Raw genomic sequence first — 72,089 nt, forward strand, 5'->3', positions numbered from 1 at the left:
TATATATTTATTATTGATGTTGCTTCATTATATATGCTACCTTTTAGCAAGATATAGTTTCCTTCCTTATCTCTTTTAATTAGAACAATTTTTGCTTTTGCTTTTTTGCCTTCACCTGAAGCATAATAGATTTTGCTCCAGCCTATTACCTTTATTCTATATGTATCACACTGCTTTAAATATGTTTCCTGTAAACAACATATTGTAGTGTTCTTGTTGGTTTTCTGGAGGTTTTTGGACCAGCCCTCCTTTCAATTCAGTAATCATTATGAGAATAGCCACATGTTAAAGTCCAAATCCTTTATTATCTCCTTCACAATCTAGTTTCCTTGCCTGACGCCCAGGCCAGCTTTCTGGAGAGCCTTTCAGATGGGCCTTGGTCTCAGTGGGGTAAGTGCAGGAGGCCAGCCACCATGATGGTATGAGACGAAGTGAATCTCTCTGAGTCTGAGGGCTTGTGCTTCAGTCTCCAGCCACCATAAAGGTGGAGGATGAAATGAATATGTTTCAGTCCCACCCTGGATGAGTTTGTACCAGTTTATATGCTCTATTATAATTAGATCATTTACAGTATACTGAGTATAAACCAATCATTATATCACTAGGGAACCATTATTTGTTGTAAGATTAAATCAATCATACTGAACTACAGAACTATTAATCACCATGCTAAAGTAGATAACCTTTGTCTTATCAATTCCACCTTTTCCATTTCACATTTCAAGAAGTTATTTTCTTTTTCAAATCTTTATTTTAGAGAGTTATATACCTTATCCAGACCCTAATTTCTTCTATGAGAGCCTTGTGTGATGGGGACTAGGTTATATCCCCCTTTGGGGCTTTGTCTGGAGATAATCTGTTATTAGTCTCCTCAAGGTTTGAAATCTGTTCTCTTTCACTATAGAAGCTGTCTATAGTTAGAGCTCACTTTGCTTTTTTACTCATTTTTTTTAAAGTTGGGATCTGCCTTTAGGGCAAGGAGGTTCCAAGCTTCCTCTACAGACCAGGGATGGATAGTGCTGCTCTGTGACAGCAGTTGCACTATGATTGTGCTGAGTCACTCCAGGTGCTGAGTGGGTGTGGCCAGGTCCTGTGATACTCTGGTGTTTTGGGGTACTCTCCACCTTCTGGGCCCATATAACCTCTACTGCTCCACTACTTGCAACCAAAGCAGAGCAGCCAATACTGTGGTAGAGTCCTTTCCCCAAAGTCTCCACTCTATGAAGACCGCATCCCCTCCCCTAGTCCACTCAGCATATAGGCTAGCCTCAGTGTTCTGCCTCCCTGCCTGTGCTGGCCTCCTCCCACCCTATCAGGACAGACCTTTTCTGGCAATCTTCTAAGTTATCTTCAGTTGGTAATTTATTGTACTCCTGACATTCATGGATTCTACCAGTCAAGAACTATTTCTGAGGCTGAATTAGGTAATTAGTAAGTGAGGGTTCTAGAAGGGAGCTCGGAATTTAGCATGTGTCCTCTCTGACATCTTAACTCTGCCCCCCCCCCCCCAAGGCAATTTTCTTTACTAATTTCTTGACATATGATGTTCAGGTACTCTTTTTGATTAAAACCTGCAAATAGTCCAGTGATTCTAAGTGTCTTTAGTGGATTTATTTTCTAAGTCAGTTGCTTTTACCAATGAGACATTTTACATTTGCTTTTGTTTTACCTTGTCTTTTTTTTTTTTAATTTGATCAATTATTGATGTCAGAAAGAATCTTTGGCTTCCACTTGCCCTATTTTAATTTTTAAGGAGTTATTTTCCCAGTTAGCTGTTTTACTTACTTTTTCATTTGACCAATCACACTTTTTATGGAATTGTTTCTTCAGTGGATTCTTGTATCTTCTTTTCTATTTGTCCAATTCTACTTTTTAAAGCAGTTGGTTTTTTTTTTTCCCAAGCTGCTGAACTTTTTCATAATTCTCTTGCAACACTCCGATTTCTTTTCCCAGTTTTTCTTCTATCTCTCTTATATGATTTTGATGTTCTTATTTGAACTTTTTCATGAATTCTTTCTGAACTTCAGATCACTATCTGTTTTTTTTCAAGGTTTTGCCCACCTATGTTTTGACATCGTTGTTCTCTTCTGAGTTGTTGTCTTGGTCTTTCCTGTTACTATAATAACCTTTTGTAATCAGATTTTTTTGTATTTTTTTTTTTGCTCCTTTTAAAATCTTTTTTCCTTTCTGTTAAATTTAAATTAGAGCTTTGCTCCCAAAGTGCAAAGGGCACTGTCTCAAGCTTTTTTGTATCAGTGGCTACAGATATAAGATGTTTACTTGATGCTACAATGACACACAGGGGACCCTCAAATCTCCTGCTGTACTGAGGGGCAGGGTTGGGGATAGCAGGTGCTGCTAGAGGCTGTAGGGGTCTAGCAACTTACTTAGTGCTGAGGTGGCATTGTAGTGATGATGTCTGGTGTGCTGAGACCAGCAGGGAGTTCCTTTTGTTTATCTGGGGCTACATTGAAGAACCCTGTTTACCAAGGTTGTGCTAAAGCACATGAAGGTTTGGCCACTGGAAGATGCCTAACTGCTCTGGGATGTGCTAAAGCAAGAAGTGATTCTTTGAGCGGGAGTCTACTGGCTCCCCTGGCTATGCTGAGCTAGAAGGTGAGAGTCTTGGTTTTGCCTACCACTCTGCTCTACCACTCTGGAGCTCAAGATTTCCCTCTGATTTGTTGAGGTGGGGATTGATGCTGGCTTGCTGGGATGCTTCTTGTCCTGTACTGCAGCACTCTCTTTTATCTAATGTGACAGATCTTTCTGTCACATCTTCCAAGATTCCTGGGCTAAAAAGTTGTTTTACTCTGTCTTTATGCTGTTTTTTTTTTTTTTTTTCTGTTCCAGTATTTATTATAGAGTGTTATTTTATGGCTGCAAGGAAGTGAGTATGGAAGAGTTTCAGCAATTTACTGATTACTACATTATCTTGGCTCCTAGAAGACTATTCTCAGGATTTTAATTCTATTAGAAGCAGTGGGATAGAATAAGGAGCACTACATAAACTAAATCTTTGCAATAAGTTCTATTCTTTATCCTTTTTGCCTTTTGATTTCTTCCTTTTGATGTCATATCATCCTTCCTTTGAAACTACTTCCCTACTTTGACTCTGAATAGAGTTCAGAGGTGAGTTTACCTGGGATTTCAACCACTTCCTACTCACTTAAAGGAGATATTCCTGAGAAATTGACCCAAAGTTCGAGAATTTAATTTCCTAATGTGTTCAATACTAATCACATGCAATCAAATTCACTGCAAGATGTCTAATTTATACCTTCCCACTTTTCTTTTCTCACCAGAGGCTCTCATAACAGTCTCCTTTTGTTGGTAGGACCAAACTCCCACTTTTATCCTTGCTCTCCCATTATTCAAAAGTATTATGAGTAATTTATATCTCCTACTTATTTATTCTTTTAAGAACTAGCCATTAATTTCTTGGATATACCTGTCATACTCTTCCCCTCCCGGCATCCCAAGTGAAATCTTCCTTATCTTCTTACCAGTAATACTGATATACTGAGTGATTTTTTGTGTTGAAGCATTAAAATACTTCTTTCTCCTATTCTTTTCTTGATTTTTTCTACTTTATGTCATTTGCTCCTTATTTTGTCCATTGTTATTCTTTTTCTCTTCCATGTCCTACAGAATGTGACACATTTTTTAAAAAATGCTAAAAGATTCTTCATCTCATAATTATAAACTTTTCCAATTCCAAGCAAATGAAAACATGCATTATATTTATTAGTCTTTGATTATTATCTGAAAAATAATTATTTTCTTTAGTTCGATTAGTTTATATGTTGAATAGTCCACACATCTTTTTTTAGAAGTATTTAATTTTTCCTGTTTGTTGAGCTCTCATTTATTTTCTTTGATACATGTATTCAGCCAAACAGTTCATTGTGTTTAGTTGGACAGTGGAGATCAATCAATCATTGCTTTCTGGCATATCACAGAAAATTTTTCCTTCTAATTTCTTGTAAACTGAGAATAATTATGTTACACTGGCTTTTTCCTAGTAATGTAAGCGTTATTTTTCTTTTCACTTCTCCCACCCACCCACTACTCTGACAGATCTATTTGGTTTCATAATTCTAGGGTTTATGTATAATACTTCCTAATGATTTGAGCTTGATGATGATGATGGTGACGATGGTGACGATGCACTAAATTGTGCTCTCTTACCATTATTTCTGTGCAATTTTTCTCTGTGATTTTCTGTTTCATATTAGGTTTTCATTTGTTTTTCTGGAATATTTGTAATCTTTAGATCATTTCTTTGCACAAGTTTCTTTAATGTCAGTATTCATTTGTAATGTTCTTCTGTATTATAATAACTTATTTTATGCTATATAATTAATTTTCCTTCTACTTCCAGATTTTTTCATTACATTTTGTCATTCTCTTTTTTTCCAAGATATCTACTGTTTTAGAGAGTGATTTTTAATTACTCTTGATTATCTCATCTCATTAGACTTGATTCCTTCTTTAAAGATTTCCTATTTCTGCCCTTATTTCTTTGATATTTTCATTCAACTCTTTGCTCTTCTGAATCACTGAGAAATTTTTGGAATTTCTCTATTATCATTTCTAGGATCTTTGAAGAATTTTGTAATACTTTCATCTTCCTTAGAGAATTTTGTTTCACTCTCTTTGCTTCAAAGTACATTAATTGTTATGATTCTTTCATTTTATTATATTGCCTATTTTTTTCTCTATCATATTCTATCTTTTTTTAAAAATCATTTTGATGAGTTTTTCATGGTGTCCTTTCAATAAAGAGGCTTCTTTGAGTATTTGAGGAGAATGTGTTGTTTCTTCAACTCTGTGTTCATTTTACTCTTTTAAATATCTTTGAGACTGGCTCACCTCTGCTGTAGTCTGTCTTTTGTAGTGTATTTAATCTTTTGTCATAGCATAAAAGTTGGACAAAATAAGATGTGAGATGTGAGAATTACTAACTAGCATACTACTTTATGAAGATAGAAAGGCCAGCAGAGATGGTTCTATTTTCTACTTTTCTCAGGCTCACACATTTGGAGTTCATCTATTTCTCAGTTATTAATCTGCCCCAGTCTTTGGCTGAACCTCATGGAGGTGTGGTTAAGGATTTGGAAGATATATCTTTTTTAATAATCATAACTTTTTATTGACAGAACCCATGCCAGGGTAATTTTTTACAACATTATCCCTTGCACTCACTTCTGTTCCAACTTTTTTCCTCCCTCCCTCCCTCCACCCCCTCCCCCAGATGGCAAGCAGTCTTATACATGTTAAATATGTCACAGTATATCCTAGGTACAATATATGTGTGAAGAACCTAACAGTTCTCTTGTTGCATAGAAAGAATTGGCTTCAGAAGGTAAAAATAACCCAGGAAGAGAAGCAAAAATGCAAACAGTTTACATTCCTTTCCCAGTGTTCTTTCTTTGGGTGTAGCTGATTCTGTCCATCATTGATCAATTGAAACTGAGTTAGATTTCTTTGTCGAAGAAATCCACTTCCCTCAGAATACATCCTTATACAGTATCGTTGTTGAACTGTATAATGATCTCCTGGTCCTGCTCATTTCACTTAGCATCAGTTCATTTAAGTCTCCCCAAGCCTCTCTGTATTCATCCTGCTGGTCATTTCTTACAGAACAATAATATGGAAGATATATGTTAAGAAAACTTCTGAAAAAAAAATTCTATGGTGTCTTAGTATTTTTATTTCCCTTTTTAACCTTCGCTCACTCCTAAAGCTGCTGTTTTTCCACAGTTTTTTATATGTCCCCAGGAATCAGAATGAGAAACAGAATATAAAAGTTATAAAGATGCAAATTTAGGCTTTAATGTTGAGAAAGGAACTGTTTAAAAGTGGAATTGATTGCCTTGGAAGATGGTGGATTACCCTTTATTAGAGGTTTTAACACTAGTCTGAATGATCATTTGTCAGACATGTCATGGTCAGATTTCTTTCAGGCATGGGTTTACCTCAATAGTTAATGAAATCCTTTCAAAATCCAAAAGTTTTATAATTCCATTATCTGTGTATTGGCATTTAGCTAGAAAATGTCAGAACCAGGATGTAGAAATAAAAAAGATTTTTGTGACTCCAAGCATAGCAATGTATCCACTATGGCATATTTCCTTTCAAAACAATAAAAAAAATTCTAGGAGATGACTAGTGGGATAGCCAGAGTATAAATCCTAAACTAAAAGTGAGCATTCATTCTGTCACTGTGAACCTGCAGAGCCTTCTAACCAGCTAATAGTTATTGAGTTCAGTAATGTACTGAAAATAACAAGCAGAACAACCTGATATTCCTAATCTGGGGAAAGAATTTGCAATGCTTAGACAAGGAGGGCAGTAAAGCAAACTTTTCTCCACATCATATAGTTTTAAGAATACTAAAAGCTTGCACATTGCCACACTGAGTTGTGAAAGCATCATAAGGACATAAAAGGGTAGATCCTTAGAAAGAACATCCCCTTCAACAGTGTAGGGAGCCTAGCGCACCAAAAACTTCAAAGTCAAAAAGAAGGCTGGAAAAAATGAACAAACAAAAAAGTATCTCACCATAAAGAGTAATGATAACTGGGAAGCCCAAGACACATGAAAATCACATGAAGCTATCTACAACCAAATCTCAAAGAAAATGTAGCTTGAAAACAGGTTCAATAAGAATTCCTAGAAGAGTAATAGCAATATTTTGTTTTCTCTTTAAGGTTGCTTCTAAAGACTCTGCAACCTTACCATTCACATATCATTAACGAATAATAACATATAACATACAATAATGTTATCATAACAGAACCTATGTTTTCCAGAGTTACTAAGGATCCTTTTCTCAGTCTTCATGTTCTTTTCTCAATCTTCATCTTTTTTTATTTCTTTTCGGCATTTGACACTGTTAATTACATCTCCTGGTCTTTATACTTTCTGACTCTGCTCATTTCTACCTTCAAAACATCTCTCCTATGGTTACCATTTTCCATTCATTCTCTTAGCTTATATGATCATTATCCCTCTTGCCTAAATTTTTATATTTTCCATGACTCAAGTCTCTTCCCCCTTTCTGTACTCAGTTGCCAAAGATATTTTCCTAAATATTGATTTGATCATGCCAATTCCTCTCTTTTCTATTCAATAAAATCTTTTGATTTCTTATAAGATAAATTCTTTTATTGTCATTTAAAGCTTATCTCTTCTTATCTGTCCCATCTTCTTATATTTTACTCTCCATCACATAAGCTATGACCTAGATTAAATGGCCTTCCCATTGGCCACTTATTTTTCAAATGGAACAAAAGGCTTTGCAATTGTCAATGCTGTAAAATTATCCACTCATATATCTTGTAAATAAAAAGTTATAATAAAAAAAGATATCACATATTAGAATTTAGGTTAGGTCAGAATAGAGACATAATCATAAAGTAGCATAGAATCTTTGACCTGTCAAGTTTAAGTAGAATAGCTGGAAGCTAGAGTAAGAACCCCAAAGTTTATGTGGCTGGAAGTCAGGAGAATGAAGATGAGTTTCTGGACTTCTAAGTTGGATCTCTTGCAACAGAAGACACCAAATGAAATGAAAATGAGCTCCAACTTGAAAGCATATTCTGGAACTGCTTTTCTTTTTTTAATTTTTAATACTTTTTATTTACGTTATATGCATGTGTAATTTTACAGCATTGGACAATTGCCAAACCTTTTGTTCCAATTTTTCCCCTCCTTCCCCCCATCCCATCCCCTAGATGGCAGGATGACCAATACATGTTAAATATGTTAAAGTATAAATTAAATACAAAATAAGTATACATGTCCAAACTGTTATTTTGCTGTACAAAAAGAATCGGACTCTGAAATATTGTACAATTAGCCTGTGAAGGAAATCAAAAATGTAGATGGACAAAAATATAGGGATTGGGAATTCAATGTAATAGTTCTTAGTCATCTCCAAGAGTTCTTTCACTGGGTGTAGCTGGTTCAGTTCATTATTGCCCCATTGGAACTGATTTGGTTCATCTCATTGCTGAAGATGGCCAGGTCCATCAGAACTGATCATCATATAGTACTGTTGTTGAAGTATATAATGATCTCCTGGTCCTGCTCATTTCACTCAGCATCAGTTCATGTAAATCTCCCCAGGCCTTTCTGAAATCATCTTGTTGGTCATTTCTCACCAAATAATAATATTCCATAATATTTATGGACATCTACTCAGTTTCCAGTTTCTGGCCACTACAAAAAGGGCTGCCACAAACATGGAATTGCTTTTCTAATAATGAGCTCTTTTAGGGACTTTGGCAATTTCTATTTCTGTCCCTAGAATCTATAGCAGGGAAGGGCACTTAAATTCAATATTAAATTCAATATTCAATAAATGATTGTTGGTTAATTGGGAAGTATTGATTAGTTGAATTCAGTGATTTATTTACCTAATGATTCTTGATTTTACTATGTTTTTTTTGAAATTAAGAAGAGGGAGTCAATTGCTTATAGATAAAGAGAATAATGCAAGTCCACAATTAATGAGTTAACATTCCACATAAAGGCTGGGAAACAATAGACCAACCCACAGAATATTATTCAAGGGACACAGTGACTAAATCAAAAAGAGGGGAACTATCTCATTTATGTTTTTTCCTAACATATGAAACATAGAATATTTGTTATATTGGAGGGAGTTTGGTTTCCAGATTTTTTCCCCTTTATTTAATTGTTTTTTTTTTGTCCTTTATGTTTGAGAATAGGAATAGCCTGAAGATGTATTCTTTTGGCTGAAAAGTTATTTTCTCCCTCCCTCTATTTTTCTCTAGGCCATAACTGACAAATCAACATTTTGTATTTCACTGGTACATTTGCCTGAACAGACCAGCTGTTATTTCACTATCCCTCCCATGGTGGTAAAATTTCTATTTGTTGTGTGAAATGGCTTATAGTGTTTTATATTTTATGAATTATTAATATAATTCATTTTTATATGATTGTGTTAATATCATTTCTTTGTTGTATGACAATATTGGCATTGAGTTTTGTTGTGTACATATCCATTATGGTTTAGGATAAAAATAACACAACTTTCCAGTTATTGAAACATTAGTGTTCAGCAGTGGGATTAGATACTCATGTTTTAGACCCTGTTGATTTTGTGAAGGGGAAATAACATCAAAAGTGTTTTATGTAATGCTGGGAACAATTTAGGGGAATGTCAGGTATCTTACAAAGCAGAAAATGATGAGGACAAAGTATTATTTCTATTGTCTAAGTTTTCTGAACCAGTGTTATATACCTGCATCCCTGTAGAGATACAGATTGGAAAGAGTAAGTGAAAACTAGGTTAGGTTTCCCACTGAGAACAAAGAGATAGTAAGGAAGCTGGACCAAGGATAAGCTGAAGTAGCTGTTAGTAAGAAACACAACACTGAGCCTCATAACATTTGGAATTCTAAAGAGGCTTTAATCTTTGGAGCATAAATTTGAGAAGCCCACTACGTAAAAATAAGAAGTTTTCTATGGGAAACAGTCATATTTTTCTAGGAAGACTCCTTTAGTCTTGGATAGGAAATATTATAACATGAAAGAGAAAGCCTTTCAATAAAGAGTACTATTATTAACTGACTTCAAGACATGATTACCCATGAATGGGCCATTGATGCAAGGTGAGAAAACATCCTGAATCACTTACATGCAAAAACTAGAGCTCTGCTAAAGTCTTCTGAGAAATAAGTCACTGAACAGAACTATTACTCTGGAAATGTGGGATTAGAGGCTGAAAAAACCTGATGCAAGAACAATATCAATCATGGACACAAAGTCATATTCAATTACACTTATTTACAGTATTGATACATAAGTGCTAGATGCCCTCAAGAGAGAAATTTAAACTTGCTGTGGCAGAAGATGAATGGAACCAAACTAACATTAAAAAACAAGCATAGATTTGGGAGTGGAGCTCATTTTAAACCATAGAAAAATTAAGCTATGCCCCAACTAGTTTCTTTACACCCTAACTCAAAGGTATTTAAGTCACAGAAAAGTGAAAAGAGAAAATCTAGAGTATTTTGCTATTCAGGACAATGTAACTCAAGTGGTAACTATATTCTATTTATTTTATGAAAGGAGCTCACAAACTGTACCTCTTAATTCACTGTAAGAGTCAGGCCTTTGTGTTCTACTGAAAACAATTGCTCATAATTGGACTGTCTCAATATGAATGTGTTGGTTAAGCTTCAGATTTCATAAAAGAATTAGGATACACACAAAGCTGAATTAAAATGGAAAGTAATTTTATTTAAAGTAATAATGAAAAAATATGAAAATTCTCAAATAAAATATTAATATCATCCTGTCCTTGGGTTTGGATAGCCTTACAGCTCTCAGGCTCCAGGATTTCTGGATTCAGAGACAAATGATCCTTGTAAAATAAGTGTCTAACATTGTCACAATTAATGGGGAGCTGTGAGTTGAGAACTTAATTTATACTGTTTTAGGACAAGGATGGCTATCATGTACACATTATGTAATGCTAGATAATTTTGGATAAAAAATGGCTCTTATCCAGAAGCTATGAAAGGACTTTAAATCTTAGGGCAAAATTCATTTCATGCAGAGCTAGCTTGGGTTACCTTTATTCCCTTTTGTTCAGCATGCTCTTTTCCAAGCAGTTGATCACTAGCTTCATGCCACTTTTCTGTGTGAGGGAATTGAAATTTTAACCCACGATAGTGAGTTTGTTGTTCCCTAAAGAAGTGATAGGTATTAGACAAACATCTGTGGTGTGTCAGTAGCGATTAGAATGAACTTTAGCCAATTTAAAATAATACAAAAATATTGCTGGCAAGTGAGCTGGGACTTAATGTTTGGACAACTTGAAGATCCATGCCTTCTGTGCAGAAGCTTTCAAACAACAATAATTGTGATTACAAAAGTCAAAGATACCTTGGGAGCATTTATTATAAAAACAGAAATATTGAATTGGGTTAATTTTTCAGATTCTAAAAAACCAAAAGACCATTTAAAGAGTAAGAATAAAAAGATGGGCACAAAAGCACTAGGAATGATGGGAACTTACACATTACTGGTTCTATTCCCAGCCAATCCTTTTATAAGAAAGCACTTCTACAGAGATGAGATCAACAATCTCTACAAACTTTCAACTAACTACCATCCACAAAAAAAAAAAAAAAATGCAAAACAGTCTAGCTGAAGAAATAAGGCACCTGAAGGGAGACATTGAAGGCTGCATGTATCAGGTAAGTCAAATCATAACCATCTCCTCAACCAACCATCTCCCCTCAGACTGTAATGTAAATGTCTCAGGTTGCTGGGAATAGCAGGGCTTCCAGTCTGGTGCCTTCCTTCTTCATTCTGAAAAACAATTCTTAAAGAGCCACATTTAAATACTTAAATACTGCTCCTGCCTGTGCTCCAGCCATAGCTACTAAAGACTGAAAAAAGGGAGTTCTTGTAACCAAGGTCCTTGGCACTGTGAAATGATTCAACGTCAGAGACTGATTTAATTTTATCAGTGAAAATGGCATTAAAGGAGAAGCATTATCATCAGTTTTGCTGCTATGATGAAACAAACATTGGACTTTTTCATCTGATATAAAGATGAAACCTTCCATATGTATTAAATCCCATCATTTGATTCTAGTTCCTTTGGAGCAGTGATTGTAAACAACATTTAGAATAGCCCTTTTAACCTATTAAGTACTTAATACTTAAATTTTAACAGCTTCAGTTTTCTCATAAAAGACCTTCTATCACCATATCATCTATCAATCTTCTTTCATTTATTTTCAGCACCTACCTTATAGAATCAAATTAAATTTTACATGCATATATATGTATAAATATGTGTGTGTATTCATGTATAACCATACAAACAGTGAAACAAACAGAGAGACAGAGAGATAGAGATGTAGACACAGAGAAAGACAGAAACAGGGAGAGAGAACCAGATCTGTTACATTTACCCTCTTCACCCCATGTTCTTGGGTAGCTAGATTGCACAATGGCAGAGCTGAGTAACAGCTCTGAAATCAGGAAGCATCATCTTCCTGGATTCAAGTCTTACCCTAGTGTGATCTTGTGTGACTTAACCTCATTTGCCCCAGTTTGCTCATCTGTAAAAGGATCTAGAGAAAGAAAGGGCAAACCATTCCAGAATCTTTGCCAAGAAAACCCTGAATTGTGTCACAAAGAGGCAGACATGACTGAAACAGCTGAACAAGAGCAACAAAAAAAGCAGATTATATCTAGCCTGAGAGGACTGGAGAGTTTTAATACTATCGGCTAATGTCCTCTTGATTTTAAGGGACCAAAGGCTACTCTACAGTTTTATTTAACTATTTAATATCATTAACTTTTCAAAAAGAAAATTCATTTCAAAATTAAAGCAAGAGAAAACATATTGCCTTATGAATTGATTTAGTTCCTATATCATTAGTCCCACAAAGTTCAAGTCCACCCGTAAGTTAGTATCTCATACTATTGCCCTTCAAGACTTCCCTGCTGGGCTGTCAATAACATCTGGTTTCAAATCCTCATCTCCCAGATCAATCTGGTCTGAATTCCAGGTCAGGAGTAACTTTCTTGAATCTGGAAGGACAAAAGAATATCCTCCATAGAGAAGTTTTTTTTTTTTTTTTAATCCAATTATTAATTGTTGTTAGTTAAAAAAAAAAGTGTATAGATTCTGATGTGCACTGGGTGAGGTAGTACCCACTCAGATCACATAATGAATCCATTGAGGATTTTAAGCATATGTATAAACACATGAATATTTATAACGTGTGTCTACCTAGCTAAAAACAGAAGTGGGAAATAGTGATAGATAGGCATGTTAGTATGGGATAAATAGTAATTACATAGGAATCGGTAGAATGTCCAAAACATATTCTGACTTTAAAAGTAATGTTTTCTTTCTTTCTCTTTTTTTTTTTATTTAATAGCCTTTTATTTACAGGTTATATGCATGGGTAACTTTACAGCGTTAACAATTGCCAAACCTCTTGTTCCAATTTTTCACCTCTTACCCCCCCACCCCCTCCCCCAGATGGCAGGATAACCAGTAGATGTTAAATATATTAAAATATAAATTAGATACACAATAAGTATACATGTCCAAACCGTTATTTTGCTGTACAAAAAGAATCAGACTCTGAAATATTGTACAATTAACCTGTGAAGGAAATCCAAAATGCAGGCGGGCAAAAATATAGGGATTGGGAATTCAATGTAATGGTTTTTAGTCATCTCCCAGAGTTCTTTCTCTGGGCGTGGCTGGTTCAGTTCATTACTGCTCCACTGGAAATGATTTGGTTGATCTCATTGCTGAGGATGGCCAGGTCCATCAGAACTGGTCATCATATAGTATTGTTGTTGAAGTATATAATGATCTCCTGGTCCTGCTCATTTCACTCAGCATCAGTTCGTGTAAGTCTCTCTAGGCCTTTCTGAAATCATCCTGTTGGTCATTTCTTACAGAACAATAATATTCCATAATATTCATATACCACAATTTATTCAGCCATTCTCCAATTGATGGGTATCCACTCATTTTCCAGTTTCTGGCCACTACAAACAGGGCTGCCACAAACATTCGTGCACATACAGGTCCCTTTCCCTTCTTTATGACCTCTTTGGGATATAAGCCCAGTAGAAACACTGCTGGATCAAAGGGTATGCACAGTTTGATAACTTTTTGAGCATAGTTCCAAACTACTCTCCAAAATGGTTGGATTCGTTCACAACTCCACCAACAATGCATCAATGTCCCAGTTTTCCCACATCCCCTCCAACAATCATCATTATTTTTTCCTGTCATTTTAGCCAATCTGACAGGTGTGTAGTGGTATTTTAAAGTTGTCTTAATTTGCATTTCTCTGATTAATAATGACTCGGAGCATCTTTTCATATGACTAGAAATAGTTTCAATTTCTTCATCTGAGAATTGTCTGTTCATATCCTTTGACCATTTTTCAATTGGAGAATGGCTTGATTTTTTATAAATTAGAGTTAATTCTCTATATATTTTGGAAATGAGGCCTTTATCAGAACCTTTAAAAGTAATGTTTTCTAAGAGAAATGGCTGTTTTGTTCTAAAGGACAGTGGATTTGATTAATATAAAGGCTGCTATTTCATATATGAAAGAGAATTTTCCCAGAGTTAAAATAAAACTGACTTGAACTAACTGAAGGATACTACTGGAGAATTTGGAAAGAAAAAAATAACTTTGCAAGATGGAAATAGAGAATGGTGCATGGTCTTAAAACTTTAAACTTTAAACTTAAAAATTAAATTTCGCTGCACTAGAAACCTGAGAGATCCAGGTTCTCTCACTTACCACTTTTGTAACATAAGACAAGTAACTTGATCTCTGCACATTTCTTTACTCTAACTTCTAAAAAGCATTGGACTCACTCCTTCCCTAAAATTCTTCCATTAACTTTTTGTTAGTTTTTTAAAGTTGTTTTTAAGTACATATTGCTATATGAATCATGTTGGGAGAGTAAAATAAGAATAAAAGGGGAAAACCATGGGAGAGGAAAAAAAAACAGTAAAAAGAAGTAAATATAGCGTGTTGATTTACCTTCAATTTCCATAATTCTTTTTCTGGATACACATGGCATTTTCTATCCAAAGTCTATTGGGATTACCTTGGATCATCAAACCCCTGAAAAGAACCTAGTCTTTTCTAGTTCATCACTGCACATTTTTGCTGGTACTGTCCACAATGTATTCCTTTCTCCTGGTTTTGCTCAGAATCAGTTCTTTCTTTCCAAGTCTTTTTAAAATCAGCTTATTCATCATTTTTATACAACAATTATATTTCATTACTTTTATATACCACAACTTATTTATCCATTTCCTAATTGAGAGGCATCTACTCATTTTCCAATTCTTTGCCACCACAAAAAGAGCTGCTACACATTTGGATCCCTTTTCCCTCCTTTATGGTCTCCTTGGGGTACAGACCTAGTAATGGCATTACTGAGTCAAAGGGTATGCACTTTTATAGCCCTTTGGGCATAGTTCTATATTGTTCTCCAGAATGGTTGGATTATTTTACAATTCCACCAATAATGCATTAATAATGCATATGCCCTACAACATTTATCATTATCTTTTCTTGTCATCTTAGCAAGTGTGAAGTGTTTCTCAGAGATGTTTTAGTTTTCATTTCTCTAATCAGTAGTGATTTAAAGTATCTTTTCATATGACTATAGATGGCTTTAATTTCACCATCTGAAAATTAACCATGTCTCATTTGGGGAATGACTTGGATTCTTATAAATTTGACATAGTTCTTTTATATATTTTAGTAATGAGACCTTTATCATAAACATTGATTGTAATAATTTTCTCAGTTTTGTACTTCCCTTTTAATCTTGGTTGTGATGGTTTTGTTTGAGCAAAACTTTTTAATTTAATGTAATCAAAGTTATCCATTTTGCCTTTCATAATGATCTCTAGTTCTTCTTTGGTCAAAAATTCCTCTTTTCTCCAAAGATCTGATAGGTAAATTATTTCTTGCTCTCCTTATTTGCTTATGGTATCACTCTATTGGCCTAAATCAAGTACCCATTTTCACCTTACTTTGGTATGGGGTGTGAAATGTAGGTATAGGCTGAGTTTCTGACATTATTTTCCAGTTTTACCAGCAATTTTTGGTCAAATAAGTTCTTATTCCAGAAGCTGGAGTTTGAGGGTGTATCAGATACTAGATTACTATAGGCCTTGATTATTGTGTCATGCTTATCTAATCTATTCCATTAATCCACCACTCTATTTTTTAGCCAGTACCAAATGATTTTGATGAGTAATTTATAATATAGTTTTAAGTACTATTAAGCCACCAACCTTTTTTTTTTCCCATTAATTCCTTTGATATTCTTGACCTTTTATTGTTCATGATGAATTTTGCTATTTTTTTCTAGTTCTATGAAATAATTTTTAGTAGTTTGATTGGTATCTTCCATTCCCTTTTAAATTCTTTGTAATCTGTTTTTCATACTCACCATATATTTGGAATTGCTCTCTAATGTGATCACTTAGATCTCTTAATTGTTAAATCTATTTTTGTTCTCTTAATTGCCAAATCTATTTTTGAAGGGGGAAAGGGAATATTTCTCAAAAATGTCAATATAATGGATAGTTTCTTTTCCTTACATTTTAAATTTCATTTTAAATCTTTGTCTTAAGAATTAATTTGTTTGGTTGGAGTGAAAGCAGAATATATTGAAACACAGAGGCATTTAGATGATGTAATGCATAGGCAATTGGATTTGAAATCAGGAAGAGATAAATTCTAATCCTGCCTCAGAAACTAGCTGGGATTTTGGGCTTAACTTTTATTAGCTTCGGTTTCTTCATTTCTACTATGGAGATAGTATCACTTATCTCTTAAAGTTGCTGTGAGGATAAAGTAAGATAAACTATGTAAAATATCTTGTAAATTTTAAAGCCGTATTTAAATGTTAGCTATTATTATTCTATTTGATAATGAATATGATGTGAAAAGTATCAGCAAGAATAAATTAATTTTTAAAACATAGAATGATTTTGTAAAAAATAATTACAAGTTAGAGAATTTCTAAAGTCCTTTCCAACTCTAAAATTATGATTCTATGATCTTATGACAAAGTCAAATCTTTACCAAAGAATGATGACTTTGACACCGTTTCTGAAATGCTCTGGAGGAAAAAAATGATGTCAAAGAGATTACTATAATATAATAGTATTGCTATCATTAATTTATCATTAACTGACTAAACAGTTGCTGGAGGCAAGAAACATAATCCCCTCAGGTGGGAGGGTAAAGATTTAAATACAATTGACATTGATGGGAAAGTGGTAGGTAGCCTACTTAAAAAGTAGACTAACATTTATTTAGGGGTATCATTTTTAGTAGATATTGATGTTTGGGGTTTGTTGTTGTTATTGTTTACTAGCTATCTACAATTCAAACCTGGTCATTTATGAGATATAATAATTTTTCACCTAATTAGCTCAGTGCTTTGAAGAAATCATTTGTAAGAACGTATCTAGCTAAAAAAAATACTAAAGGGCTTATTTGCTTCTGAGTACATAGTGATTATTCCTGTAAGTGCCATTAATATTAATAGGAAAGCATATGAATATAAATCCCTGCTCATTAAGTAAAACTGCACACCTTACCATTTTTAGTCTTATGTCAGAAAAGTATATTTGCAAAGTTGACAATTTAAAAAAACCTTAGTTCATTTCTATATCTGTAGGAAATAGAAAAAAATCTTCTTGCAAATGATTCAATAGGAAAAATAATCTTTATATACACATATACATATATTTATATATTCTGTATTGTGAAGAATAAAGCAACAAAAAAGATTTTAGAAAATTATGTATTTTTAATTTTTTCAACAGATTTATCAGCTAGCATATAAAGTTTTACAAGTGGATTTCTACTTATATTAGAATTGACAGAGTATTTCTGATTAAGATATCTCTGGAAAAATGAAATTAGCAAATAAAATAGCAGACCATACATGTAGGATTAGTGCACTAAACCCATGAGAAATGAGAAAGCCCCTGGAGCTTGACTTCCTTAATTTCCACAGCATATGATAGGATAGATCCTCACAGCAACTTTAAGAGATAAGTGATACTATCTCCATAGTAGAAATGAAGAAACCGAAGCTAATAAAAGTTAAGAGTTCACATTTGGCGCCCAACGGTGGGAACCAAGGACTGAAGAAGTCTCCGGTGACCAGGAACTTGGGTGAGTATTGTTAATAGACAAATAAGGAACTTATTTTCTTAAAAACTAAACCAGTAATCTTTTTTTTTTTGGCTAAAATGGGACAAATGCTAGCTAAAGACTCTTCATCCCCGCCCCCAACCCCACCCAAGAGTGGTGCTATGGAAAGCATGATTAAGCTGACAGAAATACATGGGTTACTTATAACTTGGGAACAGATAGCGAGATTTGTGGGTATATTAAACTGCATCTCTCCTTGGATCGTAGAGGAGGAGCAGATCTCTCGAGATAACTGGTCCCGGGTTGGACAAGAGATGTTCATACATTTCAGAGAATATGGTCCTCATTCAATTTCCATGGAGGCATTTTATTTATACAATGTATTTCAGTTAGCACTAAGAATCCCTAGAAGAAAGAAAAACCCTTGGCTCCTTCCATCCTCCTCAAATTAGCCATGATATTAAGGAGAAGACTATGAAGAGATTAATGACCATATCCCCACAGGGCATGGAGACTTAAGTGAGCAAGGTGTGGTGACCTTTCCCTCAGGAGGGGCTTCAGCCCCACCCCAGGAGCAAGTGATTGACTCTCCTCCACCAACTCCACCCTCGGGATGGGAGGGAGGAGCAGTGGGGGCAGTGAGGGGACCAACCTTGAGCAGGCTTCAAGAGGCTTAATGAAGGCCAAAGAAAAGGGTGTGGACATCTGGGAGCTACAACCACTTATGTTTCCTGTAATTTCCAGTCTAATGCCTCAGGTCAACAAAGTCGAAGATATGCTCCTTTTAACTTAGAAATCATTAAAGATCTTAAAAGGCCTGCACTAATTATGGGCTACATCAGCTTATGTTAAGATGCTGTTACAGAATTTGGCTTCGAAGTCTTGACTCCTGATGACTGGAAATCTATAGCAAGGGTATGCCTAGAACCTGGACAAAATTACATGTGGCTTTCTGAATATAGTGAGCTCTGTAGGATACAAGCCAACAAAATAGTCAAATAGCTGTTCATGCTGGGATCACCTATGACCTACTACAAGGTATAGGTCCATATGCAGACGTCACAGCACAGGTTAATTATTCAGTAGCATATGAGCAAATTGCTGCTAATGCTATCAAAGCGTGGGATCTGATTCACAATAAAATGATAAAGGTGAGGCCTTCACAAAATAATCAAGGCCAGATGAGCCCTTTGCTGACTTTGTGGGATGTTTGCAGACTGCTATCACAAGAACTAATGGGGAAAATCCAACAACAGATGTTTTAATAAGGCAACTTGCTAAGGAAAATGCTAATGAGGTGTGCAGAAGGATTATACTAGGACTGCCCAAGGATGCTCCTTTAGAGGAGTTCATAAGATGCTGTGCCACAGTGGGCACAAATGCCTTTCATACCCAGGCTATGATGCAGACTTCCCAAGATCCCAACATGGGTAGACAGGGTCCCTTCCAGCAAGGGACTTCTAGAGAGACACGTCAATGCTTTCAGTGTGGTAAAGTAGGGCATCTGAAAGCTCAATGTTGGTATAGAGGCAGAGTGAGAAAGCAGGGTGGGAGAACAAGACCCAGTATCCCATGTCCAAAATGCAACAGAGGCTTCCATTGGGCCTCAGAATGTAGACAGGTTCAGGAAACGGATGAGGGGCCCAGCCCCAGGGCCCCAGGCAAAAAACACTTGGGGCATGATGGCAGCCAATGGTGCACCCAGAGAGTGCCTAGACGTCCAATACCCCAATATGACCAATCAGCCAGGAAGCCATATGATGGCAGAAAGGGATTACACAATCAATCAGCCAGGAAGCAACCTGATGAGAGAAAGGGATTACAATTAGGGAGAATAGAGTTGTATGCAGCTGAGACAACTGAGATACCCCCTGGAGAGGTGAAATCTGTTCCTCTCCAGCCTATGGATCCTTGCTCCAGGCACAGTAGAGTTGACCATTTTACCTCCTGAGAGTACGTACAAAACAGTGTCCATCCACATACTGATGTGGGAAACTGGGGAATTGTAGATAATATCCCAGTCACCAATACAGGCAGACAATGTGTGACTTATCACCCAGGAGAAATAGTAGCATCAGGTTTACTCATACAGAATCCTAATAAGCAGCCTGGTGATAGTCACCCAGATTCTGATTCCAGATCACAAAATCCAGCAATTTACTGGACAGTAGCTGTAACAACTGACCGACCTATGCTCACAATCTATATAAATGGCCTTCCATTGGAAGGATTGGTAGACACTGGTGCAGATCGGACGGTCATTAGAGGTGCCAGCTGGCCCAGTCACTGGCCAAAGATTAAAGCAGACACCTACATGTCTGGTGTAGGAGGATCAATAGCAGCTGAAGTTAGTACTGCCCCTATGAGATGGACTTTTGAAGGCAAAACAGGAGTTTTTACTCCTTTTATAGTTGAAAAAATCCCCATCAATCTGTGGGGAAGAGACGTTTACAGCAATTAGGGTTAAAATGAGTACTTGTTTTTAAGCAGGGCTGCTGTTGAAGGCCTGCCAACACTTTCACCTGTTCCTATCCAATGGAAAACTGATACACCAGTGTGGATAGAGCAGTGGCCCTTAAGTAAAGATAAAATTCAGGCCTTATTAGATATAGTACAGGAGTTATAGATATAGTACTCTTCTTGATATTCTTAGGTTTTCAAAACTCTGCTTCCCCTACTTCTTATTTGGTCTCTCTTTATTCTTCTTTGTAGGTTCATCATCTATATCATTCCTCCAGCTGTGGGTTTACTGAAGACATTTTCTCTTTCACATCTTACTTTCTAAGAGTCAGGATTTTGTCCAAACTGATTAATAATTGATTCTACATTTCCTCTGAAAAAATTTCTTTATCTGATAGTCCTGTCTGTATTTTCAATTACTTTGCCTGCATTGAACCAACCAAGATAGCATTAAAGTACAATGATGTAATGTAGATATATTTAATGATTTGGAGTGTTCCAGGCCCAGATGACTCTAAAGGTAACTTCACACCTTTAGCACTTAAGCCAGTGAACAACCATTTTTTAAGTGTTCAATATATTCCTGTCTTTGTGCTAAATTATAGGAATATACAGATTGAGTCAACTAGAATGCTCACAGACTCTTTACTGAATCGGTTGATTCACTAAACTCCCTGAGTTTATCCTTCATTGTGCAACTGCATTTACCAGGACTGCCAGCCTCTAGCTCAGTTGGATGTTCTTTTTTCAACTGACATGTTTGATTCCTTCATATCTTTGACTTTGGAGTTTTTCATCTTTAGGCAAGAAATGGAAGAGTTCTAACCTCCCTTATTCTAAAATATTTCCTGGCTCAGGTGAAGGTTTCTCCAATAGGACCTTATTTATGGGGCGAGGACCTTACTTATGGGGCCTGCTCCAATAATACTTTAAAGAGGAAAGTCTTCTTCAGATGAGTGGTTAAATTTTTTAAGTATAGAAGCAATATCTGTCCTGAGGCAATGTCACAATATTTGCTGTTCTTTAAATATACAGATGATCTATCCAAGTCTTCCAGTGTGAAATGCTTCCTTTAAATCTTAAAAACCCTACATTTCAGTCTGCTATTTTCCTTATGACTATTAGAATTAATCTAAAATGTGTATAACCACACATATGTGTATATTTGTGTATATCTATGTCTATGTAAATATGGGTATAGATATAGATATACATAAAATTAATACTGTAACAGTATGCTATACTATAATAAAATGCTTTTATATTATCTTTATAATGTGAAAATAATAGAGATATCCTCTAACAGTTAATATTTGTATATTAATAGCACTAAGATTATCATTATCATTTAAGAGCCTTAAAAAAGCATTCATTGGCTATTTTAATGAATACATTCATGTCAAAAATTTTGACCTAGTGATTGGAAAGGAAATTGAAAAAACAAATAACTCTGTTGAAAATATTTTAAAATGTACATAATAAAAGAAGCAAAACTTACAATACTACTTGGAACTATATCCCTCTTTACTATATACCACATTATATTTTTCATTTCTTTTATTGTGAGATGTCCCATCCTCATTTTATTCAATTTAAATAAATGTTTGTGAATGACTAAAAATAGACAAAAATAATTTAATTGAAACTGTGTATAATGTGCCAAATTATCTTTTTTTAACCTGTTTCCCTCTGTTCTCACTCAATTCTACTACAATGTTGTAGAAATATCAGTAAAGAAAGCAGATAGAGAACTATATGATGTCAAAGCATCAAAAGAAATGTATACATGAATGGTACTTTTGCCAATAATTATCAAGTTGATGACTTTTCAAGTTGTGAAATACTTTTAATCCTAAAAGAAAAACTCACATCTGATATACATCTCTAATTTACACATACAGTATCTCTACTCCTTCATCAACCTTTCATGATTATAATTAGTCATTTAATCATTATAATTAATATCGCTTGACTTGTCAGAATCTGTTTCATTAACCCTTTTTAATACAACTTCTGATAGATTGCTAATGCATAAAATATTCTGAAATTAAAATGATAATTTTATTATAATAGCTGTATTTTTCACATATATTTATTTCAAAGATCAAACATTAACTACCGGAATTCATAAGGCTATTTTGAACATATAGATAGCTGTATTACAGTAGAATAATTCCAACACTACAATAATAATATTTTCAATTCATATTTATTTGCATAGAACTTTTTTCAAAATGCTTCACATACATAATCTTATTTTGTTCCCTAATACTGCCTTACAATAATACTGAAGAAAATGATATGAGGATTACATACCTTGTTCAAGAGAACATAAATAACAAAAGAATCAGCACTTGAATAGAGCACCAAACTCCTAAATTTGCTCAACTTACAAATAGCTAAGAAGCTGTTACAAAACTTAGAAAAGCTAAGAAACAACTAGATATCTCAATACTCTTTTCTTTTTTATTTTAAATTAATTTTATTGATATCTTTCTTTTTATACTACCTTGTTTTCCCCCTTATACTTTCCTCTATCCCCTCCCACAGTCTTATATCTTTTTGTCCCCTTAAAAATTAAAGAGGAATTAGAAAAAAAAGTTATCAGGAAAATGAATTAATGTATTAAAAACATGATGTCCTTTCTTATTTTCTGGGGTGATACACTTGTTTAAAATTGTGCATTATTATTATTATTATTGCAAATTAAAATTTAGATTCAATTATTTTGTGGTTCTTTTCTAATTCATTTCAATATCCTAATCATTTTGTATAATTTTTCCTAGATCTGCTTACTTTTTTTTTTTTTTTGCTTTTAGCTGAGGTAATTGGGCTTAAGTGACTTGCCAAGGGTCACACAGCTAGGAAAGGTTAAGTGTCTGAGATCACATTTGAACTCAGGTCCTCCTGACTCAGGGCTGGTACTCTATCTACTATGCCACCTAGCTGCCCCTGCTTACTTTATTTTCCATCAAGGTACTTTTCAAGTTTTTCTCAGTTTGTTATTTCTTACAACTTTCATTTATTCATATGCCACAATTTGGAAAACTGTTTCCCAGTCGATTTGGTATCTCTTTTGTCTTTAATTCTCTTTTCATTAACCTCACTGTAATCAAATGCATATTGGTCTCTTGGTTCAGTTTATTGCATTCTCTATGAGTTTACATAAATATTCCAGCATTTCTATGGATTTTTCATTGACCATTTCTTCCTTCACACTAATATTACATTTATGTTCATTTATAAATTTATAAATTCTCCAATCAATGGACAGCTATTTTTTCTGTTTTCTATTTTTCTGCCAGAAAGAATTCATAGATACACACATATTTGTATACACCCACACACATATATAATAAATATGTCCACACATATCTATATATAAATTTATGACAATATTTTAATTTTTGAGGTATATTCCCAAAATTCAGATAACCAAGTTGCAAAGGATGCTTACTTTAGTCACTTTTTTCTTAGATTACTCTAAATTCATATTTAAAATGGTTACACTACTTCAGAACTCCATCAATATTATTTGTGTGCCTATCTTCTAAACTGCCTTCCTCCAAGCAGTGATTGTTCCAATTTTTATTCATCCTTGACAATTTGCATTTTTCTTATGTCTGGGTATTATTTTATTATTTATTGGAATTTTTATTTCTTCCTATTTCCATCTAAGAGAGAGAGGTAGACAGAAAGACTAAAAAAGGGATTTTGATGATTTCTCTTCTCCCTTTCTATCAAGGTTTATGAGAGAGCTCACACTCAATTGAGCATGAAGCCAAGCGATAGCACAGAAGGGAATAGATATCAATGCTGACATTCAGATTGATTGCTTCTTCTTCCATTTAATGTCTGCATTTTGGATTTCCTGCTCACCAATCAGGGACCTACCATAATCAAGGGCTATCTTTGGGGCCAGATTAACTAATACCATGCCAGCTAATGTCATCAAGCTTTGTTGTTGAGACTTTGAGGCTGTCCTATGAGCCTTTAGATGAATGGAAATATTTCATCCATTGTATTGGGATTTTGGGCCTGTCATGTAGGGTAGCTACTGTAACTCTCACCAAATTTGTGAGCTAGAGAAGACTGCCTGTTACTGCTATTTTCCTTATTTCCTTAATATCATTTGTTTGTTTTTAAAATATATTTTACTTGTTCCATTACTTGTTCCATTCTCCTAGTACATGTAAATGAATTTTATTATTTTTTTTAATTTTGAGTTTTAAATTCTCTGCCTCCCTCCCACCACTCCCTCACCCGTTGAGAAGGCAAGTAATATATCAATTATACATGTGAAATCGTGCAAAACATTGGCTCCATTTTTTTTATTTTCAATAAACTATGCTGCTACAAGTCTTGTAAGTGTGTGAGACCATGATGATAGAGAAGAACTGGACACTAGGTGGAACTCAGGAGCTATGGAGCTCATTTCAAAGAAATAATGCAAAACTGATCACCACCTGGTAGGAATCACAAAATTTACAAGATGAGCTCCAAATGATGACCAACTGAAATAACATCCATGGACCAAAGATTACTGAATAAGTGATTCAAGAAGAACTTGATCTGTTACACTCCCTTAAGAGAAAATTAACAAAATAATGTGTTAGCTTTTTGAAGGCTAAAGGAAGGTAACATAGAAGGCAGCTCAAAATGTTTATACTTTAATGTCACTACTTCAGTTCTCACAGAATCAAATAAAGGTACACAAGTATACTATTAAGACAGTGGATCATGTTTTCCAATATTCTTATGGTTTATTTTTTTGGAGATGGCTCTTTGGTAATATACATTTGTCACTTGCTAAATATCTGAAAATTTTTAAACAGCATTTGAAACAAATATTAAAATATTCTTTAATCATGAAATTCAAAAGTTTTGCTCAATGCAGGTATTTCATGCAAATTATACTGCAGCAACAAAGGATTATGTAGTATTAATATAATGTAGAAAAGAAAAAAGGTCAAATGCGGGTGTCCCTTGGATATTTAGTTACTTTTCATTTGCATTTAAAAATTATGCTATTATGAATTACTAAAAAAACACATATACCAGATCTCAAATTGTATTATAAAACTATAACCACCAAAACTATTTCATACTAAGAAATAGAATGATAGATTAAGTACACAAGGCACCATAGTAAATGACAATAGTATTCAAAGTTGATAAACCCAAAGATCCAAGGTTTTGGGATAGGAGTTAATTATGCAACAAAAACTTCTGAAGAAACTGGAAAATAGTATGGCAGAAACTAGGTACAGAATAGCATTACACTGTACATCAAAATAAGGTCAAAATTTATATTTGATTTAAACATAAAAGGTGATGCCATAAGCAAATTAAGAGAGCAAGGAATTGTTTGCCTGTCAGATCTATGAAAAAGGAAAGAATTTATGAGCAAACACAAGACAGAAAACATTACTATATGTAAAATGGATAGTATGAATTAATTCAAATTTAAAAGGTTTTGCACAAGCCAAAGAAAGCACATTAGAAAGTATTTTTACAATAACTATTTCTGATAAATGTATAGAGAAGTAAGTCAAATTTATAAGACTATAAATCATTCCCTAATTGGTAAATGATCAAAAGATATAAGCAGACCTTTTTCAGATGAAAAAATTAAAGCTGAACACTGCAATATGAAAAAAAAAATAGTGTAAACCACGATTGATTAGAGAAATGTAAATTCAAACAACTCTGAGCTACCACCTCACAGTATCTGAGTGACTAATATGACAGAAAGATAAAATAATCAATGATGGAGAAGATTTTGGAGAATTGAGACACTAATGCACTCTTAGTAAAACTGTGAATGGATGGAACCATTCTGCCAAGCAATTTCGAACTATGCCCAAAGATCTATAAAATTTGCATATTCTTTGATCCTGCAATCCAGCAACTGGTCTGTATCTCAAAGAACTGGCCTGTATCTCAAAGAACTGGTCTATATCTCAAGGAGATCAAAAGGTGGGATTTGTGCAAAAATCTTTATAGCAGTTTTTGTTTCTGGTGACAAAGAATTGAAAATTGAGAGAATGCCTATCAATTAGATAACAATTGAACAAGTTGTGAAATATGGATGTAATGGAATGCTATTATGCTATAAGGAATTATGAGCAGACTAATGATTTCAGAAAAACCAGGAAAGACTTACAAGGAATTACTGATGAAAAATGAATTGAGAATGACTAGGAGTACATTGTACTTAGTAACAGCAATATTATACAATGATCAACTGTGAATGACTTAGCTGTAATCAACAATATAATGATTAAAGACAATTCCAAAGAATTCATGATGAAAAATGTTATCAACTCCAAAGAAAGAACTGACAGAATCCAAAGGCAGATCAAAGAATAACATTTTTCTCTTTTTTTTCACATCTATTTTTTTCCTTTGGGTATGTGTTTTTTTCATGACATGACTAATATGGTCATATTTTTGCACAATTAAACATATATAATCTATATCAAACTTTTGTTTTATAAAGGGGGAGAATAGAGTGGAAGAAAATTTAGGACTCAAAATTTTTAAATGAATGTTTAAAAAGTGTCCATACATATAACAGGGAGAAATAAGATATTTTTAAAAGAAATTTTACCACTTTATAACTAAAAGCCTATATATTTGCATGAGGAAAAGTGTTTAACATGTACTTTTAATTGTACACATAACTTATCTGAGCATTTTGAATGCCGGTTTACAAAGTCATAAATATATTGTTATTTTCTTTTAGTCAAATACTTTATAAAACTGATATCCCCAATTATTTTTATCTCTTTATCTTGATTTCTGCAAGTTATCTTGCAAGAAAGAAAAATCCTGTTACTTTTTTTTTTTAGATTTCCATAAAAACAAAGAAGAAAACAAATTCCTTATAAAAATCTGTTTTATTATCAATATGCTGGCCTATTCCTTACTTGGCAATTTTTTAATTTCAGAGAATATTTTTTAAAAACTATAAGAAAAACCTATCTACAACTTAGATTAATTCATTTTTACTGATTATTCAGAAATAAATACTACAACTCAAGGCCAATAATTACAGTTTGCATAGTTATCATAAGGGATTATAAATTAAAATTATAATTGACATCTGTAGAAAAATAATAATCATAATCTACATAATTTCTTATATAGTATTCCTAACAAGTTTTTTTTTGTTTTGAACTAATGAATCAATTACTTTATATTTAATGTAACCTAGTTTTTTTCTTTATATGCTGAAGCAACTGTTAACAATGATTTAGTTGATAGAACTAACATTCATTTAAGCACAGCTACAATTCATTTTTTGCAGGTTAGCATTGATCTCATTTTTAAATTATACCTAATGAATTAATTCTTTTTATTTTTATGTTAAAGTATTCTTAAGAATCCACAAAGAATTCTTAAACAAAGGTTTCTGTAGATTTGTAGAAATCTCTTTAACATAAATAACCATCAAATTCTTGACATACATCTTTCAATCTTAGCTTTTCTGCCTATTCATCAATTTACATTAAAATTTAAGACAATTTCCCAAATTACATCTTGCATAAATCCATACTTAATTTAATCAAAATAAACAATCCTGAATATTTCAACATATTCCCTATCATTGTCACAATTTAAGAAAAATTGAATTTTTTGCAAGAAACTCCATCCTGAATCAATTCAAAAAATGTACACACATGCAGAAAAATAGCCTGGTTACTCCCTAGTGAAGATATTTCTAAATATTGGTTTTCTTGCTTATATTTTCATCACAGAAAAAGTAAGAATTTTGAAAATGGTTGAATATCTAGCTCCTGACATCTATATAGCTAGTTTCCTATAGCCATAATCTGATAAAACTTTGATATACAAAGGTCTTATCTAGCAATCAAACATGTATTAGGTTTCTACTATATGCCAGACACTTGCCTAGAAATTAGGATATAAAAGATCAAAATAAATCAATTCCTTCTTTTTAGGATCTCATATTCTATTAGGTAAAGAAAAATTCAGAAATTCAGAAATTCAGTTCAGAAATCCACTAATTGTTCATGTTTTTATATCTTAAGTATCAATATCCTAGATGAGTATAATAAGACATATAGTCTGATATTTCATATTTTAAATCTTTCATTCAATACACTTAGGAGATTTTGTGTCTGTTTGTGTGTATGTGTGTACCATAAGCATTTATTATATACAAAGGAAATAAAAAACTAGTCTATATATCCTATCTTCTTTGTACATTAAGTAGTGTTATTTTTAAGTAGAAACCCCATTTATTCCTTTTGGAATTACCCTAAACATTAGCCAAACTTAAAGTTAAAGTTATTTTTTCAGGTGTTCTTAGGTAAGGCTATAAAGAGCCAAATATAACAAAAAGAAGAATCTGACCTCTCTTTTGAGATATCAAGCTCTCCAGAGTTGGATTCAATATTAATATAAACTCAAAGCCAGTATCCTACCGTGGGAGAAAGCATCTCCACACCCCTGTGACAGTGATAGTTTGGTTTCATATATGTTAAGAAAATATGAAGTAACTTTAGAAAAGATAGAGCCAACTTGTCTTTGGAGGAATTCTAAAAAATCTTCAATAGAAAGTGACATTCCTCTCTGAGCTTTAACAACTATTAGGTGACTCATTAGTTCTGATATGTTTTGGCAAAGAATGTTCTCAACTTAAGATTTTCCTATAGTGACAAAATGACAGATCTTTTACATATAGCATTTTACATAGTGAACTTTTCCATTGGGCTACTGTGTTCTGCACAGTAAAATTGTAAACCTCTTGAAATAAAAAAGATGTTTGTATCATATTTCTTAATGTGTAAGCCTAAATTACCTACAAAGAGTCTGTATTCATGATAACTACTTCATAAATGTTATGTTAAGAATGGAAATACTATCCTGTACCCCATTCAATCAGAAGAATTTATAGTAAACATGTTTTCCAAGTTTCTCAGATACAAAGACAATTCTTTAACCAAGTTATAACCTAATGATATCAAGAAGTTCAATACTCTGACAATTTTAAAAAGTCTTTGTCTTTTTATACCTTCTCAAATGATTGTGTATGTTGATTCCTCATTTTCTCACATGCCTTCATATCGAATCTGTTGTCAAGTCCATTTGATTCTGTATTTGCTGCGTCTCTCTCATATACTCTCTTTCTCTCTGTTGACACAGCCTAATACAGCCTTTCATCACCTTTCATCTGAGCTATTTTAAAAGTTTTCTGATTGGTTTCTCTGCTTCAAGTCCCCCCCCCCCCTCCCCATTATAGTTCATCCTCTTTCCAGCTAAGAAAATAATCTTAAAGTGTATTTTAAAGGTGAAGCCAAGATGGCAGAGTAAAGGCAGAAACTTACCTGAACTCTCCTCCCCCAAACCCCTTTAAATACCATTAAACAAATTCTAGAGCAACAAAATCCACAAATAGACAGAGTGAAACAATTATCCAGCCCAAGAAAACTCAGAAGGCTGGCTGGAAAGTCTATTATGAGAGAGGAGTACAGCCCTTTCCAGAACAGAGCTGAATGCAGCAAACCAGGTAAAATCCTCAGGGTGACTGATTCAGTGGCTGTGGTTTCAGTTTCCAGATCTCTCATCACACTGATGGTAAGGCGATCAAAAAAATGTCAGAAGAAGATTTACAAGAGTCACTTTGCTATCACCAGGAGCAGGATTCTATTGTATTGCTTATATTTGGATCCAGGCATACTCCTAGTTTTAGTCCCAATGTGAAAAGGAGCACTAGCATAGCAGAGCTCATGGATACAAGGGATCAGGGACTCTTGTCACAGTTCTCCAGGACTGAAAGGAATGCTTGTGGTCTCTCACAAACCAGTGCAGGAGAGTAGTAAACACACTTCTCTCTAGATTATACCACCTTGGAAGAGCCAAAAAGTTACAGATGCTCAGAATTATTTCTGAAAACAGCTGCACAAAAAACCTGAAGCTTGGAGCAATATCCCTTCTCTTGGGAAGCAGGACCTTACTTGAGCACAGAGTTAAAATTCAAAAAATAGACTAGAAAAAAAAGCAAATAATAGGGGGGAAATTCTGACCAAAGAAAGTTACTATGTTAACAAGGAAGATCAAAACACATTGAGAAAACTATAAAGTCAAATTTCCTGCATTCAAAGACTCAAAGAAAAATATGAATTCATATTAAGTCATGAAAGAATTCAAATAGATTTTTATAATCAAAAAACATAGAGGAAAAATTGAGAAGACAAATGAGAATGATGGAGGAAAATCCAAAAAAAAAAAAAAAATAAGCCAATAGCTTGGTAAAAAAGGTAAAAAATATACTGAATAAAATAAGGCCAAGAGATTGAATAAGAGATTAGTGCCAAAAGAGGCACAGAAATTCAATGAAGAGAAGAATGCCTTGAATTGGTCAAATGATAAAAGATATGCAAAAATCCACTGAAATAATAACTCCTTAAAAAGTAGAATTGGCCAAATGAAAAAGGAAGTATAAAAACTCATTAAAGAAAATTTTTCTTAAAAGTTAGAAATGGGAAAGTAAAAGCTAATAATTTTATGAGACATCGAAAAATAATTTTAACAAAATCAAAAATAGAAGAGAATATGAAATACCTTATTGGATAATAGTTGATTTGGAAAATAGATCCAGGAAAAATAATTTAAGAATTATTGAACTACCTGAAAGACATGATTTTTTTAAAAAAAAGTCCCTACACATCCCTCTTCAAGAAATTTTTTTTAAATGCCCTGATATTCAAGAATCAGAGATAAAATAGAAATTTAAAGAATGCACCAATGACTTCCTAAAGAGATACCAAAATTAAACCATTCAAGATTATAGCCAAATTTCAAAACTAGATCAAGGAGAAACTACTTCAAGCAGCCAAAATAAACAAGTCAAATATTATGGAGCCACAGTGGGATAACACAAGTTTTAATAGCTTCTATAATTAAGGAATTGAAAGGTTTGGAACTTGATATTCAAAAGGGCAAATGAGCTTAGATTATAACCAAGAATCACTTATCCAGAAAAACTGAGTATAATTCTTCAAGAGAATAAAATTAATATTTCATGAAAAAGAGGACATCCAAGCATTTCTGATGAAAAGACTAGACCTGGATTGAAATTTTGACTTTCAAATATAAAATGCAAAAAAAAATATAAACCAAGAGAAATATTAAGGGAATCATTAAGTGAAGTCCCAAGTGAAGGAGATAGGACTTTGAAGGAGACAATAAAGGATTTAGACTTTAATAACTGGCTGCACTTGTGGTAATTATTGAACTGAAACAAAGGTTGCCTCCAGAGACCCCAAGAAAACCTCAGCAGAGAACATTACATTTTAGAGAGAACATTACAGAAATCAATCTTACCATACAGGAAATTAGGGATGGAAGGGATGATAAGGTAAGGCACTGATAGAATGAAGGACAGATTGGAAGAGATGAAAACCAGAATAAAATATATTTGATAATGGGCTGGGTAAAAGGTGGGAAAGAATAGGATAAACAGGGGGTGAAATAGTATATATAGTTGTAATCATTGTTGTGAAAAAATGTACAGTTAATTTCTCTGGTATAGTATTCATTTCTCGTACAGATAAAAAACTGAGTCAAATTTGTAGAAATAAGAACCATTCCTCAATTGATAAAGGGTGAAAGAACATGAACAAGCAGTTTTCAGAGTAATCAAAGCTACCTATAGCCATATGGAAAAATATACATTTCAATGCTTCAGGACCTCTACTACCTTCCAATAATGTCATAACATTGCTTTAACTAAAACTGCCTCCTTTTCCCTTTGAGGTTACAGATAAATGCTGTTACACTGGATGAGCTATTTTTATCTTATCCAAGGAATTTTTTTTTAATTTTCTGATTATTTTTTAAAAAGAATAGAAAAAATTCATAAAAGGAAAAAAAAATAAAACATTGTCTTGTGCCCAGAAGAACATCAGTGAAAATTCACAATAAATAAAAATAAATGTCTAGTTCAAGAAAGGATATATAATAATGGAAGAAATTATATTCATGACTATCCATCTTTTCTTATTGTACTTTTGTTTTCTACTATGTACTTTTTTTCACTTTATTCTATTTTTTCCCTTTCATCCCCTACGTCTTTTCCAAGCAGACTATAGTTAAGCACAGTTATATATGTAGATATACATGTACTCATATGTACATACACATGTACACATACATATATTTGCATCTACATTCACACTCACACACACACACACACATATATATATATATACACATATACATACAGCAACATGCAAACATGTGTATATATATATATATCTTCAGACACAAACATATATACATACATACATACACATTTACCCATATGTAAACATACATCTAAAATAATATTAGACAGATTGTATATAATATACAATGTAGATTATCCTTTTGATTGAATCTTTAAGTTTGATTTTGACTAAGGTCAATCATAATTAGTTGTACTTTTATTTTCTAATAAATTCTACTCTTGATCCTTGTTGTAGTATTTGTTTATATCTCTTCTTTCTTCTCTCTGGTAGTTCTTCTACTTTAATTCTTCTTAATTTTCCCTAGCTATTACTTAACCTCCCTACACCCAATGCTCCTTCCCTTGTCTTCTTCCCTCACCCTTGGCATGTCCTTCCTTCCATCCATCCCTCTTTCCTTATTTCTTTATTTATATAGAAATATATATACCCTTTATGGTATTTATATAGTGTTGTCTATTTAATCTATTCCCAATGGAAGTAGTTTTTCAGAACCATGCTCCCTCCTCCCCACCAATGCCTCTGTATCTATTCTTCCTCTGCACCACTTTTGTATAACATAATTAATATTTTAACCTTTTCCTAGGCAGTTTTGATTTTGAGTCAGATCATACCCAACTCTGCCCCAATCTTTCTTTTGAGTTACTCAATTGTTGATGTCAATTGTAAACATATGGTATATATTTCCATGTAAAAAACATAAACAATCTGTCCATATTAAGTATCTAACCTTTGATATTGGTTCTTATGTGTTAAATTTTCTATTGAGTTTGGGTTTGGGTGAAAGAAAATCCTAAAAATCTGTGCTTATTGAATGTCCATTTTTTTCCCATTCAATATTATGGATAATTTTGCTGTATATGCTATTTTTGGCCACAGGGCTAATTCTTTTGGTGACTGGTAGATATGATTCAAAAACTCGCATTTTTTTTTACTGTGGCTACAATTCTAGTTGTAGCTCCAGTGCATTTGAATTATTTTTTCTTGTTTTTTACAAAATGTTCTCTTTGTTTGGGTTTCTAAATTTGACAATAATATTCCTTTGTGTTTTCCATAAAGGATCTCTTTGAGATGGTGATCAGTGGATTTTTTTCTATTTCTACTCCCCCACCCCCCATTCAATAAATCTAGGACAATTTTCTTGGATTATTTTTTGCATTACAAGGTTCTTATTTTGGTCACAGCAATTATTCTTATATTTTTCTCTTCTTGATCTGTTCTTCAAATCTGTTGTTTTTCTTATCAGATGTTTCACATTCTGTTCTGTTTTTTTTTTTTTTTTTTTTCATTCTTTATATTCTATTTTGTGATTTCTTGGTCTCTTGACTCCACACACAGCCTGAGAGGTGAAAGTCTCTGTGGTTCCTCCAGAGGCTTCAGCCAAACCCAGCTCGCCCCAGGAGTTCCCACTTGGTGTTTCTGGATAATTAGTCCAGACATGATTGCATTTCACATAGGTTAACCTCTGGCCTGAAGGCTTTCTTCACATCCTCTTGAACTGTCTCAGGATGACCCCTATTCTGCCCCAAGTCTATGTTTTCCCTGAAGCACAAATTTGTTCTGTTTGTGGGGAAATCTGGAAAACCTGAAATTTACTGACCTACTCTGCCGTCTTTGCAAAACCCTTCCCTGGATGAGATTTAGATGGTTATATAGACTCAGGGATCAGTCTCTTCATAACAAAAAAGAGAAACTAAGTCATTGCTAAACTTTTTAATTACTGGACTTGGGATCTCCATGGGCAATCCCACTCCAGTTAAAACAAAAAAAGCCTCTGAAGATTAGGTTACAAAAGAGGTAGTAAATATTTGTCCATTAATTACTGAAGAGTTCAGAGATTTAGGATCTCCAATTTTTAAATTCTAAGCCTTTTCCTTTCTTTCAAGAAGGGAATGGGAGGGGGAAAAGCAAGAAAACAATTTTAAGCACAAAGGCAAGATCATTGCTACTTCCATTTGTTCTCTTTGGCCTTTTAATATGTAAATACTATCAGCCTGAGGCCTCAAAGGTATTTTTTTGACATACCCATATATCTATTTTTTAATATGTCTTAGCACTCCTATTAGATTATACATTCTTTAAGGATGGGGAATTGTATCTTGTTCATCTTTGTATCTTCATGAGGTACTCAATTCAACACATTTTATTACATCTATATTGTGCTAGGCCCTGCAGAAGATAAGATTAGCAAATATGGCTCCCCTGTCCTCAAAAGGTGGTAGTGATGTGTATTGGGGAGGAAGTGAAGATTGAAAAGGGCATAAAAATGGATATGATCAACAGTCAAAGATAAAGAAGAGATCATCTTTGCCAAAAGGAAGAGGAGCAAAGGAGAGGTGGAAAACTTTTGGTTATTGACTTTATTTAGAGTATTAGACTTTATAAAGTGATTAAAAAACAATACCTCATTTGTTCCTCATACAGCTAGTTCTCTAAGATTTGTACCCTCATATCAGTGTTTATGAAAGTTAGCCAAGGGGAAAATCATATGTTTAAGACAAACTAACAGAAATATATGACACAATATAAAAGGCATACTCAACAATAGTCAGACTTAGAATAACATTTCTGAAAAAGAATTACAGGTTAATTTAAGAATTGCACACTCAACTATATAAAATATTTTTCCAAATCACTAATATTATAAGAAATGCAGACAAAAACCCCAGTTAAGTATAATTTCATACCCAGAAAAGAGGCAAAAATGATGAAAGATAAAAAGATGTAATATTGGAGAGGTTATAGATAGAAAAATACTTTCATTTACTGTTAATAGAGCTATAAATTAATACAATCATTCTTGAAAACCATTTTGAATTATGCTGACAAAGATACCAAAATGTTTATACCTTTATTTCCAGAGATTCCACTATCTCCAACAAGATGTAAATATATGTAAATATATCAGAGATATAAATGAGGTTCCAATATACACCAAAATATTAATAGCAGTAATACCAAGTAACTTGAAACACAGGAAATGTCCTCTAGTTGGGGAAATATTAAATAATTTGTGCTTCATTCATTTAATGGTACACAATTATTGCGTCTTAAGAAATAATGAATATGAAAAATTAAGAGAAATATGAGGAGAGTACTTAAATTTAGGCAGAGTGAAGTAAGCCCAACAAAGAAAACCAGATGTTCCATAACTACAGAAGGGCAAACAGAAAGAAATAAACAGTAAAATAAAATTCAATGTTATTTAATTATAATAGGCAAATTTGACTCTGGAGAAGAATTAAGAATATCTATTCTCATTTCACAGGTTTAGAATATTATATGTATTATCTGATGGAACTGGTGTGTTGATTTGCTTCCCCTATTAATCTTTTCTTTTTTCTTTCCTTTTTTTTTTTTAAATTCTTCTAACAATCTTATGACAAGGCTTGAGCTCTCTGCTTTGTGTTCTACTGAAAGCCTTGGGAAGACTCCTACCTCAGGAAGACAGAAAATAGTTGCTAAATCAGAATTGGAGGAGAAAATTTTCTGCTATAGAAGCAACTTTTTAAAAAGTTTTAGAAAATGATGGAGAGAGTGATTGAAGGAAGAAAGTATATTTTTAGGACAGAGATGTCAGTGTTTGCCCCCAGCCCTATTAACAGTAATGTACTGACTTCATTTTTTGTCAAGCATTTTTGTAATAGAAGCTGAATAATTTCCTTCCTTAGATTCATGCTTCTGAGGAAATTTGAGAGGTAAAAACTAGAGAGGCAAAGGGGAAAATAATAAGACTTTTTTTTCTGTTTAGGGCCACTCATCCATCCAAAAGGAATGCTGGGGGAAGCGGGGAAGGAGGAATGATACATTGTGGGGAACTGGGAGGAACCAGTGGTTGACTTCATCCTATGCATTTCCTTCTATCTCTAATTGTGGTGTAAGGGCTTGAGACAGTTCTGGAAACATAGCACATAGTTACATAGTAGATTGTAACCTCCCTAGTGCAGGACTGGGATACCCAATCTCAGTCCATTATTAGTTTTATCTCTCTATAACTAGTCATTCATATTCATGATTACACTCCCAAGATAAAATTATCACAAATTTAGGTTTTTCAGTCTGTCCCCATCAAACTACAAGCCTAACCTGTTTTTCTGATACCAGTGTTGCAAACTTTTTCACAAGTAATAGCTTCCTGCACTGGGAAGGTCTCATAAATTCATAAATGAAGATAAAGGAAACACAAAAGATAGCAAGAAAATAGATTAAAGAGGAAATTATTTGGCCCATTGGTTGTCAGCCAGAATCTTTTGGCATCCAATATTTAGTACCATTAATTTATTGGTGATCCCTCTCACCTTGGTAGCTTATAGAATTTGATAAAAATGTATGTTTGTCAACATTTTTTGTCAAAATGTTGAACAGAAAAAAGCCAAGGATAAGTAATCTATTGAAATCCTACTGTTATGTAGTCATTAATTCATTATTTAGTATTCTTTGGGTGAAGTCATACAATGAATTTTAAGTCTTCCACACTCTAATATTGTTAAATCCACATCTCATTTTGTCTACAATGATATCATAAGGATGGTAAAAATGTCTTTCTGAAATCTAACCATACTTTGTAACATCATTTTCAAGATTTATAAATCCAATTCTGACATAAAAAAATGTGAAGTTAAGTTACTTTATATTACAGGTTATGGTCTTCTTTATCAATCAAAATGGTGGAGATTTACTCCTGGGCCAAAGGTTGTCTCTCTGACTCTCCCAAGGCAAAATCATAATTTTTAATTGGAGTCTATGGTCTATTTCTTTTGTCTCCCACAAATATGGAATAGAGAATCAAGAAGTTTTTTCACTACAAACCTCTCGATACACTTTGGGGAAGAGGAAATTGAGGTTAAGGGACCTGCTTAGGGTCACACAGCTAGTTTCTGAGATTGAATTTGATACAGGTCCTTCTGACTCCAGGGCTTGTGCTCTGACCACTGCATCACCTATCTGCTCCTTCAATTCGTTTTTAAATTATTTTTTAAACTAAAATTATGAGAATTAAACATTTTAAAAATATGAGAAAAATAAGGCTACCACTTCTACTTCAAAATTGCAGGTTGGAAGGAAGTAGGGAAGGGAAGAGGTAAAGAGATGGAGGGAGGCAGGAGAGGGAGGAAGGGGCCAGGGCAGCCAGGCCCACGGAACTCGGAACTCAGCAGCTGCTGTTTGCTCAAGCTCAGGCTCAGGCTTGCCCACAGCCCACCAGCCTCTGCAAGCTGTCCAGTCTCAGCTGCCAGCGCCTGGGACCACGCTGACCTTCCCAGGGCCCGGATCCCCCTTGAGAGGGCCGACTTTGATTGCTGCGGCTCCCGCTCTGGCTGAAGTAGCTGGCTGGGGGGGAGGTTCAGTCAGAGCCAAAGCTGCGGCGCCCCAAGACGAGGAGGCTGAGCCCGGGGCTCCACGGAGAGGATGTGAAGCGCAGGGCTCTGAAGGATGGAGGAGGTCTGACCATTTATCTCACAAGTTGGCAATCTCCCGGGTTTGTTTTAGATAGAGACATTATCCTATTATGATTCACAGGATGGCGTGTGCAAAGGGAGCAAAGGAGACTCGAAGATGAAATTAAAAGTCCATCCAACAGACAATGCAAGAAGGGAATTAATCATTTCAGAAGAGAAGAATTTATTTCTATATGAAAGATGTAGAGACAGAGATAGCTATTCTCTCTGAGCAGTATGAAACCTTATTTGACTGACATTAGAACAAAAAAGGAAAAATAAGCGAAACCAATGAATCTCTGAAAACCAAAATGTCTGAACTTCACCTCTACTGTGACCTCTTAATGCAGCAAGTTCTTACCGTCCAAAAATTCGTCCATCATAATGACAGGTATTCATCCCTACTGTAGAGAATATGAACAAAGCTTCTTCTCCACTTGGTGCCATATAAAACACATTCATCATCACACTGGAAGAATGCCATATTCAAACCAGGGATGTTTCACTTGCCTCATCCAGATCCTTTAGTTTCTCCAGTATCGCCTTCAAAATTCTATGATGAAACCCTTCATCAGTCATGCTGGTTCTTACAGCTCAAAGTCACATTGTAAAAGAACCAGGGCAAAGAACCAGGGCCTTCACTTTATTAAATCTCTCAGGAAAGAAGAAGAACCTACTCAGGTACAGAGTGCGTTGATATTCTTCCTGAAGACCCAAATAGATCTGTTCTCTGTTTAAAAAATATTCTCGGGTAGCTCGGTGGTACAGTGGAGAGAGTACCAGCCCTGAAGTCAGGAGGACCAAATAAATAAAATAAAAAAACAAAAGGATCAAAGCTTTTGACTGAAAATTAAAATTTTAGAAAACTTTTATAAACTATAAACTTGACAAAGTGAAGTCAGGAGGACCTGAGTTCAAATTTGGTCTCAGACACTTAATACTTCCTAGCTGTGTAACCTGGACAAGTCACTTAACCCCAATTGCCTCGCAAAAAAAATTATATATATAATGTATATGTATATACATATATATAATGTAAATGTATATATACTATATATATATACACATACACACACACATACATATATGTGTGTGTGTATGTGTGTGTAATCAACTGGTCACATACTCCTGCTGGACAGTGATCATATTGTCTTGAAGAAAAAAAATGCCTTGAATAAAAAAAGAACAATTAATATTTTAACATATCTTTATAGCCTTAATGTTAATTTTTATTAGACCTACACATGCAAGTTTCCATAATCCGACGAGTGTCCTTAAAACATATAAGTTTAAAAGAGCAGGTATCAGGCAGAGCCCAAGTGACATGGCATTTCAAGTATTTTTAAGTATTTTTTAAGACTGTTTTGCCTTCCAGATGTAGGTATGGCACTGCTGAATTGTTGATATGAAGTCATTTTCATTACTTCTTGCTGAATTAAAAGGAGAAGGTAACATTCTTATTCATTACCAATGAAATTTAAGCTGTACATTGTTATTTGTATTGTACCAGAAAAAGAGATAAATGGTGTAGTGAATTTGCTCATTTTAAGACAGAAAAATAAAATTATTTTTGTATGTGTGGGGAAAAAAAAATTCAGGTTGTGCCAATGCATCTTAATTGCATTAAGATCAGAGTAATCTTTGGATCATCTTTTTTAAAATTGTAATTCATGAGCTTTATGATTTTTACTTTCAATAGAAAGTTAGCTAATACAAATAGACCCCAAAAGAGAGTGGACTAAAATGGCACAGCAAGAACAAGAGCATAAAAACATTAACATTAACATAAACATGAAGTTTACTATCTTGACAATATACATAACATCAATGGAACAAGTGGACACAAGGATAGCATATGATAGTAGAAATGCAAATATACACACATAACTTATTGGCCAAGGACTTTACATTTGTGTCCTTGAAGGTTCCAATGTTTCCTCTCTCTTAGTGATGTTCTCATTTTTCACCTTCCAGACTCAATGTCTCTCCTAGCCAAGCCAGGATTCCTATTTGTTTCTTTCTGTAGCTTAACCCCTAAATTCCAAGATTTCTGACTACCAGAATTCTCCACAACAGAAGTCTACTCCTTATGTCAAACCTCTTATGGGAAAGTTCTTTACTTCAAGGAATAATTGCTGATGGGGGATTTAGATGAGAGTAAGTTTGTTCTCCTTTTATGTACTCTATTAAAAATGAAAAAGTGATCAAGAACTCAGATCTTCATGAGTTTTCTTCATTGCTAGAATATATATTCTTATAGCTTTGGGGGAGTAACTTCATATGTCCTAAAGTGTAATGTCAAAAGAAACTGAGCAAGAAGGAGATTAGAGACCAATTCAATAATTTATTAAATGGAGAGAAATACTGGGACCAATGGATCCCAGGGCTAGAGGAGACTATCATCTCAAAGGGAGAGTATCCGGACAGTAAACCTTTTATGGAATAACATTAACAATGACATAATGCAGAGACCTAGGTGGGGATAGCCTCATAGATGGAGGTTACTGATATTCTAATGACATTAAGGAATGTCTATAACACCTTTATCTCAACCATTAAGAGGGGACGGTCATAACCTTAAGGCAGAATACGAAATAAGACAAATGGAGGAACTGATCACCCCATTAAAAGTGACCTTTAACATTACAAAAGGAGCAACACTGTTACAAAATATTAAGGGGCCACTCACAGTGAAAACATCCTTTTAAAACTATGAATAGATCACCTTAAGGATGTGAGCCAGTGAAGATGTGTCCTTTACAAGGTTAAAAGCATCTACAAGAAATCTGAAGAGGACCCACCCTTTACAAGATGCAAATTAGACTTCTTTAACACCTCTTTTTTTTTTCTGTTACCAGATCAAGGAAACTGAGGGAAACTTAATTAATTAGAGATTTTCAAATAAATCTTTCCTGTTCCATACCCCAACCCATCCCTACTATTTAACAGGTTGCATTTGATAATTTGTAAATTCCATTCCAGTTTAATAATATATAATTTTAAAATGTACATTGAACTTCTGTTATCTACAAAATATTTCACATTGCTTATGTGAGATAAATAAATAGGTGGAGTTATATGCATATAATATAGGAAAGTAAGATTTAAAACTTTCAATAGACAATTATGATTATGAATGAAAAAGTCTTGCCATGAATATGTGTTTCCCTGAAAATAGAATATTATACTCTCTACTACAGCAGTGGAAATTCACATGACCTATTACATTTTACCTCACTTTGAGAATGTATTCAGTAATTAAGTCCCTTTAGGGTTTATGATAAATAAGCAAGTCAGCAAAGAATTCTTCTGATTCAAAATTTCTCAATTGTTTTCATTGCTGCCCATACATCATTTTCTTGTAAAGAACCAGAAAAGGTGAAAGTTTAATGAGATAATTATGGAGCATTTCACTTTTCTAGAGTAAAACTAAGACAAATTCCTACAGTTCCAACTAACCTATTTTATAGAGAAGGAGACTGACAGAAAGTAATTAAATGACTTGCTCAGGATTACAACTAGTTAGTATTTGATTCAGGAATGTAGTCAGACTTAGTTGACTCTGAGAAGAGCACTCTGCTGTCTGCATATGAGAAAAATGAGGTCTATAGAGGTGAAGTGATTTTTTTCAAATTCAAATAGTAAACATTAGTCAAAATTTTTCCTCTTACCAACTAACTCATAATCCAATACATTTACATAATTCAATACATTTACACTTTTTTTTTGGTATATATAAATAAAATTTCCAATAACCTTCCATTATCTTATAAACACATTCCAAAGAAAATTTTTATGCATAGAAGAGATAAAAAAAAATAATGCATTTTCAAAATATAAGGCAGGGCTTCTTAAACTTTTTCCACTAATGACGTCTTTTCTCCTGAGAAATATTTATAAAATTTTGGGTATATAGGTACATAAAATAGATATAGAAATCAAACATTACCCCCACATTCAGTTACAAGATTCCATATGGGATGGCAACCAATAGTTTAAGAAGCTTTGGTCTAAGGTACAATGAAAAGAGACATAAATTTGGAAAGAGTAAGATTTCAGTACAAGTCTTGGAACTTTGGTAGAGAGACCTTCAGCAAATTACTGAACTCCTTAATGCCATAGGTTAACTTTTTAAAACCTCACATGGATGTACCTTCACTACTGATCTGTAAAGTGTCATGGCCCCAGGGAGGCAATATCAGGTATTCCAAGTGATATGCCAATCAGTCAGTTGCAGGGTGGAAATTTGGAATATTTTTTCATCCTCCCCATCATAGCCAAAGAAAACTGTACCACTTCATTTTTTATCACTCTCTCTATATATCCTCTCTTTAATACTTCCCCAATCTGCATTCATCATTTTTCTTTTTGTCACCATGGACCTCTCATGACTTTACTATAAATATTGCTCCCCCAGGAAATTAGACCCTAGACAAAACCTAATGGCAGTTTTGCAACCCCAAATCTCTGTCTGCCACTCAATAAATCCACATTTCTCTCCCATAGTTATAGAAGATGTACATCAATAGGTAAATGTAACCTTAGACTATGACTAATAACTAATAGCCACATTCCTCTTCATTTTGTGTGGTGGGGTGAATTGCACAGAATAAATAAATTTGACCCCATATCAAACTAACCCCAATTCCAGTGCTCTTCTTCATACTAGTCTCTTCATATTTCATACTTCTACATACTAGATCAAATACTGAAGAAGGGGACAGTAGAAGATAAGAGGGAGATATAGTATCATGTCCGCAAAAAGCATGAGATTGTTCAGACTTTAGGAGAGAGTGAGAGTATAGAAGGGCCTGACATGCTATGATCCATGGGTTGACTAAAAATTGGACATGACTGAATGACTGAAAAACAACAACATAGATTTTATTACAAATCTCATTTCCTTCAAAGTTACACATAATTCCTCTACACTCACATAGATGCTTTACCTCAATGTTCAGCCCACAATGAAGGACTCAATAAATGTTGGTTGGTCCCCCTTAGTTCAGGATATCATAACCTAGACTATTATAATAGTTTTCTATTTTTTTCTCTACTTCAGGTCTCTCCCTACTCCAATACATCCTCAATATAGTTGCCAAAGTCATGTTTCTAAAGCTCAAGATAGTTCATATCAACATCTTCTTCAGTGTTGTCTTTAGAATTAAACATTATTTCATCTTTAATTTTTCTTCTTTTCCCACCCCAATTTCTTTTTATGTGTTATTCTTTCTTCCAAACAGAATGCATCAAGTTCCCTGTGAGGCAGGAATTGATTTTTTGTTTGTTTGTTTGTATTTATCTATTTTTCCAAAAATTAACACTATACCTGACACATAATAAATGTTCTATTTATCTGTGTCTATTGTAAATTATATTTTACATAACTTTTATAATATATGTAGTTATTAAAACAATAGTACTTTATGTAACTTGCAAGAAGAAAATATAAAATAGTACATTTATATAACTTAAAAGAAAATATAATTGAGTATGCTCATTTTGTGTAATTGATTAGGTATATAGTCAAAGAAAGCATTTGGCAATGAAATCATGTCTGATTAAAAAAAGAAAAAACAAAACTCTTAAGAGCCTCCTATAAATAATTTTTCTAGTTTATCAGCTACTAAACAATTTTCTATTATACTCTAGTAATACATGATGCTTGTCTGTTTACTGATCCCAAATGCCATGATATTCTTCTAGTTGATACTATAGAGCAATTCACTGATAAAATTTCTTAAAAGAATAGTGGGAGAAGAGTATTACAGAAACTCAAAGTTCAAAGGGACTCAGGGTTCATCTAATTCAACACAGACCTGAATAAGAATTTCTTTGTACCATCTCCTTGTTTGATTCAGTTGACTCACTTTAAGAAATCTTTAATTGAAAATCTTTTAATACATCAAAGTAAATTCTCCATATTTGCAATAGTACTGTTGGTATTTGTTCTGCTTCTCTGTGGCCAAGTAGTACAAGTCTTATTTGATTTCCATATGACTAAGTATATCAAATTCTTGGAGACAGTTATTTTGTCCTACTTAAGTTTTCTCTTCTCCAGTACAAATATTCCTATTTCCTGGAATCAATCTTCTGGTTCCCTCAGTTCCTTTACTCCCAGCCTTGGTTGTCTTTTTGCAAATGAAATCCAGTTTACCAGTTTGCTAAAATATGATAATCAGAACTGAATATGGTGGGAGAATAAGGAAAAGGCCAATGATCAAGAAGTTGACACTGATGTGAGCTTAGACATAAAACAGGAATCAGGCATGTGGATTGGAAGTGAAAGGCTCAGAAAAAGAAGATTCGATGCCATTTGTGAAGAATAGTAAAAAGGCCAGTTTGGCTAAAGTAGTAAGACTTTCAAAAGGAATAATTAATACCAAAGTCTAACAGAACAGATTAGAGCCAGGTTTTGAAGGACTTTAAAATTCCAGACAGGATTTTTTTTTTTGATCCTAAAGGAAATAGGAAGTTAATGGAATTTATTGGGTTTTAAGTGACATGGTTAACTCTGTGTTTTAGGGGTACCATTTTGGCAGTTGTATAAAGCAGCAATTTTTACTCCCAGGATCTTTACATACTCAAGTTGTTTTGAACCAAAGATTTTTGTTTATGGGGGTTATATCTGATAACATTCAAAATATGTATTGATCTATTTTAAGGTAACAATAATAAATCCATTGCATAGTGACAAAATAACATTTTATGAAAAATATATTTGCCAAAACAAAAAAGTGAAGATAGTGGCATTTCTTTATTGCAATTCTCTTTAATGTTTGGGTTAATTGGAGAAAGTCAGATTTTGCATTCTAGTCTATTGTATTAGAATATTTGGTTTAAAGTATAAGGGAAAAAAATCTGGCTTCACACAGAGGAGTACTTGATAAAGAAAAGATTATTTTAACAACATTTGCAGGTAATTTTCAATATTCTTCTTAGATACTACACCAACATCAACAATTAGTAGTTTTTTGAAGGTAAGATAAAATTTGAAATCTAAAATTATGTCAATAAATTCTTCATATTCTGCTACATTAAAAATCCATTGATTTATCTTGTAGTTTGAGTGAATTTCTTATCCACACAGGCTTGTGTAACATCATGTATTGGTCATTTGGAAAATATTGGTTTTCTATGTTATATAGATCTTTCTATATAACATGTTGACACATTTTACTATGCAATATTAAAAATCACAATTCCTAATATTATCTTTAATTTCATAAAAAAAATATTGAAATAAGGGGCAGCTAGTTGGTGTAGTGGATACAGCACCAGTCCTGAGTCAAATCTGGCTTCAGACACTTAATCCTTCCTAGCTATGTGTCCCTGGGCAGGTCACTCAATTCTAATTGCCTCAGAAAAAAAAAATACACACACACACACACACACACACACACACACATACACACACATATATATATGTGTGTGTGTATATATATATATATATATATATATATATATATATATACAGAGAGAGAGAGAGAGAGAGAGAGAGAGAGACTCTGTCAAGTTTATTTTTGTATTTGTCTTTCTTTTGCTGAGGCAATTGGAGTTAAGTGACTTGCTCAGGGTCACACAGGAAGTATTAAGTGTCTAAGACCAGATTTGAACTCAGGTTTTCCTGCCTTCACTCTATCAAGTTTATAGTGGAGGATAAAAGTTTTCTAAAATTTTAATTTTCAGTCAAAAGCTTGACTTTCATTCATTGGCAACAAAAATTCTCAGCTGCTTTCCCTAGTGATAAATGTACTTGGCTCATTTTTTTGAAAAAGCATCTTCTAAGTGTCCAACTCTGAATATCTATAGCCTTTCAGATGTTCTTTCAAGTTTGAGGAAAAAGAGCAACTTGTTCTGCTTGGAACTCAGCTATACAAATACTTTCTCTCAAGATAATCAATGTACTTCTTACTATAAACAAGAGACTTGAGGTACACGTACTTCCAATTTGCTTACCCCAAATAGCACAGAGTATGTATTCAAGGTCTCAGACTAAATTCAATTAGTATTTTACTTGGTGTATCATGGACAATATTAAATGAAACTGGCAAAAAAATTGCTGCAAGTGTGTGGCAGTGAAGAATATACTGACTTCTGGTACAGTTGGTGCCATTGATTGGTTCTACAATATTAACAATTTTGCCTACCATTACTTTTACCATCAGTGCAATATCAACCGAGTTCTGGGATAAATCATTAGATTTTGTATGTGTGTATGTGTGTGTGTGTGTGTGTGTGTATAGACACACAAATATACATATATATCTAAACACATACATATATACATATGTGCACGTATATGTATCTCTCTCTCTTTATATATATATATATACATATATATATATATATATATAAACATACATATAAATATAGATAAACACATACACATTCAATGCTTTGAGCATTTGTGTTTGTGGCCAAGAATTCATATTAAATAGGATCTTCTTTGATAATTACTTGGCACTAATGCTGAATAATAAAAGCAAAAAAACAAGTCTAGCCATGTCTGTAGCTTCATCCCTTTTATAAAACAAAAGTCCAATTATGCAGATGAGATATTAACTTAATCATCAAGTTTGCAGCTAAATCATTAATTCACAGGTCACATACTGTCTGGAAACCTCCACTGCACTTATGAAAGAATAAAAATCAAAAAGGTGATTTTTAGTATTATTATAAAAGTAGTTTTGTCATGTGGTCTCCCTAAAAATATGTTGGGGACTAACAGGGCTCCCTAGACCATATTTTGAAAACTATTAGTATAGAAGAGAAATTGAAAAACTTATGTTAAGAACAATCAAGACTTTTATCTTTCTCACTATTGATCTAGTTTTGAACACATCCTTCTCATTTTCTAAAAGCTTCAATAGCTCTTATCACCGTCTAAGTAAAGTTCAAAGTCATCTATCTGGCACTCCAGACCTCTGCCCATCTGGTACTTTCTTACCTTTCAAGCTTGATTGCATATTGTGGCCCTCTCTTTGTAAAGTATTGTAGAAAAAAAAAAACAGGTGTTACCAAAATATGTCCCCTACTTCCTTACATCCATGATTTTCTTATACTTTTCCATTTATCTGGGATGTTCTGTCTTTTTTTTTTTTCACTTAATGAATTGGTATTATTCATTTTAAAGTCAAATGTCACTATGAAGAAATATTAAGTACAATGCTAAATATATATATATATATATATATATATATATATATATATACATCTTCAATGTTCACAAATCAAGTAAATTATTAATCATGGATACACAAGCATGCATCTCACAAACTCTTCAGTCCTAATAAACAAGCAGAGCTTAACTGGGATGCATATATTCCTATTGATATAGACCACAGAGCTCTGGGTCCCTGCCCTTATATCTGATTATTATTGCTGGCCCTATTTAAAAAGACAATTCCAATAAACTTTGAATGAAAAAAAAGTCATCTCCTTGCAGAGAAAAAACCTATGGAGACTCAACATGGATCAAAATATATTATTTTTACATTTATTCTTTTGGATCTGAAAAAAGCTAAGTTTGCCATTGTTGATCATCCTACAATCTTGCAGTTGAGAAGGGAACATGAAGAGTAGTTAGTCAGAGGTTTGCACTGCATTTCTTCTTATTCATCACAAAGGAACAGTGACTAGGAAAGTTTACTAATTTAGAAAAAAGCCCCTTGTATTTCTTGCCTAAATGAAAATTACTAAACTTGTAACTGGGTACATAGGAAATCCCCATTATGTAGGCAAGACAATTAGTGGTTAAATATGGAGGCACTTCAAGAGACAGAGGAGCAGAGTTCAAAGCCAAAGCTCAAAAATGCATCAGAAATTTGGGATGGTGTATATGCCCCAAAAGCAGAGGACTCTAAAAGTCACCAAATAGTGGGGGGGAAGGAAAGAAAACAGAAAGAAAAGAGAGAAATAGAGGGAAACAAAAAGAAAACAACCTTGACTATAGAAAACTAGTATAATGATAGGGAAGACCAAAATGTCTATATACAAAAGCTCAACAAAGTGATATGAAGGGATCTCAAGCCCTAAGAGTCTTTTGGAAAACTTCATAAAGGATTTTAAAAGTCAAATAAGAGAGGTAGAAGAAAAATTGGGAAAAGAAATGAGATGTATGTAAGAAAGAGTCAACAACTTGGAAAATGAAGGACAAGAATTCACTGAAGAAAACAATTCCTTAAAAATTACATCTGAAAAAAATAACGTTTAAAAATAGAATTAATCAATTGGAAAAGAAGGTAAAAAAGTTACCTATAATCATATGAAAGAAATTCTCTATATTGATTAGAGGAATACAAAACAACCCTGAGATATGATTTCATACCTATCACATTAGCTAAAATGACAGGAAAAGAGAATACTAAATATTGGAGGAGATGTAGAAAAACTGGGATATTAATGCATTATTGATATAGTTGTGTATTAATCCAGCCATTCTGGAAAACATTTTTGAATTATGCCTATATATATATATATATATATATATATATAATTATGCATATTCTTAGATCCAACAGTGACAATTACAGGGTTTGTATCCCAAAAATATCATAAAAAAGGGAAAAGGACAAATATGCACAAAAATGTTTGTAGCAGCCCTTTTTGTAGTGACAAAGAATTGGAAAATGAGTAGATGTCAACTAATAGGGGAAAAACTGAATTAATAGGGCATATGAATATAAAACATACTATTACTTTATAAGAAATTATAAAAAACCAAATTTCAGAAAAGCCTGGAAAGATTTACATGAACTGATGCTGACTAAAATGAGCAGAACCAGGAAAACATTGTACACAGCAACAGCAAGATTGTGTGATGTTCAACAATGGTAAACTTTGGTTTTTTCAGTAAGTCAGTGATCCAAGACAATTCCAATAAACTCTGAATTGAAAAAGCCATCTACATGCAGAGGAAAAGCTATAGGCACTCAACAGGGATTAAAGCATACTATTTTTAGCTTTTTGTTTTTGTTCTTTCTTTCTTGTGATAGTTCCCTTTCCCAACATGACTGTTACGGAAATATGTTTAAAAAATGAATATACAATATAAACCTATATTAGATTGCTTGCTAGCATAGGAAGAGAGAGAGAGAAAAACATTTGAAACTCAAATTTTTTCAATTAAAAAAATAAAATATGTAGGCATTCCCATCTGTTACTGCCTAGCAGCAGGTCAATCCTCACAGTCACCTAAGTCTTCTTTCCTGATCCCTTGTTGTTAACAATTTTCCATCACACTGTACATGGCACTTTAGTTTTTTCCCTCTTAATATTCTTCTCATATGATATGACTAAGATACCTGAATACTATACTATATCCCTTGACCCCAATTTGATGGACACATCTCTTTTTTTACCTCTTTTATTTTCCTTTACATTTTCTTTTACATTTTATTCTTAATTAAGGTATACCATTTATCTTAGAATATCCAGGAGGAAAACCTTCAACACTTAATAAATAAAAATGTATTCTATGCATCATATGCAGTTCTCTGAGCTTTCCAAGTTATTAAAGAGCTTTACTTTCCTGAGTCACTTTCTATTCTTTTTTAAAATGTTTATTTTTTCCTAATAACAAATAAAAACAATTTTAATATTCATTTTTTAAAATATTGAATTCCAAATTTTCTCTTCCCTACTTCCTTTCTTTACTTATTGAGAAGGTAAACAATTTGATAAAGTTATATATGTGGTCATGCAAAACACATTTATATATCTAATATTAAATCAAATCATAGACTTTTGTATTGCCACTATTAGTCAAAGCATAAAAACTTCTTAACTAAGTCTTTTTTCCATTTAACAATAAATCCAACTTAAAGAACAACTTAAATAATACAGTTTTATTCTTTCAAAATATGTAGAATAATTGAAACTAGTTTAACAAAGTTTTGTCTATTAGAGGTCTTTGGGGACACTACCTTCAGTGTAGAGAAAAGAAGGCTTCACAATTAACAAAACAATTATAGGTAAATAAGTACATTCATTATTCCTGAAAGCTTGAGGGCACTTGAAATCAGTTTATTTTCTTAATTAGTTTAAACATTCCATTATTAATTTACTTAGCAAATTAATTTACTTTCCTTTTTAAAAAAAAAAAAAAAACATTTACTTTAGAACCTCTTTTAAAAATAGTTAATACAGAAGCTATATAGTCAACCAAATGGCTCATCAGAGCAAAAATCAGAATAAGTCAAGACCAAGAATTATTATTATAATGAGAAGGATGAGGCTTACAACTAAAGCAATATAACCTTGAGCTATTTAAACAAACAATTAATAACCAAAAATAGAACCCAAATAACAGAAATGTCATTGACATTTATGATAATTTTATTCAAAAGTTTCACTAATATGTTAAGTGTTATATTAAAGGAATCACATGTATGCTGGAAACCAGACTATCTTCACAGTGTTATGCTTCTTTACTCTTATTTGTCATCTCTTATCCAGTCACTTCAAGTTCTAATGATCACTGGTTTTGATAAGTGAATATCTACTATTTCCAGGCTGAACCCATACAAACCATTTCATCCTAAATGAGTTTCATTCCATTCTGCTGTATACATACCCCCTCTCTACTTTTGTATTCTACCTCTAGACAGAAGTATAAAATCAGTACTATCAAAATACTCCTCTCTGGCTAGCATTGCCAATTTATGTGTCTCCCACAGCAATAATAATTAACCTTTTTTATATGCGTCAAGAACAGCTGGATATTTTATAGTTATATCATTTGATCCTCACAACAACACGGAAAGATAAATGCTAATTTTATCCTTGTTTTCTGAGAAAGAAAACTGAGACATATAGAGGGACTTGCTGAGAGTCATACAAATAGTAAGTACTTCAGGCTGGATTTGAATTTAGGACTTCCTGACTGTAGGCCCATTGCTCTATTGACTGTACCACCAGTAGCATAAATGAATTGTGGGCAAGGACTGTCTTGCTTTCTTATATTTATAACTAGAACTAGAAGTCATAGAACTTGGCATGAAGTAAATTCTCAAATTCCTTTTTCTTTCATTCATTCAAAAAATTACAGAAAGCTATTAATTTAGCAAATATTTGAAATACTAGAGATTTTTGGAAAGGGGAGGGAAGGAAGTATCAAAGGCAATAACTTGTTAGACTATGAAAAATACTCAAGAAAAGATGATGATTACAAATAATTTGGTTCTTAAAGTTGAAAGAAATAGTAACAGGAAATTCCAATTCAAAGAAAGCTTCATAAGTTATTTAATGAAGCAAAGTATGAGTTAATAAATGAGTGAATGAATTAATTAATGTTATGAAGTATTTACCATGCATTAGGCAATGTGTTTAATGATGGGTAGGAATACAAATTCAAGGGATCAAAATAGTCTCATCATCATAGAAATTATATTATAATAGAGGAAGGCATCCTACTAGGAGAAATGGTTTGAATGGAGATATCCAAGGCAATAGTGACAGGAATCAAAAGGCAATTAATTAATGACAAATCCTTTCCAAGAATGGGAGTATTATCTAATCACTTTTTCTTAGAATTAGCGTTAGAAAGAGTGAGGGCTTGAATGTGATAGCATGCAAGGGAGATAGTTATTCCAAGAAGTGCTATGGTGCGTCTCAAAATATGTAAGAAAAGGGGAGTGTTAATCAATCAGCAGCAAAGTTCCTAGATAGTATGACATGGAGTTGGTCTTATAAGAAATTGTTGTAGCAATTGATTGGGTCTTAGAAAGAGTACAAGAAGATTAGAAAGTTAGGACGAGGTTAAATTATTAAAAATTTTAAAAGGGAAAGTTTTTATATTTGCTCTTGAAGAGAATAGGGAGCCACTGGAGGCAGTTGACTAAGGACTGACATTATCCAACCTGTGCTTTGCAGGGAAATCATCCAGCAGACTATTGTAATAGTCTAGGTGTGATACTGTAAGTTCAGGTACTAAGTGGTAGTATCAGAGGAAAGAAGAGTCCTATAGGAGAGATAATATGAAGGAAGAATTGATAGGATGCCATAACACATTGGATATGGATTTGGAGCAGAGTGTGAGGATTTAAGCATGATGTCTATGTTATAAACCTGGGTGAAGGGGAAGATGATTATGAAATTAGGAAAATTATGAAGAGAAGAGCTTTTGGGAGAAGGTAATTAATTTAGTTTTGTATATATTGAGTCTAAGATTTCTATGAGACATCTCATTTGAAATGTCTAGAAATATGAGAACAGAAGTCACCAGAGATATTAAAACTGGAAAAATAAGTGTGAGAATCCTCTGCATAAAAATAATAATTTAACTATGGCAGCTGATGAGATCACTTTTGGAATCCTAGTGTCAACTCAACTTGAAACAAGGTGAAAACTCAAGGGTGTTGTCAGGGTCCTGGTGTTAACTCAATAGAATTGATATAGTGCTTGTTGATTCACACCTTAGAGCAAATCCTTGCAGGGTGATGGGTTGCTAATACTGATAGACAATAATGCTTGTGTTCACACCTTTAGAGAGCTCATAGAAGCAAGAAATATTTAAGTACTCATTGGAGTTCATATGTTTGGAAGATTTCAGGGTTTAGAAAGAGATATCTGAATTCATACCTCCCTTAATCCCTGCCTCCAGAAGGCGGAGTCAATCTTTTACACTCAGCATAAATACAACTCCAGTAAGCCACTTGAGAGAGTTATTTGGGAACATTCCCAGGGGTCGGAGAGGAGCACTCTGGGAGGAAGCCCACAAGCCCTATCTTCGAGGCAAGAGAGATTCATTGCATCTTCCACCTTGGTGCTGGCTGGAGTTGGAAGGACAAACCTTTGGATTTGGAGACATTCGGGGGGAGCTCTTAGAACCAAGCACAGAGATAGGCCTCTGAGCTAACGGGGCTATATTGAAGGACACAAAAGATCTGAACTTTTACCAGCTGGCTGCGATTTTGGAGTAATTATTTACTTTCAACTGAGACTAAGGCTGCCTCCAGAAAACCTCCCCGAGAAACCTGCTTTCTCCCAGAGAGAGCTATTATTATTATTATAAAGAACAAAAACACCAACATTTTGGCGCCCGGACAAGAATGGTCAAGAAGTAATATCATGAGAAATTAATATCATGAAAAATAGTGAGAAGAGAATATCAAGTGTAATTATTATTGTCAAAAGCTGCACAAAAAGGCTGAGCTTTGAGAAAAAAGGACACTAAGTCAATAGTAATCTTTTGAACCTAGGAGACTAGAAATAGGGAAAAAATGAAAAAGGAATGGAATTTGGAAGAAAAATAATTGACTTCTATTTGGGCATGTTGAGTTTTAGATGTTTATGGCTTATTCTGTGTAAAATGTGTAATAGACCATTTTTAGTGTTGGAAAATATAAACTGACTGATGATAAATACCTGGGTCGTTAAGTATTCAGATAAATTGACTGATAATAAAAATCTGGGTCGTTAACTATTCAGATTAGACTATGTGCAATACTGTTGGCACACAACAATATAATCTAAATTAGATATTGATTTTTAAAAGAAAATATAATCTCATCCCCATTGATCTTCAATAAAATATGGAGTATAAAATCAGTAAAATAGTTTTCAGTTCTATAGACTTTATAAAACACCTGTCATATGGACAGAAATGTATTTGCGATAGAAAATAAAAGGATATTTAAGACAATCATTAAGATGTCTAAAAATACCATAAGGTATAAGGTATAAGTGCCAGTGATATGCCATTGCATATAAGAAACAAAAATGCAAGGTACATATGTTAAAAAAAAAATCATAGCATAAGATCAAATGGACTCATTTCAATTCAAAGCAAATGCAATGCTTTGAATGTTAAGTGGTAATTGAACGGGTGATTTTTCTTTTTTAAAATTATTAATAGATGCTTAAAGGTTGTCCCTGACTTTTAATGTCACTAAAGATCTTAATTATGAATTCAGTGCCCTCAACCATTATAATTTTCTCATGCATATCATAAAATGATAATTATAGATTTGATAATTTTACAAATCATCAAACAACTATCTATCAAATTCCTATTATGTGGCTCCACTAAGCACTCACTATGCTAGAGACTTGGGATGCACATACAAAAATAAGTCAGTTCCTATTGTAAAATAATTTATTTTCTACTGAGTAGATACATTGTTTACTCATAAGAAACCACAGAAGATATATAAAATAAATGCACAGTGGTTTGGAAAAAAGATACAAGAGGATTGTTTTTCAATTTAAAATAAATTCTTACCAAAATATTTTAGTTCAAGTCCTAAATTTCTATTATTGCAGATAGATGTGGTCCTGGAATCAGAAAGACCTGAATTAAAATCTGGCTTCAGATTCTTACTATCTGTATGACTTAGGCTAAATCACTTTACCTTTATTTGCCTCAGTTTCTTCAACTGCAAAAATGTGATAAAGGGTTTTTGAGGATTAAATGAGATAATAATCATAAAGCACTTAGCAGAGTACCTGCACATAGTAATTAATGTTAACCATTATTATTATTAATGATTCATGAGCTACCTTTCAAAAAAGTGAATTCTGGAGCACTTTGTCATTGGCAAAAATGAAGAGAGACAAAAGATGATCTAGAATTTGTTGGTTTCTAATGTATTCAGTTGCTCTCAAAGAAAAATTAACATGGAGGGAACAATATCCAATGTAAGGCTTCACAAAGGGTGGACTAGTTTTATTTTTGCTTTTTTCTTACAAGGCATTTTTAAATTTCTTGATTGAGTTAGTAAATGACTGCTTTATATAAAAACCATTATAAGAGACCCAGAGGAAGAAATTGGAAGCAGGCTGCATGGAACTTTAGATTATAAAGTGTTTTGAATTTCTGCAGGGTACCAACCTAGGGCTAAATTGGGTTCATCCATCAAATAGTGCCTCAGGAACCATCATACTCTTAGCCTAACAATAAGCTAGAAAATGAAAGCTGTCTCTACAGGAAATTTAGTGGGGAATCACCCATGCACTGTGGTATGACTGACCCCTTTCCTTTCTATGACCTTATTAATGGTCATATACTAGATAGTCTTGTTGAACATAGTTTTTAAAAAATCCTCTGCGCATGGTAGATCTTTTGGAGTAAGTGGAGTAAAGAACTCCAGACCTTGAGAAAAAACTACAATCTCTGACATAAAGAGGTAAGAACTTTACTACAGAAGCTCTAATCAGCTTCTCAGGAGGTTTATGATATATCTCAAATTTTGTATTTCATTCAGAAAATTTATTCTAAACTCTGAAATATAATTATATAATTCCTTGTTTTAATGCTTGATTTAATGTTAAATGACCTAGGTCATGATTTCAGTGTTTCCTGGACAAAACCCTTAACTTCCCTGAGTCTGTTTCCTTCTTTGCAATGAAGGAATTGATGCTATTTGATGACTTCTAAGGATCCATTCAGCTATTCATCTATGATCCTATGACCTAAGTTGTGGAGATAAGAACCTTAATGTAATAACCAATGAGTCATTTGATAAACCTACATAGTTAATATTGTTAATCCTAGAATAAACAAGATGAGATAGAATTGGGGGGATTTTTAAGTAACAAAATGAAAGATGAGAACCATGGGAAAGCTAATTTAGTCTTTTCTCATGTATGTAAAGGTAAAGTACTCAGAGACCTGGGAAATGGAGCAATTTGATCTTTGAGTCCTTAGCCAGTGACATACTCCAAGGCTGTATTTTATATAGCAATTCAACTGCTATCCCCATATCTTCCTATCTCTAATGACCAGTCAAAAGTGGTGATTCTCTATGAACGTTAGACATACTTTTACACCTCAAAACATTTATGAAGTCATAGACAGATTCTACCAGTTCAGTATGTAACTTCAAAATCTAGGTAGATGATTTTCAGGAAATGTTATGGTCAAAACTTCATAGCTAATGGCAAAAGCTTCTGGTGATTAGTCTCTTCACACTTAGATAATCTGGGCTTCAAATGATTTATATACAATTCATCACTTAGTTTATACTTAAAACTTTTGTTGCTTGATTGGATCTGCCTAAGCTTTTGCTCCATTGCAGTAGCCTTTGAAAATTCATGGTCACTCATGTCAAGATTAAGCAGTGGAATAATGCATTAATAGAAAAGACTGGAATATAATATTAATATATTACTTTGCAGAGATGAGGTAAAGTCACCCATCAAATCTTCTGCTACCATTTTATAGCCGGAGCAACAAACTGATCAGATTAAAATCTCCAGTCTCTGCTCATTTGCCTGTTTATTTAGGTGAAAAATGAACATTTATCAGAACTGGTGATTTATAATAACTAGAGCATCATACATCAGTGAATCAGGATGACTGATCACATATGAATGATAATGAAATTTCTTATTTTCTATTTTTTCTATTATTTACTTTCTATTACAGGAACATGTTTTTATTATTCTTTGCAAATATTGTTACATGTATATGTTTTTAACAAATTAAAGATTTATGGAAACTGTATCAGAAGCATTTTTTGGGGGGAGCGGAGCCAAGATGGCGGAGAAGACACACGCGACTTTCTAAGCTCTTCTCTTACCCTCTTTATCAATATTATATTGAGCCCCAAAAATAGTCTTGACTGCTACAATTCGTAAAGATAAGAAGTAGAACAACTCACTGGCCAAAGAAAATCTGCAGTCTCGCCAAAAAAAGGTTGGTTCCGGGGGCAGGTGGGAGATCAGCGCAGACAGCAAGAGAAATTAGGTTCTGAGGAAAGCCTCAAACCGAAAGGGAAAGCACAGATCTCAGCACAAGCGCGCAGCCCCAACCCGCAGTAAGGGGCTTTTCCTTGGGGCAGTTGTGATCCTGCATGGCAGGAGGACGCAGCCCGGCTTAGCCTCCAATCTGCGCAGTGGGGAGCTCAGCTTGGGGCCATAGAGCTTTTCCAGGGCCGATTTGATCGGCAGAGAGCCAGGATCTGGCGGTCTTGGTCTGCGGTCTGTGGTCTGTTCTGGGTCTGCAGTCTGCGTCTGCAGTCTGGTCTGAGGGCCCCAGTCCCAAAGAGGCTCTGGCCTGGGGCAGGACACTTTCACCCTTAGTCTCTAGCCGAGGGCAATCCAACCACTCAGCCCAACTGGGCACTTTGATAGCTCGCCAGTGCTGAATCCACTTCCTGTTGGGAAGGGAAGACTCTCCTCAAAGCACTCCCATACCTCAGAGCCGAAATCGGTTTACATCTCTCCCTGCTCTACAGAGAAGCTGGTAACCCCTTGCCTAGGAGACACCCAAAGGCTTTAAAATGAATAAAAGAAAAGAACGATTGACAGCTTCTGTGCAGAAAAAGAGCAGTTAGAAACCAGAAGAGACCTCAAACAGCAAAATGCATCAGACTGTCCTCACATGATGCTCTATGAGGACCATTAAAAGTCTCAAAAGAGGTTAGAAGATAAATTGGGAAAGGAAGAAGCCTACAAAGAGCAACAACTCAAATACAATTGGAAAAAGTAAAAACCAGGAAAGTAAGAATTGTGAATTGAAAAATAAAGAATTACTAGAAAGTAGGATTTGGAATTGGAAAAGACAAAGAACACAAGAAAGTAGGATCTTGAATTGGAAAAGAAAATAATTCACTAAAAAAATTAGTGAAATGGAAAAAATTCCACAGACCAAAACAATACATTTAAACCAATTGGACATATACAGAAAGAAGTGAAAAGTAATGAAGAAAATAATTTTTAAAAATTAGAACTGAACAAATAGAAACTAATGATTCATTGAGACAGCAAGAATCAGTCAACAAAAAAAAAAATGACAAACTGGAAAAAACCATGAATTATCTATTGCAAAAATGACAACTTGGAAAATAGATCTAGGAGAGTAACTGAGGATTATTGGACTTTCCGAAAACCATGATGAAAAAAAGAGCCTAGATACTATTTTAAAGAAATCATCAAAGAGAACTGCCAGATGTAAAATCAGAAGGTAAATAGGCATTGAAAGAATTCATCAACACCTTCTGAAAGAACCTAAAATAAAACCAAGGAATATTGTGGCCAAATTCAGACATCAGATTAAGGAAAAAATTTACAAGCGGCAAAAAAAAACCATTTAAATACCAAGGTGCCACAATAAGGATCACCCAAGATCTGGCTGCTCACATTAAAGGAAAGAAGGGCCTGGAATATGATATTCCAAAGGCACAAGAACTTGGGATGCAGCCAAGAATAAGCTACCCAGCTAAGCTGAGCATATTCTTCCAGGAAGAAGATGGACATTTAATGAAACAAATGAATTCCATTTGTTTCTGAAGAAAAAAACAGAACTAAACACAAATTTGATCTCCAACCATAGAACTCAAGAGATGCAGAAAAGGTAAAAATAACTCTTGAGAATTGTATTTCGTTGTGGATATACAAAAAGAATACATGATAATTTGATTGTACTGATATAACATAAAAAGGAAGTAGATATGGAAAGGATGATGGCAGAATAAGGTGGAAGGAGGGATAAAAGAGGAACCACATCCCACAAAGAGGCAAAAGAAAACTTATCATATCTGAGGGATTTAGAGAGGGGGAGGAACATTGTGTGAATCTTACTCTCATCAGAGTTGGCTCAAAGAAAAAATAATTGAATTTGTTTTAGAGAAAATTCTCTTTGCCTCATTAAAACGGGGAGAGGAAAGGAAAAGAAAGATAATAAGGAGGAAGGAAAAGACTCAAAGGGGGGAGGGATTATAAAGAGGGTAAGCATCATGATACAAGACGGTACAAAGTTTAAAGGGGAAAGAGGGTTCGGGAGGCAAAGAATAAGTAAAGCACAATCTGGGTTATTAGGATGGAAATACAGATTTAGTAATTCAACCGTAAATGTGGAATGGATGAACTCCATAAAGGAGGAGGAAAGCAGACTGGATCAAAAGTCAGAACCCTACAATATGTTGTTTACAAGAAACACATTTAAAGCAGGAGATACATATAGAGTAAAGGTAAAAGGCTGGAGCAAAATCTATTATCTTCAGGTGAAGTCAAAAAAGGGGGTAGCCATCCCTTATCTCAGATCAAGCAAAGTAAATTGATCTAATTAAAAGAGATAAGGAAGGAAACTACATCCTGCAAAGGGTAACATAAATAACAAAGCAATATCAATATTAAACATATATGCACCAAGTGGTATGCATCCAATCCAAAAGAGTTAAGAGAGTTGCAAGAAAAAAGACAACAAAACTGTAATAGAGGAGATCTCAACCTTGCACCTCAGAATTGACAAATCAAACCACAAAACAAATAAGAAAAAATTAAAGAAAGTAAAAGAATATTAGAAAAATTAGGTATTTGGATCTTTGGAAAAATTGAATTGAATAGAAAGAATTACTTTCTTCTCAAGTTCATGGAACCTATTCAAAAATTGCATATATTAGGACATAAAGACCTCAAAATTAAATGCAAAAGCAGAAATAGTAAATGCTTTTTTTCAATCATGATACAAAAACTACATTCAACAAAAAAGTTGGGGAAATAGACCAAAAGTAATTGGAAACTAAACAATCTCATCTTAAAGAATGATTGGTAAGCAAAAAACAATTAATAATTTCACTCAAGATAATGAAATGATGAGCATCACCAAAATTGTGGGATGCAGCCAAAGCGTAAAAGAGGAATTTTATATCCTTAGAGGTTACTTAATAAACAGAAAAGAAAAGATTAATGAATTGGGCTTAATTAAAAAAACTAAAAAAACAAATTAAAACCCCCAATCAAATACTAAATTGGAAATTTAAAATTAAAAGGAGAAATTAAAAATATTAAGTAAAAAACTATTGAACTAATTAATAAAACTAGTTGGTTCTATGAAAAAGCCAATAAAATAGATAAGCTTTAAATCTGATTAAAAAGGAGGAGGAAAATGAAATTAGTAGTCTTAAAATGAAAGGGAGAACTTTCCACCAATGAAGAAAGAGAAATAATAAGAGTTATTTTGTCAACTTTATACCAATAAATTAATAACCTAAATGAAATGGAACTTATCCCAAAATATAGACTTCCCAGACTAACGGGAGAAGTAATTCTTGAATAGTCCCATTTCAGAAAAAAGAAAAGACAAATTAAACAACTCCCTAAGAAAATCCAGGACCAGATGGATTTATATGAATTTACCAAACATTTAAAAGAACAATTGGCCCTAATGCTATATAAATTATTTATAAAATAGAATGAAGGAGTCCTACCAAATTCCTTCTATGACAGAACATGGTACTGATACCTAAACCAGGTAGGCTGAAAACGAGAAAGAAAATTATAGACCAATCTCTAATGAATATTGATGCTAAAATTAAATAAGATAATTAGCAAAAGACTACAGAAAATCATCTCCAAAATAATAATACAATTTATGATCAAGTAGATTTATACCAGGAATGCGAGCTGGTCAATATTAGGAAAACTATCAATTAACCATTTAAACCAAATTAAAAAACCATATGATCATCTCCAATAGATGCAAAAGCATTATAAAAACATCCATTCCTATTAAAAACACTTGAGAGTATGAAAAATGACTTTTCCTTAAAATAATCAGCAGCATCCATTCAAAACCATCATAAGCATCAATGTAAGAGACAAACTGCAACTTATTCCCAATAAGATCTGAGTAAAACAATTTCCACTATCACCGTTACTATTATATTGTATTAGAAACCTGAAGCACAAGAGCTGAGAAAGTTAAAGGAAAGAATACAATGAAACAATTACCTTTTGCCGATGACATGATTATACTTAAACCCCAGAGATTCTGCTGAAAAGTTTTAGAAAAATTCCACAACTTTAGCAAAGTTGCTGGTTAAAATAAACCCAATAAGTTCAATTTATATATCACAAAAATCCAACAGTCAAGTTACAAAGAGAAATTCCATTTAAAGTAACTAGTAATATAAATATTTAGAATCTATCTGCAGGAAAATCAAAACAGAGCAAATTACAGACCACTTTTCACAAAATTAAGTCTGATCTAACAATTGAAAATATTAAATCTCTGGATAGGGCACAAATATAATAAAGATGACAATTTATCACTAATCTATTTATTTAAGTATACAATCAAATCCCCAAAACTATTTTAAGACCTAGAAAAATAACAACAAATTCATATGGAAAAACAAAAGGTCAAAGAATTTCAAGGAATTAATGAAAAAAAAAAAAAATCAAATGAACTTAGCTGTACCAGATCTAAATTATATTATAGAGCAGTTACCAAACCATTTGAGCTAAGAAAGATTAATTATCAGTGAAAGGTTAGTTCAAGGATAAAACAGTCAACAAATATAGCAACCTAGTCTTTGACAAACCCAAAGACCCCAACTTTTGGGATAAGAACACTGTTTGATAAAATTGGAAAATTGAAACAATGGGAAACTAGCATTGGTCCATACTTAACACTACACCAAGATAAAGGTCAAAATGGTTCATACCTAAGAAAAAGAATAAATTATTAATAAATTAGAGGAACACAGGATAGTTTACCTTCAAGACCTGTGGAAGGGGAAGGTCTTTATGACCAAAGCAGACCTAGAATCATTACTGATCACAAAATAGAAAATTCTCGATTATACCAAAACGAAAGTTTTTGTACAAAAAAAAACAATGCAACAAGATTAGAAGGAAGCAATAAACTGGGAAAATATTTTTACAGTCAAAGGTTCCTGATAAAGGCCTCATTTCCAAAATATATAGAAATTAACTCTAATTATAAAAATCAAGCCATTCTCCAATTGAAAATGGTCAAAGATATGAACAGACACCTGATGAAGAAATTAAACTATTTCAGTCATATGAAAAGATGCTCCAAGTCTTTATTAATCAAAAATGCAAAGTAAGACAACTCTAAGATACCACACACCGTCAATTGGTAAGATGACAGGAAAAATAATGATGATTGTTGGAGGATGCGGGAAAACTGGGACATTGATGCATTTTGGTGGCGAACGAATCCAACCATTCTGGAGATTTGGAACATGCTCAAAAGTTATCAAACTGTGCATACCTTTGATCCAGCATTTCTCTGGATTATTCCAAAGAGATTAAAAAGGAAAGGACCATAGTGCACAAATGTTTGGCAGCTCTTTTAGTTAAAACTGAAACGAATGGATGTCCATCAGTTGGAGAAAGGCTGAATAAATTGGGTATATGAAATTATGGAATATTACTGTTCTGTGAAATGACCAACAGGATAATTTCAGAAAGGCCGGAAAGACTTACACGAACTGATCTGAGTGAAATGAGCCAGGACCAAGGAGATCATTATATACTTCAACAAACTATAGATGACCAGTCGATGGACCCCATCCTCAGCAAGAGATCAACCAAATCATTTCCAATGGAGCAGTAATGAACTGAACCACTCCCAGAAAAGAACCTGGGAGATGACTAAAACCCTACATTGAATTCTAACCTTATTACACACCCATTTTGATTTCCTTCACAAGCTAATTGTACAATATTCGAGTCAATTCTTTTAACAGCCAAATACGTTTGGTCATGTATACAGGTATCTAATTTATTTAATATATTTAACATCTACTGGTCACTACCATCTAGGAGGGTAAAGAGGAAAATTGGAACAAAGAGGTTTGGCAATTGTTAATGCTGTAAAGTTACCCATGTATATATCCTGTAAATAAAAGGCTATTAAATAAAAAATAAAATAAAATAAAATAAAAAAATAAAAAAAAATAAAAAAGAAGCATTTTTTTCAACAACATAGAATCATACTGTGTCTCTGTGTTACATTTTGATAATTCTTGCAATGTTTTATTTTTTCATTATTATTTTACCTGTTATGATGATCTGTGGTGAAAGATCTTTTATGTTTCTGTTGTAATTGTTTTGGAGAGCTATACATCATGTTTATATAAGGCAAAAAATTAAATTAACAAATGTGCATGTGTGTTCTGACTATTCTACTGACTGACCATCCCCCCTCACCCTCTCAGGCCTTTCCCTCCCAAAACACAATATTGAAATTAAGCCAACTAATAATTCTACAATAGCCTCTAAATATTCAAGTGAAAGAGTCAATCCATCCCAACTCACAGTAATAACCACCCTGATCAGTCAGCAGCCAACAATAATGAGTCAAAACTCTCCACCAGAAAAAATATAAAAGCTTGATTTACTGAAGGTTAAGATGATGGTTAACATTTTTAGCAAGAAAATATTTAATTAAAGTATGTACATTTTTAGACTTAATATTAGTTCAGTTAATAGTCTACAATATAGTATAAATGTAATTTTTATATGCACTGGGAAACCCCAAAATTTGTGTGACTTGCTTTATTGCACTATTTCCTTTACTGTGGTGTTCTGGAATTGAACTCAGAGAAACAATAAATTCATTAGATATTTTCTAATATCTTTACTTCAGGATTTTCTGTGACTTTAATGCTAGGGGAATGAATTGTTTCAAGACAAACTGCTTTGGAGCACTTCTAGAGAAGAAGCAAATAGAGCTAACAAATAGTCAAAGTTATAGGGTTTTTTAAACTCAGACAAAAGAAAGTTGACAGCTTAACTTGAAAGATCCAGGAACATGAAGAAAGAACAAAGAAGGGACAAGAATCCAATCAAGTCACAATAACTAGGGAGACAAGAATGCAATCAGATCTCCAAAAGAATCAAGATACATCCACATATTAGCTACTGCAACAATATAGACAAAAAAGAAATTGAATTTGATTCAGCATTCCAACAAGTCTGTTGATAGTCTTTACTCTCAGAAGAATATAATAGAAATGATGGTTAATGTGTTTTTGGATTTATATAGTTTCATATGAATCTTTTGAATACTTAATTTTCCTAAGGATCTACAAGGTATCCCAAAAGTCATAGTGCCATTTTAAAACATTACATTTTGAAAAGTTATTAGAATTTAAATAAATGATTGAGTTTTAAATAATCTATTGAAGCTTTGAGTAGCACTAAGATTTTGGAGCATCCTGTTATAAATCAGTCAACTTCCATTTCTTAAATATTATGTGCCAGGTAGCATGCCAAATACTAGAGACACAAAGAAAGGCAAACAAATAAAAAAAAATGTTTCCACTTTCTAAAAGCTTATAGTCTAATGGATGAAACAATGCACAGGCAACTATGTACAAAGTACATACACTATAAATTGGAAATAATCAACAACAGAACAGTCCTAGAATTAAAGGGTATTGGGGGAAATAATCTTGTAGAAAGCAAGACTTTAACTGATACTTGAAGCAAGGCAGGCAGTGAAAATGAACAGGGAAAGAATTCCAGACATGAAAGAAAGTCAGTAAAAATGCTTGGAATTGAGAGATGGATTGTCCTGTATGAGAAATAGTAGGGAAGACTGCCAGTGAATCAAAGATTACACTAAAAAGATAAGAAGGGGTTACCTAAGGTTCTAAAAGCCAAACAGTAGATTTTATATTTGATACTGAAGTCATAGGAAGCCATTGTGGGTAAGTGAATAGGGGGGTGACATAGTCAGAGTTAAGCTTTAGGAAAATTAATTTTACATTTGAGGAAAAGAAAGATTGGAATGGGGAAGAGACTTGAAGGGGAGAACCTATGTAGCAAATTTCTGCAATAGTCCAGGTGTGAGATTATGAGGGTAAGGATTAGAATCGTGGAAGTGTCAAAGAAGACAAGAAAGTTTATGTGAGAGGTATTACAAAAAACAGAATAGATAGTTTAACTATAGAGAGAATATTGAAAGAGACTGAAGAGGTAAAGACTTCACCTAAATTGAGAATCTGGGTGTCTGGTCAGCTAACAGTATAGAATGATAGGAAGAGGGGAGACTTTTTTTTTTTAGATATACTGAGTTTAAGGTGTCTTATAGGACATCAAGTTCAATGTGCCTATTAAGAAGTTGGAAATGAAAGAATGGAAGTTACAAGAAAGATTAAGGCTAGAAAAATAGATCTAAAAATAATGTTTATAGAGAAAATAATTGAATTTAGAAGCTGATAATATTACCAAACAAAATAGCAAAGAGAGAGAAAGAGAGAGAGAGAGAGAGAAAAGGGAGAGAGAGAGAGAGAGAGAAAGAACTATCACAGGCATACATGCACACATACACACACATATACATATGTACATGAAGAAGGAAGAAAGGAAGGCGGGAAGGAAGGAAAGAGGAAGGAAAACAAGGAAGGAAGGAAGGAAGGAAGGAAGGAAGGAAGGAAGGAAGGGAGGGAGGAAGAAAGGAAAGAAGGAAGGGAGGGAGGGAGGAAAAAAGGAAGGGAGGGAGGGAGGGAGGACAGAAGGGAGGAAGGGAGGAAGGAGGAAGGAAGGGGGAAGGAAGGAAGGAGGGAGGGAGGAAGGGGAAGGAAGGAAGGAAGGAAGGAAGGAAGGAAGGAAGGAAGGAAGGAAGGAAGGAAGGAAAGTGTAATAGTATAGAGGAAGGCCCAGGACAAAACCTTAAGGTACATCTACAATTAGCAGCTATAATCTCAATGAAAATCCAGCAGAGGAAATGGTCTTGAAAAGAGTGTTCTGACACAGTTAAGACTAACTAGTATAGCATCACAAAAGCAAAGAAAAACAAGAAAATGGTTGGTTGACAGTGGCAGACTGCAGAAAGATCAAGAATGATGAGGTTTATTAAAGGGCTATTAGATATGACTTTTACAAGGTCACTGGTTACTTTGCAGAGAGAAGTTTCATTTAAATGATGAGATCAAAAGTCAGACTGTAGAGACCCAAGAAGAATGTGAGAGAAACGATAGTGCAGGTAGTGATTATAGATGGAATCAAGGAATTTAGCCCCAAAAGAAAGGACAGATATGGGATGATAGCTAGTGCCCTTTAGTGGATCAAATGAGGAGCTTTCAAAGATGGCAGAAATGTGGTTTTGTTTGCAAGTAGTAGAAAAATATTCTGTAGGCAAGGAGAAATCTAAGATCTTCAGAAAATAGATGAGAGAGAGAGAGAGAGAGAGAGAGAGAGAGAGAGAAGATAATATATAGAGAAGAATGGAATAACTTATTCAGACAGAGGAGTCTGCCCTGACAACAAGGAGGTTCACTACTTTGGCTAACACAGGGATGAAGAGAGGCATAAAGTGTAAAAGCTATATGATATGAGAAAGAAGGGAAAAATAGTGATTCCTTTGTTTTTTTTGTTTGTTTGGTTGTTTGTTTTGTGAATTATAAGGCAAGATTTTTAGCTGAAAACATGCGTGTGTGTGCATGTGTGTGTGTGAGTCATGAAAGGCTTGAAGATGGTTGAAAATTTCTGAAGAGTCACTGTGGTGAGTAGAATATTAGGAATTATGTATCACTGTTATATTTTAAGTATATGACAAATGTATACTTACGCGTTTTTTGTATTTTATGTATTTATTTTCTGAACTAAGAAACAATACCCGATAACTGAGACTTAATACCTTTCATATGGAGTAGCTTTTCTAAAAACTATCCTGCCTAGGTCCCTTTTTGGGGAAGTTCTAGACATTAGTTCAACATAAACTCATACGATTTGGGTCAGAATTCCAGAGGAGAGAAATTATGAATCAGAGAATGTAAAACAAAAACCTGATTCTCTCTTTAAAAGTCAGGATCCCACAGGAATGAACCTGAATCCATTTGATCCTAGCACCAAAGCCCGATATGGGAGCCACATAAGATCCAAATCTTCTAGCTAACCAGGTATAAATAGCTTACACCCCTGGCAGTAGTCCTTTCTTCTGAAAATGGTATAGATGCTTCTGCATCATAGTAGCTTCTACTACTATTCCATACCCAAAAACTTTCAGTCTCTCAAATTCATAAGGTAACTCCCAAAACTGGATTGCTCTTTGGTTAGTTACCCTAAGGGAAAGTAACACAATTTAAAATGAGCACTTGTGGACTTGAGATACAATTTCAGTCTGATCTAAGAAAGCAGATGTTCTCAATACCATTTCTATGTAGCTGGTATACCTGCCACCAATTTGTAACTTCCATATCCCCTCCTCTGTCTCTTAGTATGTACAATGATGAGTTGTCAGAGTTCCAACTCACATGTTGGAAAGCAGAGAAGATAAATTTGGAGGGTTTTTTTTTTTTTTTTTAGAATTTTTCCTTTTAAAGTCTATGGAATAAGTAATGTTTCCTATCTAATTGACAATCATTTTAAACAAATCATCCCCCAATCCAAATTTATGGGAATTAAGGAAACAAAATAAGTCTAGAGAATATGTATCACTGGAACTAGTCCAAGTAAATATTTAGCCCCCACCATTTCTATTTCATAGGAAAGTATCCCCAAATTCTACAAATTTATGGAGTTCTTTAATCACATATTCAGTTGTCAGCTCAATATATAATTCTTTGGTTTAGTCACATCATTTTGTAGACAAAACATTCACATATACATATATGTGTACATATTTTAATTCTTTCTAATTTATTACTGATTCCTAACTCACCTTAAATAGTGATTTCAACAGAAACCATTTATTCTTTAACACCACTGAGAAAGATGTGATTTTTGTCTCTTCTGTGATTTACTAAATCTCTCCATCTTACCAAGTTTCACTCTTCTTCCCTCTCCCAGCAGGAACTTTGATTCCATTACATAAAATTTAGGTATGTTTTAGAAAACAACATAACCATGAATAAAATCTAGAGACTGAATTGGATACCAAATGCTATTATTCATTTTCCTAAGCAGATTTTCTCTTGGTGCTATCACTTTACAATTACTGTGTGATGCACCTGTTCACCAGCTGCTACAAATCCTTGATGCACCACAGAAGGAATAATGTAGGTCTTATGACCTTACATAGCACACTTTAAAATACAATTTCTTTCAGAGAAACTAGGAAAGACTGATGTATTTTAGAAATAATTTACTTATTAATTTTTTAAAGGATAGGGAAGGAGGGAAAACTATGTTTTTCCCTACCCAAGTTTTACACTCCCGTTTTTCTTCATATCTCATTACCAAGTATGAGTCTGTGCTTTTAAGATTTTAATCCAAAAGGAGGATTTTAAGGATATACACTAAGATCTGGACACACCTAGCAAAAAGATTTAAAATGCTTCTATCCCATGAAATTTAGCATTTCAATACATCAATATTTCCTAAAATATAGCTAGAATATTGTGATCTAAAAAGTCTCTAGTTTTTCAAATACCAATTTATTCAATTCAATTTAATTTTTTTTGTTATGTTTATTCTACATAAATATTGAATTAACCAGAAACAAAAAAAAATGAGTAATGTTTTTGTCCTCAAAGGACCTATACTCTACTGGAAATACACTTTGTATTTGTGTGTTGTGGCATGTATATACATACTGTGAGGAAAAAGAGAAGTTACAGTGAGACAGACCAATAAATGTTATGTGTAGGTGGAGGCATTTGAAGTGAGCCTTGAAAGAAGCCAAGGATTTGAAGAGGTTTCTGTAAAAAGGAAAAGTATTATGGGAAATGGGTCAGCCTATGCAATTTTAGGAGATGAAATACTGAGTTCAGGAAAAAACAAGTAGGTCATTTTCCCTGGTATGTAAAATACATGGAGAATAGGGGAAATAATATGACATTTTTGAAGATGTAGGCTGGAAAAACATCTAAAAAGGCTTATAAATGCTAAGCTAGGGAGTTTTAATTTTTAATCAGACAATTAGGAGCCATTAGAGTAGAGAGTGACATGGCCAGACCCCTGTGTTAGGAAAATGTCTAGACAATTATGTGGAGGATGGATTAAAAAAGAAAGAACAAATGGTCAAAGAATATGAACAGACAATTTTGAGATGGAGAAATTAAAACCATTGCTAAAGTTTCTATAAATCACTATTGATCACAAAACTGCAAATTAAGACAACTCTGACATACTACTACACACCTCTCTGATTGGCTAAGATGACAAGAAAAGATAATGACAAATTTTGGAGGGGAAATGGGAAGACTGGTACACTGATATATTGTTGGTGGAATTGTGAATACATCCAGCCATTCTGGAGAGCAGTTTGGAACTATGCTCAAAAAGTTATCAAACTGCATACCCTTTGATCCAGCAGTGTTACTACTGGGCTTATAGCCCAAAGAGATCTTAAAGAAGGGAAAGGGAGCTGTATGTGCACGAATGTTTGTGGCAGCCCTTTATGTAGTAGCTAGAAACTGAAAACTGAGTGGATGCCCATCAATCGGAGAATGGTTAAATAAGTTATGGTACATGAATATTATGGAATATTATTGTTCTCTAAGAACTGACCAGCAGGACGATTTTAGAGAAGCCTTGAGAGACTTACATGAACTGATGCTGAGTGAAATGAACAGAACCAGAAGATTATTATACATGGCAACAAGACTATACAATGATCTTTCCAACAGTGAGATGACTGATGCCAGCTCCAGTGATCTTGTGATGAAGAAAGCCATCTGCACCCAGAGAGAGGACTGTGGGAACTGAATGTGGATCACAACATAGCACTTTCACTCTTTCTGTTATTATTTGCTTGCATTTTGTTTTCTTACTCATTTTCTTTCCTTTTTGATCTGATTTTTCTTGTGCAGCAAAGAATTGATAAATATGTTTACACATATTGGATTTAACATGTATTTTTATATGTATAGCATATAAAAATTGCTTGCCATCCCTATAGGAGAGGGAATGGGGGAAAGAATGGGGAAATCTGAAACACAAAGCTATGCAAGGGTCGATATTGAAAAATTATCCGTACATATGTTTTGAAAATAAAAAGCTTTTTTAAAAAAAATTTTTAAAAGAAAAAACATAATTAGAAGGATAGTTCCGTCATCCAAATGAGTATTGTGGGCCTAAGTTAGAGTGGTGACTGTGAGTAGAGTGAGTAGAGTAGAGTAGAAATATGTAAAAGGAGGAGAAAATGTGGAATCAGAAAAGATAAGACCTGGCAGTGAACTGGATTTGGGTGGCAAGAGACACCCTCTGTACAGGGAGTCAAAGTTTCCAGTTAGTATGAAGGTTGGATCTTGTGTGCATCCTAGGCTTCCTCTTCTTAGTTCCTAATGGGATTCAATACTATAGACAGGATACATTTTTATTTCCAAGAGTAGGTAAGATAACTTTGTATAAGTCCATAAATGCTCTGGTGAAGAACTGCATTGTTGATGTTTGCAAAGCCCTATAATAGACTCTTCCAGTGAGATTGATAAGTGTTCCTTTTAAAGGCTTGGTCTTCTCAGTGAAGGTTGTGGCAAAAGAAAATCAGATAGTGAAAAAGATCATGATATCTGTTAGGGACCAAACAATATATTCTTTTAAAACCTGATTGTAGTTAATGTACTTTCATGTATAGATTGGATAATTGTCTGATATAGGATGCCATGAAATTTCCAGGTAGTATTTGGCCAATACAGTTTAATCAACATTATTATTTATTATTATTATTATTATTTAGATTGTAAATCTAAAAGGAGATAAAACACACAAAAGGAAACAGGAAAGGGTGGGTCATCAGGGGAAAACTTTTCCAAGGAGTTAAAAAAATCAGGCAGATCAACAAATGCAGAATATAGTGAACTGAAAGTCCCTTTTCTGCCCTCTATAAAGGAAGTTTTGAGGGGAATTTGGTACTGTACCTTCCAACCTTCCAATAAAAGGAGAAAGGAGGCTGAGGGAGATAGCGTCAATCAAGGCTTAGGTTCATAGAATGGTGGTGAGATTTGAAGTGATGATCTTATACCAGAAGAAGCATCTTGTTGTGTGGAATTGAAACTAAGCAAAGTAGCAGTTGCAGAATTGAATGGAGCTACACACACACACACACACACACACACACACACACACTATCTATTTATTTATAAATTAGAACAAGAGAAGGAATCAAGCCTTTTAAGCCCCTTTTATGAATAAAAATATTTGTTATCTTAGTTTCAAGAATTCCATTTTGTTATTCTATCACCTTTGCCAACTTAATGTAGTAGAGGCTGTGAGAAGACTGTGACATCTGGAAGCTATCGGTTTTCATGGTTATTTATTCTGCAAAATAGATGCTTCTTGATAGACAAAGGATATCAAATCTGAGAATAAATTCCTCTAAAAGTCTCATAGTAATAGTAGCTACATCTGCTTTATTAGAAAGAATACTTCAATTAATTCTAAATATTAGCAAAAAAAATTTAGTAATATATTTCAAAAGTACATCATTTGGCGTTATGTTAGGGGAAAAAATCAGATTTTATGTTTTAAAAAAAGTCCTTTGGGTCTTTCAATCTTTCCAATTTGTCTCACAGATAGGTCAACTTTAACAGCATGTTGGGCTGATAAAAGGAAATTCAAAGCCTCTAATGTGAACTATGTTTAAATCATAATTCTACCTTTGGTAAGGGTAAAGCAGCACTCTGAGAAAGGGATGGGACAAAAGTGTTCTGAAATCAGCAGCAGTTTTTTTAATTCCTTTGAGATGGTTCATAAATAAAGTGTTACTTGTTTTATTACTTTTGTGAAGACCATTTTCCTTTCCACTTTAGCATCTTTGAGCATAAAGGAAAACTAAGTTTCTAGAATATGCAATAATAGAAGAATAGATGAGCCTTACAAGAAAGTCATTTCACCTATATATATCATCATCAAATTAGTAATGTCAAATGACAATGCAACTTACCATAAAGCAATTATTTGCTGAAGTAGAAAATATCTATAAATATTAAACATTTCTGTATGTTTAGGACCTAAAGTCACAAATTAATCTCTCAGCATGAATGTTGAATCAACATTTTCTCAATGCTCAAGTAGTTCTGGAATGGCATTAAGGATTGGACCTCTATTTTCATCGGTATAGGGAATTATTAATAAGGAAATTTCTTCTACAAATGTAAGTCAACACTTTAGAAATTTGCTGGGAGCACTAAGAGGTTAAATGAGTTATTTAGGGTTTCAAAGATCCCAGGAAGAGATCAGTAAATTATTATTATTGTTATCATTATTATTATTATATGTACACATATAAAATCACTTCATATGCATATGTGCATATTACAAATATGTATATTGTATTAATACACAATATATGTGATTTTATGTGGTTTCTCATCACTAACTAAAGTAGACTGAACCTACCATTTAGATTTTAATGTATGAAGTAAATTAATAGGTTTGGGAAATGAAATTCTTTTTATAAATATCATGATAAAGAACTTAAACTAGTTTAAGTATTGTGACCAGCTAAGCTTGAGTAAACATTTGAAATAAGTCAGCCATATCAGATTGAGTAAGCATTGTAAAAGACTGGAATGTAAGGAACATTGTAACACTTTATTGCACTTTAACCATGG

At 33.6% G+C, this 72,089-nt stretch overlaps 1 pseudogene; it reads left to right on the forward strand.

Annotated features, from left to right (window-relative positions):
- Window positions 1-29,684: 29,684 nt before the first annotated feature.
- Window positions 29,685-38,645, forward strand: LOC100915489 (annotated as a pseudogene).
- Window positions 38,646-72,089: the final 33,444 nt, after the last annotated feature.

Source organism: Sarcophilus harrisii, chromosome 1 (assembly GCF_902635505.1).
Source record: "Sarcophilus harrisii chromosome 1, mSarHar1.11, whole genome shotgun sequence".
Lineage (NCBI taxonomy): Eukaryota > Metazoa > Chordata > Mammalia > Dasyuromorphia > Dasyuridae > Sarcophilus > Sarcophilus harrisii.